Source organism: Lactuca sativa, chromosome 8, assembly GCF_002870075.4.
Source record: "Lactuca sativa cultivar Salinas chromosome 8, Lsat_Salinas_v11, whole genome shotgun sequence".
Lineage (NCBI taxonomy): Eukaryota > Viridiplantae > Streptophyta > Magnoliopsida > Asterales > Asteraceae > Lactuca > Lactuca sativa.
In genome coordinates, this window is record NC_056630.2 from 46,949,335 (window position 1) to 47,021,423 (window position 72,089).

The following is a 72,089-nucleotide window of genomic DNA, read 5'->3' on the forward strand; positions in this document are numbered from 1 at the left end:
TTTAATGTTATTTTCTCCTTTCTTTTTGTCGACCACGTGGGCTAAAAAGGCGTGGTTCTTCTTATGCAAACACTTCCGTGCCTTTATATATGGGAGGAGGCGAAGGTTTGTACTGGGTTTGTCACCGTATATGACCAAGGTTTCGTTGCTTGGTAGGTGAAGGAAAATGGACTTCTCGTAACACATAATGTCGGCACGATGGGGACTTAACCAGTGCATGCTGATGATCACATCAAAACTCTTTTTGGTAACCGACATTAAGTTGATTTGAAAGTAATGGTTATTCAAAATTAGTGTTATTGGATTTGGTGTCTAAGCCCATAACTATAATTGGGATGTACTTGACCCGATTGTAATATGGTCCTTTTGTGTTGCCTTCACCAGTGCAATTTGATAGGAGGGACTTTTGAGAATAAGGTTATTTGTGATTTATTAATATATTATAACTATAATATATTAACTGAGAAATCATATTATTTAATTAGTATTGATCAAGAATTAATTTGGAATTAATTTTGTGATTAAAAGAGACTAATTAAATATATAGGGATTGATATGTAAATAAATGATTCTTATAGTGTGGGCCAATGATCCATGGTTAGTTAGGATGGGTTAAACCAATGTGATAATCCATGGATAGTCCATGGAGGTTTAACCCATGGATCCTAAGTAATATGAAAGTTCATTAGGGTTTGCAAAGATGTAACCCTAGCACTATAAAAGGGATCCCCTAGAGCCAAAATTGGTTGCACCATCATTCTAAGAGTTTGATATTGATTTTGTGCTAACTAGCTTATTCTCTCAAGCCTCCTCTTGCATTTGGTGTTTGTGATACCTTAGAGGCATCACGCTTGAGGTGCTAAAGCTTTCAAAGGCCAAGAACTACAACTACATCAAGAGGTATTCATCTAACTATGAGTTTTATATTGTATATCCTCAATTGTATGCTAGTTAGGTTGTATGCTTTGGAAAATAGAAAATGCATGTATAATTAGAGAAAATGTAGATCCAAGGAATCTAGGGTTGCATGTGCACCATAGGAGTGTTACAATGCTTAAAACCCAACAGTGGTATCAGAGACTTGGATTATATTATGTTATTTTTGATGCTTGTTAATTTTCAAAGTTGAAAAAATTGATTTTTTCGCCTCTGACTGATGAACTCGCCGAGTCCACTCACTTAAAGGGCAACTCGATGAGTCATGATCATGCACTCATAGAGTAGATGCCTCTGTGTGCAAAATTTCGAGTCTTTGGCCTGGATTGAATAGCGATCACTACTACAAACTGTTTTTGTGTCATTGAATTTTTTTGATAGGGTAGTGATTATATTCATCCAATAACAAGGTAATTGTCATATTTTTAAAGTAATTGTTGGTTTATATGATAAACAAAGTTATTTATAAATTGTTGATTTGATATTATCTTGATTTATGAGTTTAGTTAGATCAATAATGAATTATATGATAATTATGTTTGTTGGAATTGATCTAAATGTTTTTTTAACGAATTCCATAACATGTGCTCAAGTTATGGACTATGAAAAGTCTCATACATTAAAATGATATTAAACTCAAAAGTTATGGAAATGAAAGGAAAATAGTCAAATTTTAGGATAATAAGTTAATTATTTGTATTATTTGATACGAATTGCCTTGCTATATGAGTTAGATAAGATCAACATAATATTATATGATAATGTTGTTAGTTAGAATTCATCTAAATTATTTTTGAAGTGAGTTTTGTAACTTGTCCTCAAGTTATATGAAGGGTCTCATTCATGAACATTAAAAACACATAAGTTTCATAAGTTATGAAAACCAAAAGTTTTGAAGAGTTTCAAAACTTGCCCTCAAGTTTTGGAATTTGTGAAGTCTAACTAATGAAACTTTAATTCCAAACCCTAGAGTTTTATAAGTTAAAATTCAACCCTTATACTTTATAATATTATAAGTTTAATAATATATATGTATAAGACAAGTCAGTCTTACTATTAGTAGGCCTCATTCACGAAGCCGGTCTATAAGGGGGGTATAGGGTTACTGCCTATAAAATGGTGGTTTAATGGGTGTGCAATCTCACCCACCACTTCCTGGACTGGTGGAGGGTCGTTAACCGAATGGGTAGGACAGGACCTTAATTCACATTATAAGTATAATGATAATTACAAAGTAACTAAACTTTTATTAAATTCCCAATCTTAGTTATTTTAGGAAAAAAACATGAAAATAGTGCTATTCCATGAAATGACACTTTACACCTTGTTAAGTCGCTAGTGGAGCGTGTGTGGTTAACCGGCACACTAATCTTGGGCTAACAGTGCGTGGCAAAGGGTAGCTTGATGTTAATCTTAGATCAATGGAGCGTGTGTGGTTAACAGACACATTGATTAGGTGATTTACAACATTGAGTGTACCAAGCTAATTTGCATGGTTATTCACACCTTGTTTGTGATCCTTGGCATCCCAGTCACAAACTAGAAGGGCACAATCGAGATTTAAACATGCCATTGAAAATTTCAATGAATCTCAAAGATCTAGGAATTTCAATTCATTTTGATTCTATTTTTAATATATTGTTAATATATAATTTTTAGTAGGCCGGGACAAGAAAACTCCGTTCGAAACTCATAACTCCTTCATCTGAACTCCGTTTTCGTCTGTCTTTTTTACCGTTGCACTAAAAATAACGAGATCTTTGAATCTCGTTTAGACTGTTTCGGCTAGAAATCACTCGATCTCAAATCGAGTATTCAGGCTGCATATCGCTAAGCTGAAACTTCGGAAAATCATAACTTCTTCATGCGAAGTCAGATTTGGGCGTTCTTTTTTTGCACGCTCTCGGTTTAACAAACACTACGACTTTCGTTTAGATAAATAAGGCTAAAACTCGCTCCAAAGTAAATTCACTTTTTACGTCATTCAGTGTCGTGCCGGTTTTGTCGCTAAATTTTGACAGGTCATAACTTCTTTGTTATAACTAGGATTTCAGCGTTCTTTATATGTACGGAATCCTTGTAACATATACTACAAATTAGTTAAGATTATTCATCCCAAATAATATTCTATCAAAAAGTCATTTTTGACGCTTATCGTCTCTAAATTGACTAGCCCTGATCTACGGACATTACAATTATCTCCCCCTTATGATGATTATGTCCCAGAATCATCAACAAAATAGGACTTGCATAATGATTCCACACCTTATTTCTTTATCCTAGGTAATAACCACAACTTCTATGTTTCCTCGAAAGAGTATTTAACTCTATGGCTTTCTTGACCGCAAACGATGCTTAATCTTGCATCTGCTTTTTTTACCATGTTGTACTTTCAATCGTAACCTTCGAGTTACCAAATAAGTCCTTATTATGGACTCCTTCTTCTTCTTAGGATAAATACTTTCATTTATCTATTGCAACAGACAGATGGGTCGTTCTCTATTGACCTCTCATCGCATGACGCGACACTTAGAATCGGTCTTTTAGAGTTAAATTTCAAAATGGAATATGCCTTCCTTCATATTCTAATGTGATATAATGATATTTCAGCATGTAGCATTTCTACCTGCAAACTTCTTTAACAACGAGCGCGATACTATGGATCGCATTAATTTCACCCTTCTGACTTAAGTCGGATGTTACATCTAACTTGGTTCTCGAGACCACGTAACATACTCATCGCAGTCGAACTCAAATTTATATGACCACTAGGGTCGGAATAACAACCATCTCACTAGTCATTACCGAAACAAGGGTAATGACATACTCGAATAAAACGGAATCAATCACTAGCTTCTTGGTAACCTTGTGACTTTCCCTGATCCAAGTGCGAGTCATGTGCTTCCGATAGTATATGCATCTACTACCTTTCACACCTACTCATACTCGTCCCAGGTATTGTCCCACAGTCGACCAAGTCACCATACAAGAAAATCACACAGTCATTCAACACATCAGATAGCAAAACTAGGGTTTATATTATTTCTTGAAACGATTACACAACGATTACACAAAGGCTACAGTTCCTGATACATTCTTTATATATTGATATGAACTCTTCATCCTTGAATCCTCGCGTTGTTTTCTGCCTCGTCGAGGGTCATGTGGAATACCCTTGGCTTTGGTGGTACATTTGGCCTTATAGCCTCCTCTCTTCTTGGGCAATTTTGCTTGAAGTGACCTTCTTTGCCACACTTAAAGCAGGCTTCTCTTTTGGTTGGGTATTTGCTGGTGTAATGACCAGTCTTCCCGCATTTGAAGCAAGTCATTTCTTTAGAGCATTCCCCAATGTGCTTCCTTTTGCACTTGTCACACCATTGTGCCTCTTCTTCGAGCTTCTTCGAATCAGACTTCGAAAATTTTCTCTTCTCATCGGACCTTGAGGATCCTTCAAACTTTCTTTTCTCACCCACCTCGATTCTCTCCAGACCCCTTTCCTTTAACTGGGTCTCCACATTTTTAGCTGCTCGAACTGCTGTCTTCAAAGTAAATGCCATCTTGACCGTTAGGCTAAAGTCGGCAGGTAGCCCATTTGCGAACCTCTCAATTTTTGAGAGTTTAGTTGGCACTACGTATGGAAATAAGTTCATCTTTTTGGTAAATACAGTAGCATAATCATCAATGCTCATTTTACCTTTCTTCAGGTTCTGGAATTCATTGTTTAGATCAATCAGATCTATCTCTGAGCAGTACTGCATCTTTAACTGCTCCAGGAATGATTTGCAAGACATCCTTAGTGCTTCCCCTCGGGGCATCGTATCTACCAGTAACTTCCACCAACTCAAGACTCCATTCTTTAGTTGTCTAACTGCAAAGACAGTCTTGTTTTTGTTGCTACAGTCGCAACTTTCAAACACCATCTCCATTTCAGAGATCCAGTCCATAATCTCTACAGGCTTTGGGCTCCCAGAAGGACTTGGCGGTTTGGCGCACAAGAAATTCTTATACATACGCCCATCCCTGTTTATTTCCCTTTCCAGGTCATTCCTTTCTGCTACTAGGGGTTCTGCTTGTCCAATAGTCCCATTGTAGTTACGTCCCTCCGAATGCCCTCCATTCACTATGAGCTCTTTCCGGGTCATTCCTTTCTGCTACTAGGGGTTCTGCTAGTCCAACAGTCCCACTGTAGTTACCTCCCTCTGAATGCCCTCCATTCACTGTGGTCTCTTCCACTTGAAGTGACAGTTCCTCACTATTCTGTTGGAGTAATCGCCTTGTCTCCTCCATTTGGCGATCCAACATCATTTGCATCATCGCTTGCACCCTAGCCATCGTCATTGGCTCTGGTGGTGCTGCTTCAATAGGTGCTTGCTCAATCACTGGTGGCTGAGGCTGTTGAATCCTATTTTCGTTTGCATTTCCGACTCCGCTTCTTGTTCTTGACACTTTGATCTATACACCGAATAAGGTGAAATTAGATCCTCCTTCACGATAGATATTACGATCTTCCATATCACTCGGAAACGTTTACATGCTAGTTCTAATATTGTAACCATACGCTTAGAATCCTAATCACATAAGGTTTCCTGATGCAATCAGTAACAGACCATAAATCCGAACAAATAATATCATATATGGCAGCATATAACATTTAGCACATAAAAGCATTTTAGGAATCATCCCTAAAATAAACTAGTGCTGGCGTCCATTTAGGTTTACTACCTAACATATTTTAGACACGCTCCTCACGATTATTACTTAGCATTCTACGTTTAAGTCTAGAAATTTCCTACAAATTCCTAGTTCGCTTAAACTAATGCTGATACCAACTGTGACATCCCTAATTTCACGGCCAGAAAAAACCGATTTGTTTATGCTTTGTTTTTAAAATCAGAGTAATCTTTTAAAGAAAACAGTTGCGGAATTTGTTCCCAAAACAAAATATGTTAAGAATTTATCAAAGCATTTCTTTAAAGAAATGTATTTTCATTATATAACCAAATCTCGGGATGTCATGTTCAATACATACCAAAAGCATAAACTGAACAAAATAGACCTTAAAACAGTTATTCATAACTACTGCCCTATAATTCAAAATCTCTCGTTATGTCAGTCAACTTATGCTCTCGTGCCATAACCTGTAATACAAAGAAAACTGAGAGGGTCAGGCTTGGGAGCCTGGTGAGCATATAGGGTTTTCATCCCACAATGTTATATCATATATTTATATAAATAGAACATTCAAACTTGTACAATTTCACCATATAAAGGCAACTCTTATCCCACCCAATCGATCCTCACAACGACATGATCTAAACTCTTGTATCTAAAATTTTCCTCTTTACCTGATCCTTACTCATGGACCTAAAACTATCCTCTTCACCCGATCCATACTCACGGATCTAAAACTAACCTTTTCACCTGATCCATACTCACGGATCTAAAACTAACCTTTTTCCCTGATCCATACTCACAGATCTAAAACTAACCTTTTTCCCTAATCCATACTCACGGATCTGAAACTACCTGATCCATACTCACAGATCTAAAACTAACCTCCTGATCTGATCCATACTCCCGGATCAATAATTGTACCCAATCCATACTCCCGGAATAGGGAAAATTAACTATACCTTAATCCATATAATATTATCATAATCTCATGTTTATCAAATGTCATCACAATAAAACATATCCCAAGATCTCAAATACAAAATCCTTTGTCAGTGTGTACAAATCATGTCGACGCCTTCCTGCGATCCTCGCTACTAGCTGAAACACATATCACATAACACGGTAAGCATAAATGTTTTGTGAGTTCCCCAAAATATCACATACAACACATAAGCCACTCGAGGCTATAATTCGGCAAGACCCTCCGGTCAATGTGTCTCAGCGGGCCCTCCAGTCCCGTAACTCGTTGGACCCTCCGGTCCGGTTTAGCTCGTTGGACCCTCTGGTCCGGTCTAAATCGTTGGACCCTTCAGTTAGGTCTGGTTGAGGACCCTCTGGCCTCGTAAGTCGTTGGACCCTCCGGTACGGTCTAATATCACATAGCATACATAAATCACAATGCACATAATCTTAAGCAACCACATAACACATAAGACCCTCCGGTCTGCACATAGATACCACTCTAGATAATGTATAGTGAGAAGACTCACCTCGTAAGATGTCTAGTAAACTCTCGTGCTCGAATCCCTGATCTAGCCTCCGCCTATCAAAATGATAACATCTCTAATCAATACACTCCTTACATCCTCCTCTCTAAAGAATGGGTAGAAGACTATTCTACTCCTCCCTGACCTCTCTTAAGTCAGTTTGACCAACCCTATGGTCAGCTGAAGTCAACTCCGTTCAATGGTCCAATTTTGACCAGACTCGCCGAGTGCACCCAGGTGACTCGGCGAGTCCATGCGTGTCCTCTGACTCTTCCTAAGGCCTCACTCGAATCGTTGAGTTAACCTCTCAACTCATCGGGTTACCACTAGTCACGAATCGTGGAGCAACCCGATCCGACTTGTCAAATCCTCTCACGGACTCGGTGAGTTTCCTCAATGGCAACACTCCTTTAACCTTCTAAAGTCAGATCTGTTTCTCTAACTTATAGATCTGACCTTCTAGCACCCAAAAGTCACATAAAGGTTCAATCTTTATGTCCATACACCACACACTAGCTCTATTTGATGAAATAACCCTCATAATGATGTCTCAAGTTCAATACTCTTGTGTAACAACATAAAGCTTGGTATTTGGTACTCTCTGTATCTCTCAAGGTCCATATCTAAAGTCTAAGCCTCAAAGGGACTCCACAAATTCCATAACTCAACTAAAAGAGGGGTAAGTAAACCCTAGTTTCATGGGATCTACCATACAAACGAAAATAGGCATGAATTCATACCTCATGCAGCAACCTCTGATGAAATAGAAGAAGATCTGAGCCCCCTCCAATCAGCCTAGCTTGAATCTCCCTTCCTTCCTTGCAAGAATGTGCTAAGGTGGTGTAATTAGCTCTCTCTCTCTCTCTATGCTCTCTGGTTTGATAGGGTTTCTCCAGTGTGTGTGTGGCCGCATATGAAGGCCATAAGGACCCTTAAATAGGCCACAATACCAAAGATTTAGGGTTTCTATCCACAGTGCTGACTCGTCGAGTAGACTCACCGACTCGTCGAGTCCATTTATTAATCTGAGTCATCAGTCGCGACCCTACTCGACGAGTTGACGCGTTAACTCGTCGAGTCACTCCTCATATCTCAAAATAAATACTCAAATTGTCATAGCTGGAAATCCGGATGTTACAATTCTCCCCCACTAGAATCATACTTTGGCCTCGAAGTCTAATCCCGCAAATAACTCTGGATGCTGCTCTTGCATCTCTGTCTCTAGCTCCCAAGTCAGCTTGGACCCTCTCTGATGATACCACTGGACCTCAACCAGAGGCACCTCATTGTTCCTCAAAACCTTAACCGTCCGATCTAGGATCGCGATCGGTCTTTCGATGTAATTCAGGACCGCATCCATCGGAATATCCTCTAGTGGTACCATTGCCATCTTATTGGCCACAAACTTCCTCAACTAGGATACGTGGAAGGTGTTATGGATCAGATTCAACTCCTCAGGTAGCTCCAAACGGTATGCTTCCTTGCCCACTCTTTCGGTCACCGTGAAAGGACCAATGTATCGTGGCCCCAGCTTGCCCCTCTTCCTGAACCGAATCACCCCCTTCCAAGGGGATACCTTTAGGAGAACCAAGTCTCCAACCTGGAACATGAGCTCGGATCGTCGCCTATCTGTGTAGCTCTTTTGGCGACTCTAGGCTCTCAGTAACCTCTGTTTGACCTACTGAATCTGCTCAGTCGTCTTAAGCACTATCTCAGTGCTACCGATCACTCACTGTCCTACCTCTCCCCAACAGATGGGGGTCCTACATATCCTCCCATATAACAGCTCAAAGGCAGGCATACCAATACTCGAATGGTGGCTGTTGTTGTAAGAAAACTCAGCCAAAGGTAGGTATGTGTTCCAATTTCCACCGAAGTCCATAACACATGCTCGAAGGTATGTGGGTGATAAGCGGTACTGAAGTGCAATCTCGTACCCAACTCCTCATGAAACGTCTTCCAGAACCTGGAAGTGAAACGTACATCTTGGTCTGACACAATCGAGATCGGCACTCCATGCTGAGACACCACCTCTCTCACATACAACTCTGCCAGTCTCTCTGTAGAAGAGCTCTCACTGATCGCAAGGAAATTTGCGCTCTTCCTCAGCCGATCAACAATCACCCAAATTGCATCAACACCCCTCGCGGTCCTCGACAATTTGGTGATAAAATCCATAGAAATCTGTTCCAACTTCCACTGGGGAACTTCTAGTGGCTGCAACTTGCCATGCGGACCTTGGTGCTTGGCCTTAACCTGACGACAGGTCAAGCACCTCTCTACTAGCCACGTAACATCCGTCTTCATATAGGGCCACCAATAATCTCTCTTCAGGTCCAAACACATCTTAGTGGCCCCGAGGTGGATCAAGAATCTCGATCTGTGTGCCTCCTCCATCAATATGCTATGTGCCCCACTCATAAACGGCACCCAAATCCGATCGTGAAAGGTCATAAGCCCTCAGCTATCGGTAACAAACTCGGATACCTGCCCAATCACCCGCTCTCTCTTGCGGTTCTTCGGTCTCATAGCCTCTGCCTAGGCCTCTCGGAAGGTATCTAATACCGGAGTCATCACCATCATCCTCATGCATATATGTCGAATCGGGGTACTCTCCGCCCTGCGGCTCAGAGCATCGGCTACCACATTAGCCTTTCCCAGGTGGTACAAGATCTCATAATCATAATCCTTTACCACATCTAACCATCTCCTTTGGCACATGTTCAGGTTGGGCTAATCCATCAGATACTTCAAACTCTTGTGGTCCGTGTATATGGTACATCGAACCCCATACAAATAATGGCGCCATATCTTGAGGGCGAACACCACTGCCCCTAACTCCAAATCGTGGATGGGATACCTTGTCTCATGAGGCTTTCAGCTGCCTCGATGCGTATGCTATCACGTGCCCTCTCTGCATAAGCATCGCACCCAACCCCGATATAGACACGTCATAGTACACCATAAAATCCTCCATTCCCTCTAGAAGGGCTAACATCGGGGCTTCGCATAATCTCTGGCGAAGAGTCTCAAACGAGGTCTGCTGCTCGGGACCCCAAGTAAAAGCAACGCCCTTCTGGGTCAATTTGGTGAGGGGAATGACAATCTTGGAGAAATCCATGATAAATCACCGATAGTAGCCGGCCAACCCCAGAAAACTCCTGATCTCAGTGGGGGATTTCGGCACCTCCCAACTCATACAGCCTCAATCTTGGCCGGATCGACCAATATCCCATTCTAATTAACAAGGTGCCCCAAGAACTGGACCTCTTGTAACCAGAAATCACACTTGGAGAATATGGCGTAAAGTCTCTCCGATCTCAATACTCCGAGGATCTCCCTCAGATGCTCCTCGTGCTGCTCTTTGGATCTCGAATACACTAGAATATCGTCGATGAACACATTCAACGATCGATCCAACATCGGCCTGCATACTCGGTTCATGAGATCCATGAATGCTGCTGGTGCATTGGTGAGCCCGAAAAGCATCACTACGAACTCGTAATGCCCATAACGAGTCCTAAACACTGTCTTCTTGATATCCTCATCACGCACCTTCATCTGGTGATATCTAGACCTCAAGTCTATCTTGGAGAACCAAGACACTCCCTATAACTGATCAAACAGATCGTCGATCCTCGATAGTGGATAACAGTTATTGACCATTAACTTGTTCAACTCCCGGTAATCAATGCACATCCGATGTGAACCATCCTTTCTCTTAAAAAAAAGGACCGATGCTCCCCACGACGAGCTGCTCGGTCGGATGAATCCCTTCCCCAGCAACTCCTGAAGTTGCGAGGATAACTCCTGCATCTTGGGCAGCACAAGGCGATAGGGTGCCTTGGCAATAAGTGCCGCCCCCGGAAGTAAATCAATACGAAACTCCACTTGTATCTCGATAGGCACACCCAACAACTCCTCAGGGAAAACATCCGGAAACTCTCACACTATCGGAACCTCACCGACAGAACTCGGCCTCTCTGTGGCCACTCGTGTATCTGTCACATAGGCTACAAACCCTTTACAGCCCTGCTGTAGACTCTGTCTCGCCCTGGCGGCCGAGCAAAATTCTGACCCAGATCGGGTACCGTCGCCATACACCATAAGTACTCCCCCACTAGGGTCTCGTATGGTCACCAACTGACGCTCGCAGTCGATAATAGCTCTAAATCGGCTCAACCAGTCCATGCCCATGATGACACAGACATCCCCCATCTCAATCGGTACCAAATCTATCGGGAACTCAATGCCGAAAATCTCAAGTACACATTCTCGAATCACATCAGTAGCAAAACCGCTAGCTCGTCAGGTATAGAAACTCGCAAAGGTCGAATCAACGCCTCTCGTTGGATACTGATGTGCTGAATAAACGCTAATGACATGAAAGGTCGACTCTCACCCGAGTCAAATAACACCAAATCAGGTACATAATTCACAAGGAAAGTACATATGCATACCACAATATAAGCACAATATCTCAAACTCAGTATAAGTAAATAAAAGAATACATACCAGCCATGGCATCGGGCGCTGCACGGACCTCCTCCGTTGTCAACTGAAAGGCACAATAGTGATAGGTGTAGTAGTAGTTTTTAGTGAAGGAGGAAGAGAAGGAACAAATTCATTGAAGGTTTGGTTTTCCTCGGGGTTTGTAGTCTCTTGTTTGTTATGAATAGGTTCCCTTTTGTTGTGAGCTTGCTCTTCCTCATTGCAAACTGGTTCTTCTTTGTTCTGAATAGGCTCTTCCTCCTCGTTGCGAATAGGTTGGTCTCCCTCAATCCTAATATCTGATTCAGTCTCAAAGTCTGAACCTTCACTTTCACTTGGAGTGGGAGACCTTCGCTTGCGAGCGGGCTGCTTTCGTCTTTTAGGAGCAGTAGTAGAAGAAGCTGCTGGAGCCTTTCACTTTTTGGCAAGATGTTGTGCAGTTGCAGAAGGTCCCTCCTTATCAGTAGCTTTCTTTCCTCCTTTCTCCACACCCTTGCCCCCTTTCTTGGGTTTGTCTGCTTTGGCCAGTATTGCGTCAAATTCTAGGGTCAAAGGATGAAACCTATAAGGAGTTAACTTTTGGTATCCCTCCAAAATCTTGCTCGAAGCTGGTACATCTCGGACCATCGCTTCCGGAATAGATCCAATGAAAGAATACTTTGAGGTATTTGAGACAATGATTCCAGTAGTATGAAAAGTGGAAATCGTTGTCTTTAGTGCATCAACCATTTAAGGAATATGGAGCTTGTCAATGGAACTACAAACAATAATGGTCTAGAAACGTGCACAGGAAATCTCACTGTGACATGTGGTAGAGTGGGTGCTTTGAATGACTTAAGCCTATAGAACAGACCCATAGTTGACATTCTGACCTGTGTAGAGACCATAAATGAGTGCCATGGACATCTTACTGGCATAGTCAGAACCAGTCACCCTTTCTAAGAAACCTTTGAATAGTAGAGTAAAAAGGCCATTCCATTGAGGAGGTAGATTTGGCTTTTTGATCTTCGACACAGAAGTTAGGGTTTCTTTGTACCCCATCTGGTAGAACATATCCAAGAGAGCAGTGGTAGAGATGGATTCTAGGTTGAGCATATCATAAGTTTGAGGAAGCCCAAGAAGATTGCAGAAACAAGCTTTTGTGATAGGGGTAGTATGGTTGTGGATCTCGAAGGAGATACTTTGCTCTTCCTTGATGTTGTTGGCAGATGTATAGGCCTTGGAGAGCATAGACAGTGCGACGTTATCCATCTTGGTAAGAGAAGTCGTCAGTGGGGAATATTTGAGGCATTCGATCATGGGAAGCATGAAGATGTCATATTTGACTGGATCAAGATCAATCACCCAGTTTTGATGTTGTTTAACTGCCAAAAGAGAAGCTTGATGAAGGAGATGAACAATAGAGAGGTTTTGATCACCGAAAATCTTTTGTGAGGATTTTGTAAGTGGTAATGAGAGATGATTCGCCAAAATCCTTATATACGGTTCGATTTGTGAGGGAAATTCGGAGAGAGAGTGCATTGATTACTGAAACGTCGCCTAAAAAAGCGCGACTTGACAACTGTTATGTGTCAGATCCATGTGTCATGCGGCGTAAAAGTAGTGACCATTTAAAATTTCATGCACCTTTTTGAATTCTTATCTTCAGCAATATGCCACGTCAGATTTGTCTCTTTCGCAGTTATGTAGCAGTTTGATCCAGTCGCCACAAACGTTCATTTCAACAAACATGAATAGAACTGCGAACCTGAAAGAACATTAAGAACTACGAACCAGACTTTTTGAAAATCACAAGGATCTTCGTGCAAGAGTGTCAAAGATAAAGAAATAAATCAAACCATATCTGATGAATTTTGTGATGTATAAATATAGACACAAAACTGTTGATCCCGAGCATAGATCTCTTCCTTCGAAGTCAAGAGAGACTAATAAGTGTCTGTGTGGTTTCTCGTTGAAATACGGTCAAATGTTTGATAAGAAACATTGAAAGGCATCTTTTAATTTGGCTAAATGGGTGGTTCAATCATCGACCAAACTATGAACTTGAAATAAGTACGAAAGTTGGAAGAAGTACTCGTGTGACCAGTGTAGTCAGTTGAACGAGTAGGTTTGGAATTATTTTGGTGACGAGATAAAACTTTGAAATCTCAAAAAAAAAAAATGGATCTTATAGGAAGAAGTGAATTGGTAGAAGAAGACTTCATAAATATCTCTCAAAAAAGAAGAGATTCCTAGATACAAACCACAAAAGTGGCTTTTGTTAATTCCATGGTGAAAATCTAGAACATTTAATTATTCACCGTCAATTCATGTAAGTGTGTTGAATTTTGGGTTTCACTCAGTTCGTGGTGAACGAAGCTAAGATCATTAACCTAGAAGTTGTGTAACCATAAACCTTAGTGGTGTATCTGAGAGTCCTAAGGGTTACATTTATGAGAGTGAAGGCAATGGAGAAATATGAAGAAGGTTCCAGAGAAGTGAGTGTACCTCTGCTATACAAAAGTGACTAAGCAGATAACTCTTAACTCGAAGTGAGAAGAGTAAGGTAGCTTATGACTAATGTGAATTCGCAGCCTGATTGGGAATAATCTATTGGTAGAATCAATTCATTAAGGCTTCACAATTGAGTCGTACAGGCTTAGGGCAACATGCATATCATGCTTCTAGGGACACTTAGCTAATACAAAGATAAAGAATTTTATACCTGCCCCATCACACGAATTGATAGATGTCATGAACATCCTCCATGAGCTTTAAGTATGTCTAATACTTTTTGTATTTTTATGATTTGTGAAAATAAAATAAATGAAAATAAAAGACAAAGAAACTATTTTTGTAATTTTGTTTTTTTGAAAAGAAATAAAACAGAAACAAATAAATTATTTTTGGATTTTGAGATTTTCTGAAAAAGAATTAAAAACAGAAAATATGGAAAAATGAACCAAAGATAAGCAATAATATACATAAATTACAAAAGGATATAAGAAGCCAAACCACGAATTATGAATAGACTGCGAACCACTACGAACGTTCGCACCGATTCACATCTATAAATTAGACTGTGAATGAACAGTTGATTGCGAACTACTGCGAACGTTTGCACTTATTCACAGTGATACCTTTATGAGCGCGAAAGTGGTTTTGGTACAGATTCAGATTCCATCATTCCTATCCCTTGAAGAATTCTATTAAAGGTTGTTTCAGGTAGGGCCTTTGTGAATATGTCAGCTAACTGATCAGTGGATCATATGGAATGCATCTCAACGTTGCCATCTTCCACATGATCCTTGATGAAGTGATACCTCAGTGCTATATGTTTCGTCTTTGAGTGTTGCACTAGGTTGTGACAAATGCGAATTACAATTTCAGAGTCACCATAAAGATGGATTCGTTTCATACTCAAGCCATAATCATGAAGCTGGCTTTGAATCCAAATGACTTGGGATGTGCGTGAAGCTGCAACTATATATTCAGCCTCAGCTGTTGATAATGATATGCATGTTTGCTTCTTGGATTGCCAACTAACTAATTTGGCATCAAGAAATTGGCATCCACCAGTTGTGCTCTTTCTATCTAAACCACATCCCCAAGGTCGGCATCTGAAAATGCTTGTACAAAGAAGCTTGAGTTCACAAGATACCATATGCCAATAAATGAAGTTCGTTTTAAGTATCTGAAGATATTCTAGACTACCATCGTATGAGGTTCGTGAGGATTGGCTTGGAACCTAGCGCAATAACAAACGGAAAACATAATGTCTAATCTACTAGTTATTAGATACATTAGAGAACCTATCATCTATCGATAAAGGGTCATATCAGCAGGTGGTTTATCCAGAGAAGGTGTTAGTTTTCTTCTGAATGCCATTGGAACCTTCGCTTTTGAGTCTCTTACCATTCCAATCTTAGCGAGCAAAGTCTTTGTATAATCTTCCTGATTTATGAAAATGCCTTCCTTTCCCTATCTTATATTTAATCCAAGGAAAAAGTTAATTGGACCCATGGAGCTCATCTCAAATTCAGTTTCCATCAACTTTCGGAATTCAGCTGCTAGGTTGGGATTAGTTGATCCGAAGATGATGTCATCAACATAAATTTGGACGATCATCAAGTGGTCACCCTCTTTCTTGAGAAAGAAGGTTGGATCAACCAAACCTTGTTTACATTTGGACATTTTAAGGAAACGAGTTAATGTTTCATACCGGGCTCTAGGAGCTTGCTTTAGACCATAGATTGCTTTGTCTAGAATATTGCAGTGATTGGGATACTTTTCATTCACGAACCAGGGTGGTTGCTCTACATAAACTGTCTCTTCAAGTTCTCCATTTAAGAATGCACATTTAACATCCATCTGAAATATTTCCAAGTTCTTGTGTGCTGCATATGCCAAGAAGATAAAAACAGATACCAACCTTGCAATGGGTGTGAAGGTATCTTCGTAGTCAATACCTTCTTCCTGGTAATACCCTTTCACCACGAGTCTTGCTTTGTTCTTGATAACGTTCCCTTCTTTATCCATCTTGTTGTGAAACACCCATTTCAAACCAACAACTGATGAATCTGGTGAAGTTGGAATCAGTCTCCAAACCTTGTTACGTTTGAACTCATTGAGTTCATCTTGCATCACTTGAACCTAATCAGAATGATTAAGAGCTGTGTTGACGGCTTTGGGTTCAATCTTGGATACGAACAAAATAAACGTACAAAATTCTACTTTAGAGAATAATGCAGTTTGCTTTGCTTTTAGTTGAGATCGTGTAAGGACATCTGCCGACGATTCACCGATGATTTGGAATTCCGGGTGATCTCTGGTCCATTTGGACAGAGGAGGATAATTTGGATCATAAGATGGATCCAGTTCAGCATTCACCTCTTCGAATTCTGATTGAACAGCCGAATCATCATTTGCTTCTTTATTCTCCCCCTCAAATGATGAGAACTTCCTAACTTCAGGAATGGAGTCGCCTTCTGCGAATGGAGGTTCGTGAGTTATTGTGGGAGGTGAACATTCCCCATTAGAAGAAGGCTTAGAAGAAAAGGTTGAAGTAAAATCCTCCCCCTACAGTGGAGTATTCGAACTTTGAGGTGTAGAACCCTCCCCCTGGAAACATGCATTAAACTCAGAATTCTCCCCCTGGAATGTAGTGTTCGTGACTTGAGGGATGTTCGCAGTTGATGGCTGTTGGTACATGTCTTTCACAGAGTCATCAATGATCTTCTTTAATTCATCGACTTTGTTGTCAGCTACTCTTGCTTCAGATTAGATGTCTTTCTCAGGCTCGTCAAAGAGCAACGTGAATTCCTCATACAAATTTGATATGGGAATTGTGGTAGGACTAGGCTTAGGAAAGATTTCCTTCGTGTGACTTTTATACGGCTGGATCCTCTCCAAGTAATTGTCGTCAAACATGACATAATAGGTTTCTTCTATTTTCTTGGATCGTTTGTTAAGAACCCTGTATGCCTTAGATGTCAGCGAATATCCCAAGAATATACCCTCGTCAGCTTTCGCATCGAACTTGTTTCATTGTTCCTTGGAATTGAATATGAAACACCTGGAACAAAATACGTGGAAAAACTTAACATTAGGTTTGTGATTATTTACGATTTCATAAGGAGTAACAGAAAACCGCTTATTCATGATGGATCTTTTTTGGTTATAGCAAGCAGTTACAATAGCATCTGCCCAAAAGTAGAGTGGCAGACATGCGAATGTCAGCATAATTCATGTAGCTTCACATAAAGAATAGTTTTGTCTTTCAACTACACCATTCTATTGTGGAGTATAAGGAGTGGAAAAATTGTCTGACACTCCTTTTTCAGCAAGAAATTCTTCAAACACTTGGTTTTTGAATTCAAGTCCATTGTCGCTACGAACATTTTCGCAATTGAAGCTCAATTTGCTTTATGAAAGCTTTGAGTTTTGACGTTGCTTTAGACTTCTGTTTAAGAAAATACACCCAAGTGAAATGTGAAAAATCATCAACTATGACAAGAATGTACATATTACCACCAACACTTTCAATTGTAGAAGGGCCACAAATGTCGATTTGAAGAAACATCGAGATCAACCATATATGATCGTTTAATTATGTGGTTTCGTCTTTTCTTTTTATGGTGAAAACTTTTATCTTGTTTTTTTCATGTTCGTTTCTTTTGAATCAGGTGATTTTTGCTTATTTTTAATTTGATTCTTAACGAACTCCTTTTCGGCTCTCTTAGGATTAGCATGTGTTTTCTCGATTGGAATTTCACGATCCGACACTAGCTTTCCCTTGCCTTTGATATCTTGGTAACACCCTTCGTGGATTGAGAATAATGGGGTTTTGGCTTTTCCATGGGCTTCTTTGAAAAGAATGGTTTGTGAACAACCTCTTGTTTAGAGTCCCTGGCACTATGAGAGTGGCAGTGCGAACAATGACTGGGATTCACATGCGAGGAAGCTTTCACATTTTGATTGACATGTTTTTTCTTGTGAACATAGTTAGGATTTTGGGATTGCCAAAACTGCTTCCTTTCATTGAGATTTCGTTGATATCTCACATTTCTCTGGTGCTTTTGAGCTGCAAGTTGCTCTGATGACTTGTGGATGTTCGCTTTTAGTTTCACTTTTTTTTCCACCACTTTCGCCTTTCATCGATTTAGGTTCGCTTTGAACTTCCTTGGTACCACTTGGGCTACCTTTCTCAAATGTTGAGCGATTGTTCAGTGGTTTAGCCACATATCTTCCCTTCACTTTCCACGAAGTCTTTTCATACAATTGGATGGTTTTGTCAACATTATCTATTGGGGCAGACCAAAAGAACTCATCGCAATCATCTTTGTTGTCATTATCAACAATGGACATTAATCCAATAGTTTGTGTTTCGTCCACTCCATCAGTTTTAAAGAATTGATTAGGTACAGTTTGGACTTTGGCAAAAAACAATTGGTTTTTCTTTCAAAATTTCGAGTTTGTTTTGAGAAATACGTGCGAGCTCCACTGAATTTTCAGAAATTAGAGCTTTCGCAGGTGCAGATTTATTTGTAACAAACTCTGAGCAATCTACCTCATCCTCTACATAGATTTCACTCATATCACTGTCCTCGTCGAATTCAGATGTGTTTTCAACATTTATTTGATTTTCTGAACTCAATTTGGCGTTCAATGAGTCAAATTTCTACATAGTGTCGGACTTGATTTGCTTTTTTTCATTTTCATCAAAATTTGTTTCAACATGCTTTTATGGTCCTTGGACTTAATGTAAGTTTCAATTCGTTCCAGCCCATATTTGTAAGCATCAGAAATTTCTTCAGAAGAAACGATGGATTCACATTTATAGCAATCAACATCGATTTTATCTTCCTTTAATTCAAGAAAATGTAAAATCATCTTGTGGATTTTCTTACCAATCTCTCAATCAAGGTGCAACTGAGTAATGTTAAAATAAAGTCTTTTAGCAATTAAACAAAAGATATTACGTTGTCTTAAAAGCATTAAATTGTCTCGTTGCAAATAAATTGATTCATCCCTAGACTTAGACAAATCAGACTCGATCTTCTGAATCCATATGCGCCTCTCATCACTTTTCGACGAAACCCTGCTCAATTGATCGGTTAGGTTAGAGTTTGTCAACCGAGTTCGTTTTAAATTATCACTAATGCTTGAAAAAGTGAATTTTAGGTCGATTAATTCAGTCTCATATCTAGACACAGGTATATTGAGAGATTCAAGAATAAAGTTTACCTTGTTAATCAGCTGTTCTGTAACGTCCCAAAAATACAACCCAAAATTTTTTGTTTTAAAACATAACTAAAACCATAATATATCAATTTCATATAATAGCCCATGAAGCATGTGTCTAAAAATGTCATATCAAATGGATCAAATCAAAACTGTGTCGAACATATCAAATATCTGAGTAAAACTCCCACGATAAAAACTGTAATTGTGGTGTGTGTCATACCATCAACTCGAGCTCTAAGCCAAGATGTATATCTTCAAGAACCAAAACTGCCTAATTCTAATTTTGAGTTGTCTTCTTCCCAGATGCATTGTTCGTGTTTCTTTTTGTTGTTTGTCTCTGTTTGTGTTTCTTTTTTCCTTTCGAGGGATTAATTCAATGGTTGTGAGGAAGGATGATGAGGGTGGTGTAGGGGCAATGGTGGAATGAATTTCAATGGATTCAGTCAGCATTGTTTTTGGTACGAGCGAGCCAGACATTGTTGACCCGGTCAAATGCAAAGCTGAGGCATATAAAACACAATGTTTTTGGTATGAGCCAATCAGATCAAAATCAAACAGGGTCTTAATAGTGGTGGTCGACAGCATGTCGTCTTTAAGGTATTGTGACCATTTTAGGCATCAATTGCGACGTTTATTTGTCGTTGCCAAATATACCTTTTGTTGTTGGAGATTAATATTATATGTTGGTAAAACTTATTCAACTAACGACACATAGATTTAACTTTCGTATATGAATATTGGAATGATCAATTCGGGAGAAAATGGTCATTGAGAAAATGGTCATTTTACAAAAATAAAAAAAATAAAATAGATTGGTTATTATGACTACATTTTTATGGATTAGATTACTCAATTTTCCTTTAGAGAAAATACAATTTTGAAAAAAAAAATAGAAACCATTAAAAATAGTTTGTATTTTAAAATTTTCTACTAAGAATAGAAAAAGAAAAGCAACCCGACAGAAAAGTGGACTTCCAAAGCGACCGCTAATTATGGTTGTCGTTTCTTTTTTGTTGTGTTCATACGTAACACCATGTTACACAAACACGTTCTGTCCAATTATTTTACAAATAAATAGTCCTAGTGATCACCTACTCTCGGTCCAACAAATTCCAGATAATTTCATACAGAAAACAGGTCGAGGTTTTATAAACATTATGGTAACCATTCCGGTGATGACGATAAGCTCTTCCGATGGTCCCAGGCCCATGCCAGTGATCGCAATGGGCACAGCATCAGATTCAGGCATCAGTGGAAGTGATGTGATGTCATCATCGACTATAGTTGAAGCTATTAAGGTGGGTTATCGTCACTTTGACACCGCAGCAGTATACCGAACTGAGAAACCTCTCGGTGAAGGTATCAGCGAAGCACTCCGGCTGGGTCTTATCAAGTCTCGATCTGAGCTTTTCATAACCACGAAGCTGTGGTGTGCCTCCGCTGACCGACATCTTGTTTTACCCGCCATCAATCAGAGTCTACAGTAAGAAATTTCGTACTTTTTATCATCTTTCTTGGAAATTTTGATCACTACGCAAGAAAAAGCTTTCACAGAAGCAGTTTTTATCAAAATTGATAAGTTGTTAAGAAGTTTAAAGAATTAAAGTTATGAATAGGAATATTAAATGGTTCTAGTAAATAAGTTTTTTTGTCAAACTTTTAAGATATTGGGGTAATTAAACGTAAGGCTATAATGGTTGCATAGGAGATGGATTGTGTAGATAATAATTGAATGAACGTCCACCATGTTTTTCAAGTAAAATGAAAAATTAGACATTGAGAATATACAACCTAATGTAGGAATCTGGGATTAGAGTATGTGGATTTGTATCTTATACACTGGCCACTAAAGGTAATCCAAGATGAATTCAAACTTCCCGTTCCCAAGGAGTGTGTAGCCGCAATTGACATCAAAGCAGTATGGGAAGCAATGGAGGAGTGTCAAAATCTCGGACTCACCAAATCCATTGGCGTCAGCAATTTTTATCCAAAATTGATTCAACAAATTCTTTCCTTTGCAAAAATCCCTCCTGCTGTCAATCAGGTGATCATCGTTCACTCATACAATTCAAGCAGCTAGCTTGATCTTATCAGCAAAATGATTTATAATAAGTTTAATACAATTCAAACTGGAAATATGTTACTAACATCTTTAAAATCTGGTTTGAAGTTTGAGATGAACCCACTTTGGCAACAAAAGAAACTAACTGGATTTTGCAAAGAGAATAGCATCCTTGTGACTGCTTACTCCCCTTTAGGTGCTTTCGGCAATAATGCATGGGGACACAACCGCGTTATGGAATGTGATGTTCTCCAAGATATTGCAAAGTCCAAAGGGAAGACAGTGGCTCAGGTATCTCTTTATTGTTATTGGTTAAAGTGAATAACACATTGTCTATGAAGTCAAACACTAACAATTTGACATGAAAAGCCTAACACTATAGTATGGTGAACACATGTACTGAACTTCTACTATTTGTGTGCAGATTTCTCTAAGATGGTTATATGAGCAAGGTGTAAGTATCGCAGTAAAGAGCTACAATACAGAAAGAATGAAGCAGAACCTAGACATCTTCGACTGGTCCTTGACTAAGGAGGATATGGAAAAAATCGACCAGATTCCTCAACGCAGGCATGTGTATCTAATAGGTTCAATGTCAGTTGAGCCAAACGATATAATGGCTGAGATTGATGCAGAGCTTGATTAAAGAAGTAATCAGATCAGTGAAAATAAATGTTAATGATCAACACTTTTACATACTCTAATGTGATATCATCAATTTGTTTGCATGCTTATATACTGTTTTATTGGTTCCTAGTCGAACTCTTGAAGCACTAACATGCACATCTAGCAGAACAGTTTTCCTGCAAGGCTGCAAGCAACAAAGAGCTTGATTAAAGAGATAATCCGATCAGTAAAAGAGTACAAAAGAGACCAAGGATGTATGAAAAGAAACTAAGACATGAAAGGAACTAAGTCGTGTGAAAATAAACAACTTCAATTGAAGGGATCATCCACAAGTATCGTTGATGGGGTCAGCTATAGCTGGTCCATATGTGACTATCCAAAATTGTGTTCGTATAAGGTCTTCGTTTTCTTCTTGAAATATTCCTGTACGTAACAGATTAGTGGCAAACGCGGTGGTTGAGGCTCGAGTTGGACTCGATTCCCTTAAACAGACTCGCCGTCTGTTCCCAGGGTACAACAACCTTAATAGTGTGTGCTCTGCCGAATATTTCCACTTGCCTGAAAAAGTCGCCGGAAGGAAGCAAGTGTACAGAGAAGGAGGAGTAAGAAGTGTATTTTTATTCGTGTGTCAAATGAGATGGTAGTGGTCTCCTTTTATAGTTGAAACGTAACAGAAACAAATCAATTCGATATTAAGGAATTCATTATGCATTGAATGTCAATAAATGTCATTAATTACGTAATTAATGCATCCGTTACAAAATTCAAAATAAGGACTAAAATTGTCAAATTTAGCAAAAATAAGGGTAGCGCAAACCCGAGTTTTCGGAGCTGCATTCGTGTCCGTAGGTCGCGCCCATGCACAAGTTCGGTGTTTTTGGTCTACGAAATCCAAGATTTGCACCCCTTTTGCGCACGGATAGGAATTATAGTAAAACCATAGACACACGCTTGTAAGTCTTTCATGCATTCAAGCTTATAAACCTTGTTGAGTTTGGTCTTTCTACCAATGTGGGACCCGTTCTCACATTCATCTATTTTACTAAATTTATTCTCAAATACACATCTTTAAGTATTGATATATCATTCACATATATTCTATTTTGGACATATAATATATTGTTTCGAAGTTTTCATGCAAGAGAACACAATCCCACTTAGAATTAATTATATATACATCATATGTATATATTTATATATGTCAAAAGTTAGTAAAATCTAAATATTTATACTAAATTTTCCAACAATCCTTCACATGAATGGAGATCAATCTCTGTACATCCAATTTCCAAACAAAATTTTCAACAGTTGAATCCTGCATAAGATAGGTAGGTATCACCCTTTGAACCCTCCCTTAAGAAATTACACTTAATCTCCTAGCAGTTAGTAGATCTCAATCTCTTTGAACTGAGCTGTCATTTGTGTAGACGATAATGTAATTCTCACAGGACTCTCCCTGACAAGGTCATATCCTCATAGACGTGTACGTTTTGGTCATGAACACTAACCTGGTTCTGCAAGAGCTTTAGGAATTGTGCCCCCATAATTCCCTTCGAAGTGACCCCACTTCTCTCTCACATAGGTGATTCCAAGAATCATTAAAAACCATATGTTTATCCTGATTTTCTCACTACATATAGGAATGGACTAGGAAGTAATGTTAACCCCCTAGTGACTTGCCTCACTCACACAATTAAGTTATCCTTTTGAACCTAGATCTTGGGATCTCTAGTTTTCTGGGTAAGGTTTCCTTCGTATGAATTTATTCATTCATGAGATTTAGTCCCATTCCTCTTGATGACTTATAAACTACATCTCTGCTCAAGCCTTTTGTAAGCAGATCCGCAATGTTATCCTTTGACTTCACCCAGTCAACCGTGATAACCCCCATAGAGATTAGTTTTCGTATCGTTTTATGTCTACGTCTAATGTGTCTTGATTTCCTATTATACATTGTACTTTGAGCTCTACCAATTTCCGATTGGTTATTACAATGTATACATATGGTCGTTACCCGCTTAGGCCATTCGGGAATGTCCTCTACAAATTGACGTAGCTACTCCGCCTATTCAACACAAATATCTAAGGCGATAAATTCAGATTCCATCGTAGATCTGGATATAACTGTTTTCTTGGATGATTTCCAGGCTACAGCAGCACCTCCAACTGTAAACACATATCCACTTGTGGATCTAAAGTCTTTTATGTCAGATATCCAATTTGTATATGTGTATCCTTCGATAATTGTTGGATGTATGCCATAATACAATCCATATTCTCGCGTGTATCTCACATACCTTAGCAACCTTGTAATACTCTTCTAGTTTTTAGAACTGGGTTTACTAGTGTACCTACTTAGTCTTCTCACAACATATGCTAAGTCAGGTCTGGTACAACTCATTAGATACATCAAACTACCAATAATTCTTGAATATTCCACTTGATTAACACTGTCACCTCTATTTTTACGTAGATGTTGACCAGTGTCAATTGGAGTTTTAGCTATGTTAGTATCTCCCTTAGCAAATTTTTCAAGAATCTTATCTATAGAGTGTGTTTGACTTAAAATCAAACCACTTTGGGTTTGTAGGGTTTCAAAGCACTCCATGGATGATGACAATGGGCCCCTTTGATGAATTCTAGGTTAAAAGCCCAAGACTTGTCTTTTCCCTATAAATAGTCATGTATTATTCACAATTAGGGTTAAGAGTGAGGCAAAATGTAGCCGCCACGTTGTGAGGTTTCTTATGTAGTGTTAGATTCTTTAGTCTATGCTGAAAGTGTAATTTATTCCTCATATTTGAATAAATCGAGTGATCATTCGACATAATCTTCATATTTGTGTTTGTTCTTATTTTCCGCATCTTGTTCATCAAATCTCAATTAGGGTTTTATTCCCAACAAGTGGTATCAGAGCGGGTCTTTGAAAATCTATTGATTTTTGAAGTATCGGTTCTTGATTTGATGATTTTCTGCACAAGTTATTGAAGATTTATTGGTGTTTTGGAATCAAGATTTTTGTTCGAGCTACTGTTCATGAAGATTTATGAAGTTTTCTACTGTTTATCCGGAAGGTGTTAATCGCAATTTACACAAAATCAAACCTTGCAAATGGTTTCAGAATTGAAGATATCTCAATCGAAATCAGAACTTAAGTTGATAAAGTGTTAAGTTTAGAACTTGGTCTCGGAATCGTATTTAGCAAAACAATCTCAATCGGCACAAGAAGGATTGTGATGAAGAACGAGAGAATGATTAGTTCCTACGAACGAATGAAAATCAAAATTGGTTTGAAAATCTCACTTGCGAACGATTGAAATCGAATCTCATTGGGATGAACAATGGGCTAAAACGAAAGGTCAAAATTGACTGTGATTTGGGTGTATTTGGAACGAACGGTGACACTATTGGACTCGGATTCGGAGTCCCAGTAGGCACGAACATCAGGAACAGAATGAAAGGATCGAACGATGTTATTGGTTGATTGGAATCGGGCTTGAGGTTTCGTACGCGAACGATAATTTGATTCACCGTTCTAGTGGTTCTTTTTAATCAGACGTTTTATTGGGGATGAATATATCAAGTTACGTTATTGGTCCCTGAAACTTCAATTATTTGACACTTTTGATCCTTGTTTTGTTTTCAAAGTTTGGCGTTCTTGGACCATTCCAGATTTTGTTACATATAAAGGGGAATATGGTGCAGAATTATTAATTTTGTCCCCTGAATTTCAGAAAAGGGACAGTTTCAGCCCATTTTTCAAAAAAAGTTTGCGTATTTGAGGGCTGGTGAACAATTTTGGATTTTTTAATGCACATATTTTTTCGTGAACAGAAAAATAAAGATTCCATCAAGTATTGGTGGTTCAGAAAGTCATTTTTCGTGATAACGTCAAATTTTCATGACTTTTTCGGATTTTATACTTCATTGTGTATATCATTTTGTCACGGGGGAGCACGATAATTCTTTATCCATTCAAGATCATTCTCATGACCATTTGAAGGCTTTATAATCACGTTTTTTTATTATAAATTGGGGGAGAATTTGGTATGGTCATTCGAAATTGGATTTGTAACTTTTCAAATTTGAAGATTTTTGATAAAGCTTGTGGTAGAATTATGAAGATAGCTTTTACAGCGGAAGTTGTTCATCGAGCTCTGCTAAAGCTTTTACAGAGAAGTATCCTTTACAGCGTAAGTTCTTTATCGAGCTCTGCTAAGGACTTGTTATATCTCCGAATTCTAGTATTTTCTCGATCAAGCGACATTACGAATCTTAAAGTTTTGGTTGTTACATGATATTTTTTTGATGGCTTATATCATTATCTTATTTGAAGATCATTGTGACTTGGAGGGGGAGCTCTTCAAAGACAAGAAGTGATTCGGTTTCTTTGTTCTAAAGTGGGTTTTCATGGCGGGTTTGGTTTTCATGAAGATTTTTTTTGGGATTACATTTGAAAATGAAGTTTAAAGACATTACTTCAGTGCTTGATTTATATATCCTAGAGCCCGTGTTTGAAGACTATTGAAGAATCAAGATTCGTGGATTGCTTCATATATTCCTCATTGCAGATCTTTTTATTTGCTAGATGCTTGTTTTGGAAGTTAAAGCATTGTCATCCATTCCATACTTTGAGGGGGAGATTGTAGGGTTTCAAAGCACTCCATGGATGATGACAATGGGCCCCTTTGATGAATTCTAGGTTAAAAGCCCAAGACTTGTCTTTTCCCTATAAATAGTCATGTATTATTCACAATTAGGGTTAAGAGTGAGGCAAAATGTAGACGCCACGTTGTGAGGTTTCTTATGTAGTGTTAGATTCTTTAGTCTATGCTGAAAGTGTAATTTATTCCTCATATTTGAATAAATCGAGTGATCATTCGACATAATCTTCATATTTGTGTTTGTTCTTATTTTCCGCATCTTGTTCATCAAATCTCAATTAGGGTTTTATTCCCAACAGGGTTGTTTTGATCTTGACTCCAAGAATAACATCCGCTAAATCCATATCTTTCTTGTCAAACGTGGATTTCAACATATTCTACGTGGATCTTATTATCTCGTCATCACTACCAATGATAAACATATCATCAACATATAAACACAGGATGACATAACCACGAGTGGTGTTTTTCACATAGATACACTTATCACACTCATTGATTCTAAAGCCACTATCCATCATGACTTGATCAAACTTTTGATGCCATTGTTTTGGAGCTTGTTTTAATCCATATAGAGACTTAACAAGTTTACAAACCTTGTTCTCCTATCCCAAGGCAACAGAGCCCTCAGGTTGCTCCATATAAATTTCTTCTTCCAACTCCCCATTTAGGAAAGCAGTTTTCACATCCATTTGATGAACTTGCATGTTTCTAATAGCTGCAATGGCAAGAACTAATCTAATGGATGTGATCCGTATTATCGACGAGTACGTATCAAAGTAGTCTAGACCTTCCTTTTGTCTATAACCTTTGATTATTAGTCTTGCCTTGTATTTATCAATACTACCATCAGGTTTCACCTTTCTCTTAAAAATCCAGCGGTAACCCAGTGGCTTGCTACCTGGAGGTAGATCCACCAGTTCCCACATATGATTTTGTAAGATAGATTCTACCTCATTTTTGATGGCTTCTTTCCATTGAGGTCCCTTAGAAGAAGTAACCGCCTCTTGGTAGGGTTTAGGTTCACTTTCCACCACATAGGTGTAAAAATCATCACCAAATGATTTTTGACTCTAGCCCTCTAACTTCTTCTGAGTTCTATCTCTTCTTCCTCGGATTGAGCTTGTTCTTCTTCTCAAACGGCTTCGTTGTTTGGTAAAGATGGGCTTTCAACCTCCTTGTTCAAAAAAGGAAGTACATCTTTAAAGAATGAAAAATTCCTTGATTCCATTATGGTATTCTTGTATATTTCAGGATTTTTAGAATCATGCACAAGGAAATGATAAGCACTACTACTTTGTGCATACCCAATGAATACACAATCCACTGTTTTAGGACCTAACTTTTGTACCTTAGGCGGTGGTACAACAACTTTAGCTAGGCACCCCCACACATGTAAGTACTTATATGATGGTTTTCTTCCCATCCAAAGTTCATACGGTGTTTCATTCTTTTCTTTGTGAGTTATCTTATTTAGTAGATAGTTAGCCGCACTACAAGAAAAAAGGCCTTTTACGACGCGCAAAATACGACGCTCATTGATCTATGTTACGCAAAGGAGAGTGACATTAGAAAAATGTCATCTCTTCAAAAAATTTAAGGATAGAAGACACGCATTATTGCGCGCCCTTAAATTAGTGTCTAAAAAAAACACGGAGGGCACCTATAATAAAATGCGCGTCGTCTAAGGATGTCGCTTTATATTTTTTAATGGAACGCGCGTTCCATCCTTTAATAGTGGGGGAAAGGGGGAAATGAAATTCTGAAAAAATTAAAAACCCCGCCATGCTCTCCTCTACCTTCTTTCAATCGTTCTTCTCTCTCTCTCTCTCACTCTCTCAATCAAATACCAAAAATCGACTATTGTTGGAACTAGGGTTCCGGTTCTTAGTGAAATCGAAGGTTTTTTGGTCACTAGGCCATGAAATTGATCAACAGTTCACATTCACAAGATGATCTTCCGCCACCGCCATTGGTTCTCCACCGCCTCCGCCCTAGGACTCTATCTCCTCTATCAGGCACTTCTCGCTTTGCATTATCCGCGACTGTAATATCCGCTGCCGCAATTCTTGCTGCATCATCCGTTATCATATTTGATGATAGCGAAATTAAGGAAGAACAAGCGAAGAAGAAACGTTTGCTTGATGATTTCGAACACGCGATTGACCGGTCGAAGGAGTCGTTTAAGAGAGTTGTGAATACGATGAAGCATACCGGCGTTGCGGCGTCGGTTCTATGGAAATCTCTTCGTTCGGTTTTGTCTTCGGCTAACCATGAAGTTTGGTCAGGGTTTGAGGTTAGGGTTGCGGCATTATTGGCGGATATTGTGGCGGCAAATGAGAGCCGGAGGGCTGCGATTGTTGGTGCTGGCGGTGGTGTGGTGTTGGATTGGTTATTAGAGTCGGTGGCATTGTCCGGAGGGGGAAATTATGGGACTCAGGCCGAGTCGGCTAGGGCTTTAGCGTACTTGATTGCTGACCCTAATGTGTCGGAGGCGGTTCTTGGGAGGCCTCATGCCATTCCCAATCTTCTCAGGTTCATATTCTTTGCTCAACCTCATCAATCCAAAAAGGTATAATTCTGTCATCATTGGACAACACCATATTCTCTTTTGCTGTTTCTTGTGTTAGTAAATGCAAGAGTAATGGTGTGCCCCAAAAAGTAGCTTATAGTTATATTCTTAATTGTTGATTTAGTAATCCTGTTAGTGGCCTTAAATCCTTAATGTTGAATGAGCTCCAACCGGACTCAGTGAGTTCTCCTTTAATTGGTGTATCAGAATAAGTAGTATTTGATTTTGTAGTTTAAGCAACAATTATTAGATTGGCTATTTGTCCACCCTACTAAAGCTACATGCATAAATAACATAATCATAGCTTGTTTGGGAAGTTAGGATTTTGATTAATTTTCTAATGTATATAAGTTTATCCAGAATAACTTTTTATCATATTGATATAGCATTTTCATGAAAGCAGCACCCAAGGCGAAGTTCATTTAACATTTCTGACCCTTCAAAAGGCAGAAGCATGCTTGTTGCAGCAATCATGGATATTGTCACTTCCAATTGTGACAATGTGGACAAAATCAAACTTAAGCCCATGCTATCAGGAACTGCAGCAATGAGAGATATTGCAGCTGCACTTGAAGTTATTGAAGATGGTGGCATGCACATGGATGAGCCACCTGGCAGCAGCCAGGATGATGATGATGGAACTGGATTAAAGGGCATTGGAATGGAAGTTCTTGGAGGCACTTCAATTGTAGGTCTTTCTACAAGCAATCGATCAATGGAGTTAGATGAATCTAAAGCCACTCACAACTCATCATCTTTCAACAAATTAAACAACACTTCTTCTGTAAACACAACTGTTATCCCTGGACTATGGGATGATTTGCATTCACAACATGTTGCTGTTCCTTTTGCTGCATGGGCTTTAGCAAATTGGGCAATGGCATCAGATGTAAATAGATCCCATATCCAAGAACTCGACTTCAATGGACATGCTGTCATGTCTGCATTGATTGCTCCTGAAAGATCCATGAAATTTCACGGGAGTTTAGTAGCTCAGTTGTTGTTAAAAGACGAAAATCTCCCCATGAATGATTTTGTTTCTGATTGGAGTTCTACCCTTCTTACAACCGTTTCTCAAGCAAGCAAAGCCGATGATATCTCTTTAACTCGTGTGGCTTTATCTGCATTTTTACTATCTCTCGAGAGGTGCCCTGGTGCTCAAAGGGTAGTTATGGAAAAAGGTCTTCATTTAATGAGGGAGACTGCTAAAAGGACTATGAATCATAAGTCTGTTCAAGAATCATTAGCAAAAGGGTTGTATCATTGTTACTTTTTTTTTCTTTTTTGTTTATGGTAATTTACGGAAATACCCTTCTCTTGCAGACACAAATCGATCAGGCAAATGTACTTTCTGGTACCCAAAGTGTGAACCTATTAGCTAGTGCTGTGGTCAACTTAGCAGTCAATGGTGATTCATTTGCTTTGGAAGATTTTCTTACCCTTGAACCATTTATTAACACATACAAAAATCTAAAGAAAGGAAATATCCCTAAAGTGAATGCTTTAGATTCTGCACTTGCAACTTTAAAGGGTATCAAAGCAATGACAGAAATCTGCAGTGATGATTTATTTTCTCAAAAGAAAATAATCGATTATGGCATAATTCCTCTGTTACGCCGCTTTTTATTAAGTGATGATTATGAGAAGTTATCAGCAATTGAAGCATATGATGCACAAGGTTTGTGATTATATAAAATTATAAATTGTTTTTGTATAAAAACATGATTGTAAATTGTAAATGAAGTTTGAGTTATATCTTTTGTTTTGCAGACGAATCTTACACAATGGTCTGGATCAAGCTTGCCTCTTCAGGTTTGTGGTGTGTTATTAGAAATATATTTAAAAAATAAATGAGATTTGGAGATGTTTGCATGGTTATTGGAAATGTAAATAAATTGGAATGTGAAATTTTGTAGGAAGTTAGCTCGATGCTGTTGGAAAAGCTTATTGCAGCACGTATTGGAGATCGACCTGTTGTATTTGTAACTCATAGGTTGAAATATTTAATTAAGAATGAAAGAGAAAAAACAGAAGAATTTCTCTGTTAGCCATTTTGGTATTCTTGTTAATATATTATTATATTGTATTGCAGCATGGGGGGATTGGTTGTGAAACAGATGCTACATCAAGCAAGTGCAGAAAACAGAGGCAATCTTGTCAAAAACAGTGTTGGTGTGGTATGTTTGATTTAATAACTTATCACTACTTCCAATTAATATTTATTATTATTTATTATTATTTAAAGTTACAGGACATGAGTATCGGCACATCATGGAACATTTAGGTTAGTTGTTGTTTTTCCTCTTGGTGATCCATCAATGAAGTGGCCAACATCATGTAATAACATTTTAGGGGAAGATGTATGTATATGTTTTTTTTAATGAATAATGTAATCATATGTATGAATATAAAATACAGTTTGTTATTTGTATGACAAAAAATTTTATGTAATGGATAGTATTTTTTATATATGGTATTTTATTTTCTTGTTATGAGACATTAAATGCAAATTTAATTTAAAAATTAATAAATATATAAATATATTTTTTTTAGAACATTTAAAATTATGATACACAAAAATGTGTGTCATCTTCATTTATGACATGGCCTTTCTTGACAGGGGCTTTCTTGATACGCATTGCGTGTCATTAACACGCGCGTCGTAGGGTTACGACACGCGAATGCGTGTCGTCTTCCTTTATGACAGGGCCTTCCTTGATACGCATTGCGTGTCGTAACCGCGCGTCATAAATGTGTGTCGTAAATGCGCGTCGTAAATGCGCGTCGTCTCTAGACGACGCGCAAATGCGCGTCGTCTATCTTTATGACATGGCCTTCCTTGACACGCATTTGCGCGTCGTCTGAGCCATTTACGACGCGCAATGAGCGTCGTAAAAGGCCTTTTTTCTTGTAGTGCCGACAAAATAGCTCCCCCCACATCGACTGGTTTACACTCGAACTAATTATCATGGTGTTGACCATTTCTTTCAAGGTACAGTTCTTTCTTTCATCAATTCCATTGGATTGAGGTGAATAAGGTGATGTGAATTCATGATGAATTCCATTACTCGCACAAAATTCAACATAAGGAGAAACATATTCTCCACCCTTATCACTTGTAACTACTTTAATTCTTTTGTTGAGTTGATTATCAACTTCATTTTTGTACAACACAAACTTGTCTATTGCTTCATCTTTACTCTTAAGTAAATATATGTAACAATATTTCGTGCTATCATCGATGAATGTAATGAAGTATTTGATCCCACCTTAAGTATGAATTGACTTTAAATCACACACTTTAGTGTCAGCTAAATCAAGAGGTTCAGTGTTTCTTTTGATTGTTTGGAAAGACAATCTAATTTGTTTGGCTTCAACACATGTGGGGTATTTGTGATTTGAGTCAATATTAAGTTTTGGTATGTAGTCTAGTTTAATTAATCTCTTAATAGAGTTTTAATTTACGTTTCCTAAGCAACCCAACCAAATATTTGAACACTTAAGCAAATCAGCAGAACTAGAACTTGCATTATTCATTTTGTTTGTCACCATTACATTCAATTTGAACATGCTATTCAAGGCAGGAACATACCATTTTTTGATAAAACAAACTTGTTCGACTTAAACACAAGCTTAAAACCAAATTGATTCAACAAACCAACCGAAACCAGATTCTTACAAAGTCCAGGAACATACAAAACATCCCTAAGTTTCACATCTTTTCCCGAAGTCATTTTTAGAATGACATCACCAACACCTTTGATATACGCGGTAGCTGCATTTCCCATGTAGACTTTTTCACCATCTTTAATTTCCTTATAGGTGTTGAAAACACTCTTATCATGATACGCATGACGAGTAGCCCCTGTTTCAATCCACCACTCCTTTGAATTTATATTCATGAGATTCACTTCAGAAACCATAGCCATGAAATCAATTATCATGGCCACCAACTCCATGTTATCATTCACCATGTTTTCTTGACGGTTTTCCGGCTTAGGTTGCGGGCAATCCAAAGACTTGTGACCCGGTTGACCACAGTTGTAGCAGTTGAACTTCTTCTTGAAAGTTCCTGCCTTGGGGCCTATTTTTTGCCATTTGCTTTCCCTTTGTGAGGTCCCTTGCTTTTGCTCTTGGAAGTTTGACCAGCTTCCACCATATGAACCTTAGAAGATTCAATTTCATTGCCTTTCTTCAAGGCCATTCGATTGTCTTCTTCAATGCGAAGACACACCACCGGTTCCACCACAAACATCTCCTTTTGCTTATGCTTAAGGTAGTTTTTGAAGTCTATCCAACCGGGAGGAAGCTTTTCAACCATTGATGCAACTTGGAATGACTCATTAAGATCTATTCCTTCTACATTGTTATCATGTATGATGACTTGAAAATCTTGGACTTGACTCATAACATATTTTGAGTCAACCATTTTGTATTCCAAGAACTTAGCAACAACATGCTTCTTGGTACCAACATCTTCTGTCTTATACTTCCTTTCCAAGGACTCGAATAGTTCCTTAGCAGTTGCAACTTTACAATAGACATTTTAAAGTGCATCAGTTAGGTTATTTAACACATAGTTGCGACATAGAAATTCTGAATGCTTCCATGCAACCACTACATTCACAGATTGAGCATCTTCTTGCCCATCGACAATTACTGGAGCAATTTCTGTTAGGAACCGAGCCAGGTTCAAAGTGGTCAAGTAGAATACCATCTTCTACTGCCACCTCTTGAAGTTTAAACCCGTAAATTTTTCAGGTCTCTCAGCATGATTAGCCATGATGTTTGGAACCGTTGCATTTGGGTTCACAGTAGGGGTAGCAACAACAACAGGAGTTCCAGTAGCAACGGGAGTTCCAATCATTCTGAAAGAGTGGTAGCCAGAGTTAAATTGATTATAGGAAAAAATCGATACAAAATTGATTTAGAATAAAAGAACAAAAAAAACCGAAGGATTTAGAACAAAGAAGAAATCTGCTTAAGACTGTTAGTGTAAGGTCTTCGTTTTCTTCTTGAAATATTCGTGTAAGAAACAAATTAGTAGCAAAAACGTGGTGGTTGAGGCTCAAGTTGGACTCGATTTCCTTAAACAAATTCGCCGTTTGTTCCAATAGTACAACAACCTTAATAGTGTGTATACTGTCATATATTTCCACTTGCCTGAAAGAGTTGCCGGAAGCAAGTGTATAGAGAAGGAGAAGGAAGAAGAGTATTTTCATTCGTGTGTCAATTGAGATGGTAGTGGTCTCCTTTTATAGTTGAAACATAACAAAAACAAATCAATTCGATATTAAGGAATTGATTGTGCATTGAATGCCACTAAATGTTATTTATTACGTAATTAATACATCCATTACAGAATTCAAAATAAGGACCAAAACTGTCAAATTTAGCAAAAACGAGTGTAGCGTGCGAGCCCGAGTTTTCGGAGCTACATTCGTGTCCATGTACAATTTCATTGTTTTTGGTCTACGAAATCCAAGATTTGCACCCACCCTGCGTGCGGGTAGGAATTATAGTAAAACCATAGACATAAGCTTGTAAGCCTTTCATGCATTCAAGCTTATAAACCTTGTTGAGTTTGGTCTTTCTACCAATGTAGGACTCATTCCCACATTCATCTCTTTTGCTAAATTTATTCTCAAATACCCATCTTTGAGTATAGATATCTCATTCACGTATACTCTATTTTGGACATATAATATATCGTTTCGAAGTTCTTAAGGAAGAGAGCACAAATCCACTTAGATTTAATTATATATACAACATATGTATATATTTATATATGTCCAAAGTTAGTAAAATATAAATCTTTATACTAAATTTTCCAACAAATCATTGACACTTTCCAAAACTCTTTTCCATCCCTATCAAATTACCTTTCAAGATTTTTATCCCTTTAATGTTTTATGCATCTCTCTGATCAACATATAAGCTTTAACGAAAACTAGATTTAAACAACTACATATTTTTTCTTAAATTTAAAGTCGCTAATCCCTATGGAGTATCCCAGCGAACCAAATTCGTGCTATATATGAATATTGTTGGGATATATAAAAATAATATTTCAAACAATCAACTGTTCTATTCTATTTATCATTAAGAGGAATATTGTTGTTGGATTATTTTTGTATAAATAGTTTTTGTAGGGTTTAAAGTGTTACTTGTGCAATTCATCTCGACGTAAGTGTATGCTTTTTTGATAAACACATGGATGCCTCGAGCCCCATTACCTGGATTATATAAGTGTAAGAGTTGTGCTATTTAATAATTATTCATAGCAAGGTTGTAAAAAGCGTTTCACATTAGCTAGTAAGTAGAATGGAGTTAAGGGATTAATCAGTTGAGTGGAATTAATTGGGGGATTAAGTGGTGACCCTAAATTGCTAATTCGTTTAATTTAAAGAATTAAAATTGACTAATATCATAATAAAATGCGTAAACATCACTAATATCATCACAAAATAGGGTTAATATGATTCATACAACACTAATCATTCCTTAAATAGTTTATATCGTGAGAGAACTTCTTCAAAGTGTTAAATTTCATCGTTTACTATTGTTCCACTCATTCTATGGGCAGAGATTAATCACTAGGTGCCCTCTAGTTGTCCTTGTAGCGACCAGGGACTACCGAAGATTAATCGGGACTTAATCAGAATTTTTACAACACCGATTCACACACACAAGTGTTTTACGATTTTCTTTTCTTTTTGGATATTCATCCTTGTTCACTTAGGGTTTGCAATCTGTGTAATCTTCTTTATAATTATTGTGTGTGTATGTTTTGAGAGAGTAGGTTAGGTTATTTATATGTGTGATCGAGTTGTATTTGAGTCCTTTAAAAGTGAACCGGTTCTCATTCAATAAAGGATTGTTGATGTCGCAACGAACTTGTGTTTATAACTTTTTTTACATGGTATCAGAGCTTTAGCCTCCTTGTTCGTATTGTCCGTTGTCTCGATTCATCATCAAATCATTTTCTTCTTATCTTGCTTTGTTTGAAGAAATTATGGTTTATTTGGTTATTTGTCCAGATCCTTTGATATGTTGTTCTTGGCTCACATCCTTTTTATCATTGAGTTTTATGTCTTCATCGGTGTGTATATAAATATCGATGGCGTCTTTTTGATCATCATGCCTATTTTTCTCACAGTGACTAGGTAATTTTTTGATGAAGGTGAATCTTCATCTTCATCTGCTATTTTTTGAACCCTAAACCCTAATCACTATCTGTTACAGTTTTGAACTTAGTTTTGCATTAGAAACCCTAACTGAGTCATGTGTTCCTTATTTTTTGCAGTGATAAACCCTAACTGAGCCGGTTTTATTAGGTCACTTATTATGATTGAATCTTCAAAAGCATTCTCTAGGACCTCAGTAAGGACATCCCTTCCCTTTTTTCTTTTTTCTGTGATCAGGAGTGATCATGGGTAGTTATTTTTCTTCTTCTCTGATATTGTTTCTAGAAATTAGGCTTGGGAGATCCTTGTTGTGAATACCGGTTGTGATTACTTGTGATTTACTATCTTTTATTCATTCATCTGATATTACTTGTTATTGTTTATCTGGAAATTGTGGTTGGCAAATCTTAGGCTCACAATAAAATATGGTGACCATCTAGATATTTTAGCCTTCGCATTTTCTTTTGCTTTCTTGTTTGTTTGCTTGATATCATGGTTGCTTTCGAAGAGTCTGGTAGTAATTCCAACAAGAAAGGAACTAATATTGACAATGATAATTCTATATCGTCTATTTGATAATGCATCTCTTAACATCATTAGCTTTAAACTTCTAGGAACTCAAAATTATAGAAAATGGAAGAGCTTTATATATAGAGTTCTTAGAGCAAGAAATAAGCCAGGTTTTGTTGATTAAACTGTTCTTAAATCTAGTGATGATATTTCTAAAATCTTAAAATAGGAAAGAGCTAATTTTATGGTATGTTGGTGGATTATGTGCTCCATTTTAGATTCCAATCATGCATGTCATGCTTGTTTTGAATTAGCTAGGGACATTTTGATTTGATTACCTTAAACTTATCATAAAGCTGATAGACCAATGGTTGTTGTTCGAAAAATAGTCTAATTGTGACAACTCAAAATCTTTATCTGTAAATCAAATTCATCTAGTAGAAGTCAGACTCATTTCTGTTATCACTTTATTGTATTCAGGGTCAGTTTGAGAGTCTTTAAGCCTACTACACTCAAGGGTTGAATGTTGGGAAACGTCATTTTAAAATCTGTAGTTTGCAATCGAGCCTGGAACACCTTGAAAGGGAGTTCACGACCACAAACTAGGTTCACAGTCGTGAACCCATGCTTGGGCCGTGAACCACCCTTTATATATATGTGGTTCACACATTTTTCTCCTCATTTTTTCAAGCTCCAGCCGTGAACATCCCCATTCTCTCTCAACTATCTGCAACCGTGAACACTCTTAAAGGCCTCAAAACGTAAGTATTCAATCCCTTACTTTTTCATGCTTAGAAACCCCCTTGATTCTAGCCTTGATTCATTACTTTTTATCACCATCTTCATGGTCTTCAAGAGTTCACGACCGTGAACCTTTCATAGGGTCATGAACCATTCTTCATGGGCTGTAAATCCTTCATAATTGGCCGAAAACCCTTCAAATATTCATGTGTTTCTTGGGCCGTGAACACATCTTGGGCCGTGAACCCTTCATGTATTCCTGTGCCGTGAACCCATGGAGGTTTGGTTGTGAACACTTCCTTGTCCCTCATTCTTGATTCTAAAACTTCATTGTGAGTGTCTCCTACACCCTAAGGGTGTTTCTATGATTTTTAGTGGTTTTGGACACTAATTGTAGGCCTATACATGTTAATATGTGTTTAATTGTACCTTATTATGCCCGAGACTCTACATAGCATACCAAGCATCTTGTTGTTGTCATTCATCCAAGCCACTCTAATCAAGTGAGTTCATACCCCTATTTCTTGACAGTTTTAACGTTTTCAGGGGTGGGGGGGGGGGGGGATACAAGCCAAACATTGTTGATCTTCTGAAATTTTACAAAACGAATTTCCAAACACATACAACGGATACAATTGACAAACCACACAGTTTTCATAATTTTATCAAATATTCAGATATTTCATCCCTTTTGTATACTGCTGAGCATAAGGGAGGTTTTCAACATAAATTATAGAGATTTTCAATGTTTAACATGAATACATTATCAAACTTATAAGCTATAATAGGTATAGTTTATGGAACAATTGACTTATCAAGGTACAAACATAGATTCAATGTGATCAGACATATATTCAGCTAGTTATATTCAAGAATTCATTTTATTCTACATGTAATCGTTAGTATAGCATTTTATGATTGAGCACTCTTCACGTACTTACTTAAGTACTAACAAAAGTCCTGAGATTATAACCAGAGTCTCCTCGCGGGAGAACGTGAGTTTGTGTATAGATCTATACGGGATTGACAATCCCGCACCATAACTGTTAGCTATAGTTAGGTCGGCAGGCCTCGGTGACAAAGTCATTTCGATTCCAACACTTGAAGAACGTCATTTAGACAATTCAATGGTCAAGTATGGTTATAACAACTCATAAATTGGTACTAAGAATATACGATTAATGTAGGAATGATAATAACTTAAATTAGTTTATTATAAAGTAATAAAAGTATCATACATATTAGAGTTCTCAGATTTTTTCCGAACATACTATACATACTGGTGCTAGCCAGGGTTTTTCATGAAAAAGGAGATTTCTCATTCAAAACAACAATGCACAATACATTCAGTAGTAACTAGACATACGGACTAATACATTATGAGATTCAGTAACAAAATACACATGTTAGAAAATAATGGATTTTCTTGGAAACATACCAATACATTCATTGATTCGTTAACCGATTTTCCTTTCAAAAACATGCTTATGAACTCACCAACTTTATGCTGATACTCTTTCAAAATTGCTTGTATTTTCATGAAATCCGTAGACAGGTACTTTACACGGATTTTTGAGAAGACGGAGTGTATAGAGTCACGTCTTTTACTTTTGTTACACTTTTGATGTATATAAATACGAATCAAACAGATGTAAATGTTTCACTTAATCAATATAATGGCTGTGTTTACTTTGATTACTATGATGCAGTTGTAGTGATACTACATATGATGTCATCCACCCCCAAATGTTTCCGTCGTTCCGGGTTGAGGGTGTGACAGATTGGTATCAGAGCTCTTGTTTATAGTGAACTAAGTATACCGAACCTTACATGGTATACAACTATAAACACTAAAGGGGCCGAAGTGCTTTGAAACTAAAAGTATACTGTAAAATATACAAGTATTTTACAAGAAGTATGCAAGTATACATACGTACAAGAAGCTATAACATAGTAAGAACTACATAAAAGTATTTAGGGCGAGTTGGACACTACGGTTAAACCTGGACAGTTATGTGGTCATAGTGTTAGTTAAAGTAAGTAAGGGTGTCAAACTCAAGGAGAATCGAAGTGTACTAACTAAAAATACTAGAAACAGAGTAATTCTAAAATAAGCAAAACACTATTGATTAAAATATATTTTTATTATAATTTTTAATCACTAATGAAATATGGTTTATTCATATGAAGTGCAATGGAAATTCGATAGACATTCATTGATTTTCTAAGTTGATTAAATCAATACTAATATCATTAATCATGTAATTCTAAGTTACCTACCAGTAAGGATAGTTTTCCTATACTCATTATGTTTGTTCATATTATGTAATAACTTAACATGTATGATTAGTCCCAAGGTTACTGGCAATTTCTTCAATTATTTAAATTACTGAAACAATCACAAATATTAATGTCAATTCTATTAATTTTAACCTAGGGTATTACTTCACTAGTCATAATTGCCTACGCTCTTCACTCTATTTTTTAGCTTCGATAAGTTAATAAACAATGTGATTCAAGATATATAATCTTAAACTAATCATCAATCATCCACTCAGTTACATATACATAACAAAATAATTCTCAATACTTATGGATCTTTAGTTAAGCATTAACATAATAAATTGAATACTATAAAACACATTTCAATGAATTAAACCATAATCATAGATCATCTACATCTAATCAAAAGTATATGGTTTTAGCCCATAATCAAAACTAATTAAATAAAAAGAACAAAGAAGTCAAACATAATGCAAACCGAAATTCTCTAGAACTTGAACTTCATATGTCTTCAATTCTTCTTTGCTCCAAATCTTATAAATTCTACAATTTCTCCAAAAATTCTTCCAGATCTCCAAAATCTTTTGATTTCACAAAAATTAGCTCTATTAATATATTTTCTAAAACATCTTAAATCGCAGTGCGGCAGACTTTTCAAGCCTCAAATTTCAAGATCCTTAGAAATCTTCGAAATTTTTTACTAATCTAGTGATATTTTCAATGTAATTTCTTCTTACCATTTAAGCAATGAATTTCTTCCAAAGATAGCTCCAAATATATTATTTTCACCTTTTAATCCTTATAATCTACAAAATATAATTTTATATCTTTTAAGTACCAAATTTCTCCAAAATTGTACAGAAAAGTATTATATATGCATCTAAAAATATGTATAATTTATTGCATACCAAAATACCGCACACTTAGCCTTTTATGGTCTTCAAGCAAACTATATCAACTGAATTTTCAAAATAACCCTTAATTTAAATTTTCGAGATATATTCAATTTCAATGCGTATATCTATGTCTAATCATAAATAACTTTCATAACTTTAAATACTCATAGTCTTCATAAATGCTTACTACTTACTATGCACCATAAGTACTTATGCATTCTATCGAGTATACCCTTTTAATAAAGTCATTCAATCTCAAGATATTTATATCAAACTCCAATATTATTTTTGCTATCTTATTTGATATTTCTTGTATATATACCACTTTCCACATTCCCTTGGTACATACTTTCCTTGATATATATATTTCATATCAAAATTCTAGTTTTAGCTCATGACTTTCATATATATATATATATATATATATATATATATATATATATATATATATATATATATATATATATATATATATATATATATATATATATATATATATATAATTTTAATTTTTTTCATTCCAAAGTTCACATAATAACTTCTCCTCCTTAGCTCAACTAGAAATTTTTTAATTTCTTCCATATTTCATATTTGGAACTTTTCCTTCATTCCTACAATCCTACTCCTACCGTTTGGAACTTGACCTCAACCTTTATTGATTGATGTTTTTAGGTGAGATATATTTTAGAAAACAATGCAAAATATATAATATTCTTCATACCAAAGGAGTTCAAATTTTTATTTCATAATTTCACTAAAATAGAAAGCCACACATATATTATAACACACACACACACACACATATATATATATATATATATATATATATATATATATATATATATAATTTTATTTTTTTTCATTCCAAAGGTCACAAATTGACTTATCCTCTTGAATTAAATTAGAAATTTTTTAATTTCTTTCATATTTCATATTTGTAACTTTTCCTTCCTTTCTACCATTTGGATCTTGACATCAACCCTTATTGATTGATGTTTCTAGGTGGGGCATATTTTAGAAAACAATGCAAAATATATAATATTCTTCATACCAAAAGATTTCATAATTTTATTTTCTGATTTCAGTAAAATAGAAAGCCGCATGTATACTATAACATATCCATCAAATACATATCTTTCTAATTTGTTTCGTGTTATTTATCAATAGTTGATAATCAAAAATTTAGAATTCAATTTTCTTATCGTTAATCTTATTAGCATTAGTGACTCCGACATTTCATAGCTCCTGTATTTCATATGTCCTATGCTACACTTCAAATATGTCACAACCTCCTTGTATTCTAAATTAAAATTTTAAGGTAAAGTTAAGAATAATACACCCATTTGTAATGTCCCCAAAATATATATTAAAATTATCATTTAAGAAAAACCAAAACAACGACAAACCCTTTCATAAAAATATTATTATAGTATCCAATGTAGTTTTCAAAAAAAACATCAATGTCTCATAAAACAATAGTGCGGAAACTCTAGTGGATGCACCTTGATCTTCCCCTTGCTACAAAAAGTACTTGAAACATTGAAAATTAAAATCGTAAGCATGAAGCTTAGTGAGTGTAACGTCCCAAAAATAAAAAAGAGATTTTTCATTTTCAAAATAAATTAGCCTATTAAAGCTTTTATCTCAGAAATCTTTAAGTAACATTCGTTTGTTAAAAACCATACATTATCAGAGTTAAATTAAAAAATCACGGAAACAATGTGTGTTTGTATAGTTTCGCCGAACTCTTCTCATAAACAAATTGCAAAACATTTTATCCACAACTTTATGCATAAAGATTAGTACGTTCCACAATATATCACATATTCCACCATATATACAACGCATCCACACAAAGTTTTCGGCTCTAGAGCCAACCTGCCAAATCTCCTATCGACATGCATATATCATACATAACAATCATATATGAAATAACGAGTCTAACCCCCCCCCCCCCCCCCCCCCCCAGTGAATGTTATGGGTCAAATCATAGTCTTTCCTTGTCCTTTCCAGGGCCTAAATCCTAGTCTTACTTACAAGTGTTAGGGGCCAGATCCTGGTCTTTCATACAATTCATAAATTCATATGTGGTCAGGGATCAGATAGGCAGTCAAACAGATGATCCACCCGAGAGCGAATGATCAGACCAGAACATTGCAATAAGGAATTAGACTAAGAGGTCTTAGGCTACCCAAATTAACTACATAAAACCAATGTTATCATTATCATAAAATCATGTAGCATAAATATATAATATATGTTACCATATTACATACCCTTTGCAACTTGAAATAAGAAGAACAAAGTTCAAGGTATGAACTTTATACCTTTAATAACTCAGAAAGCAGAAGAGGGTGATGGATCGAAGCTAGCTCCTTGCTTCCTTTCACCAATAAAAACTTCCTCCTTTCTCAAGCTTCACCAAAATCCAAGAACGAGCTCTTCAATCAAGCAAAAAAACTCCCGATCCTGCATGGAGGCTAGGGTTTCAAAATGAAGAGATGGAGACTAATAGAGAAAAGCTAATTCATGAATTATGATGATTAAATATAGGAGAAACACTAAAAATCATGGGCTTAGGATGCTACAACCACCACGTCATCGTACAGTACTTGCCACATCGTTGTGTCCATTAAAACACGTGTTCCTCGGATGCCATGCCACGTCGTGGCATACCAGGCACCATGTCATAACATATGATGTTACTAAAAAAATCATACCTTTGAGTCCTTTAGTGTGACATCCGTAAAAATCATATAAATTTAAACTTTTTAAAAACCAACCCAGTTCAAAAACTGTTTACAAACAGAGTTTTCAGAAACATTTCAACATCATAGTTCCCAAAATCATAAGTCAAAACATGAGGATGTGTGCGGTCACACCTTCACCTTCCCGCGGTCATCTGAAGTACCTAAATCATAACCCAAAACTGTAAGTCAACACTTAGTGAGACCCCCTAATGTACCAACACACAAACAAATAACATATACAACAAAAACAACATGTCGGGTCCAATCAACCATCGGGTTGGAATACCAAATGCCCCTCAACCATCGGGTTGGGAATTCCAATACACTATGGGTCCAGTTAACCATCAGGTTGTTTTACCCCAGGCCAATCAACTATCGGGTTGGTATGCCAATACACAGCAGGTACTTTCATCCACAGGATGGAATACCCTCGGGTCCACTCAAACATTGGGTTGGAATGCCCCCATTTTGTTGGCTCACACACTAAGCTATAAAGCCTCAACCACCAACCAAATATGTGTACATATACATAAAAGATGAACACATAATCGACCAACAGACAACAGACAACAGACAGATCAACCGGTCAATAAGAATAGCAACATCCTATATACTAGGATATCGATCTAACAAATCACTACAAGACTATATTATACATAACAGGATATCAAATTGAAAGCGTCGACCTTGGTGCCTTCGGTCCGCAAGTACAATGAGGAAAACTCACCTCGCAAACTGAACATAAGCTGATGAGGTCTCGACTTTGAATCTCAGCTCTTTAACCGAAACCTAATCCCACCAATGACTAATTTCCATCAAAATCCCAAAATACCCCTCAAGGTCAAACTCGGTCAAAGTTAAAGTCAACTGGTCAAACCCACCATGTTAACTGAGTCAACCAAGTCGAGTCAATCCCAACTGAGTCAACTCAACCGGATCGACCCAATGCGAGTACGCGGGGAGTACTCTGAAGTTATATTGGGCGTACTCAGCCTCACATGTTGACCACCATCAGGGTGATATACCTCATATGCACGATGTACTACGAGTACATAGGGCGTACGCTCGCAAACTTCACAACTCATTAAGTCCTTAATGGCTTAAAAACTTACATCCATATTTCAGATCCAAGGCTAAATATACTCTAGAGTCATAAAGTTTCCGACATTATGACTTTACCTTCCCATTAAGTGCTTAACTCAAGGTCTTAATCCATTAAGACCTTCTATAAGATGCATGGAGCAAAACTAACCATTGAGACTTCATTTCTAAATCTACATGCCATGCTCAAGATAAGCCATTTGGGACCAAAAAGCATCACTAAAACACCCATTTCTAGATCTAGATGATTGAAAGATATAGTTGAAAGCTTTATACCTTTGAAGGGTTGCAAATGAAGAGTAAGTCCTAGATCCAAAGTCCTTCACTCTTCCAAGATGAGCTTGGCTTCCTTCCTTTTTCTTCTAAGCACACAAACACACACTTTTAGGCTAGAAATGGCTTCTCAAGGTGATCTACGGTTACAAACATGAATGAGAGGGTGGAGGATGAAAAGGTGAAGGGAAAAGAGGCCATAAGAATGCTTAAATACCAGCCAAACCCTAAAAATTAGGGTTTCCTCATTTAGCATGTACGCCCAACATACACTAATGTACGCCCAACGTACACCACGTAAGCATGGTATACTCCGAAGGCCTCAAATTACCATAATGACATTAAGGCCATTTTTGCATACATTTCTTGAACTTTGGGACCAAATGTAATATAATTGAATTAAAGGGTTTAATTTAGAAGTACCTCACATTGGGATGTTACAATTCTCCCCTACTTGATCTAGACTTCGTCCTTGAAGTCTGCCGCAATGAATAACTCAGGATAATGCTTCTGCATCTCAGCCTCCGCCTCCTAGGTCCATCCGGAGCCTCTCCGATTCTACCATTGTATCATTATCAAAGGTATCTCTTACCTTCATCTTTCTTTACAAAGTAACTACTGGACTCTCAACATAGCTCAGGTGCTCATCGAATTGAATATCATCCAAGGAGACCACTGTCTCATCATACAATATGCACTTTCACAACTACGAAATATGGAAAGTGTTGTGAATCTGATTGAGCTTCTTAGGTAGATCCAACATGTAAGCAAACTTGTTAACCTTGGTAATCACTCGAAAAGGCCCAATATACTGGGGACCTAACTTTCCCCTCTTCCTGAAGCGGATCACACCCTTCTAGGGTGAGACCCTTAGGAGTACTATATCACCGACCTGAAACTTAAACTATGATCGGTGTTGGTCGGCGTAGCTCTTCCGCCGACTTTGATCGGTCTTGAATCTCTGCCTGATCTGCTAAATCATCTTTGTGGTTTGAAGGCCTACTTGGTCCTTCCTATAACCTTGTGACCAACCTCCCTGAAACAATCCTAGGTATGACATCTCTGACCATACAAGATGTAACGTCCCAAAAACACAGTCTGAAAATTTCGTTTAATTTAATAATAAAAACCATAGTCGATAAACCTCATGTAAAAATAATAAACAATGTATCCCAAAATATTATAACAACTGTCAAGAATATAAGAGTATAAACATCGCAAGCTGAACAAATGGTGTGTGCACTGCAATCTTCCCGAGCTCCTCTTTTGAAAACTGAGTACCTGAAACCAAAACTGAAAATTGTAAGCACGAAGCTTAGTGAGCTCCCCTAAACTACCACATACCATACAATAACATATAAAGCACATACTGGGCCTTGCCCACTGCATCTGACCGAAGTCTGGACTAACTGGGGCCTTGCCCCTACATCAGACCGAAATACGAGCTAACTAGGGCGTTGCCTCCTGCATCGGACCGAAGTCTGGACTAACTAGGGCCTTGCCCCCTGCGTCGGACCGAAGTCCGGACTAACTGGGGCCTTTCCCCCTGCATCGGAGCGAAGTCCGGACTAACTGGGGCCTTGACCCTTACATCGGATCGAAATCCAGACTAACTGAACATAACATAACATGATCATAGCATATAACATAAGAACATATACTGCATACTGCATCGGCCCAAGGTCCGGACTAATTAACACACAAACATGCCCGAATCACAAAAACATCAAGCATACTGAACTACTGCATCGGACCAAAGTCCAAAACTACTGCTATCTAAACGGGTCGACATTGTGGCCGTAGACCCGTTCCTACTGGAAGGAAACTCACCTGAACTGCTGAACTCGGTCGATAACCCTCTGGCTGCTAACCGACAACTCTCTGAAATGCTGCTCCTTTAGCTCCCTTAGCTACCAATACCAATAACAACACTTAGACTAAATTGTCCTCCCAAGGTCAACTAAGTCAACTCTGGTCAAAATCCTGGTCAAAGTCAACCTTTCAGTTGACTCGACTCGCCGAGTTGTTCTACCAACTCGCCAAGTCCATGCTCCTCGAATCCCAAAAAACCCCCGACTCCACTTGTCGAGTCTAGCAAGAACTCGACGAGTTCTCATTCATCTAACACTTCGGGACTATCTTCAACCTACTCGTCGAGTTGTTCTACAACTCGCCAAGTCCATCTTCATCAGCTAAGGAGATTGCCTTGGACTCACTGAGTTCCTCCTTGAACTCGTCGAGTACCATGATATTCATGTCCAAATGGCTGAGTCCTTCTCTAACTCCACTCACTGATCCAACTCATAAACAGAAGGGTTTGGGTTTGCGACCCGACTCGCCGAGTCTATGAACTGACTCGCTGAGTCCTCCTAGTGACAACTCTAATCTGTCGATTTCAGTCTATACCACAATTCCAACTCTGTGATCTGGACTCCTTATGCTAGTATTGCACGTAAAGTTGCTAACTTTACGTGCATGCAAGGGGTTATGAGGCTAGAACACCAAATCCAAGCTAATAAGAAGTTTAAGGTCAAGACATGGAGCCTTAGCTAGATAAAGCCACCAACTCAGAGCTTCTAGAGCTCAAAAGTTTCCAAATCTAATGTCCAAACCATCCTCCAAGGCTTATAACCCGAATTCCACATGGAAATGGTCCAAATGTAACAAAAGATAAGCTAGAAAAGGGATCTAGATGATTAACAGCCAAGGTATAAGCTTTATACCTTGAAATTATCTAGAATGTCACCCAAACTTTGGATCTATACTCCTTTCCTTGCTTCCTTTCTTCCACAATCTTCAAGATGCACTCCAAGAGCCTTAATCTTCTCACACAAGCTCAAGAATGAAGTTGGGTGGCTAGGGTTTCGTCTCTGGACAGTGGAGGCTATAAAAGAAACCATAGAAATGAGAATGAGATGCTTAAATAGGGTACCAAGTCCCGAAATTAGGGTTTCTCAACCCAGACCAGACTTGCCGAGTCAGTCCCCCGACTCGCTGAGTCGGTCACTTAATCCGTGACACGGGTCATGCTCCGACTCGTCGAGTTCCTCCTTGGACTCGACGAGTTGACTCCTTTGACTAAGGGCTTTTCTTTCCTTTCTTGGTCTTTCAGATTATGGATGTTACAACTCTCCCCTACTTAAACTAGACTTAGTCCTCGAAGTCTGCTACGTCCAACTGTTCTGCAATCTGCTTTCAACACTACTGCCGGAAGAATCTAACTCCTATTGGCCACTTCCATTGACCTTTCACCCGGTCATTCAGACTAAAACTAATCATCGTAGATAACAATCCTCAAGTGCACTTTAATTTCCGTCAACGATTCTGAGAAATCAATTTACTCAACTGGCCATCCTTCGCAAGGCCTTAAATTTTGCAGATGAACGAATTCCTTGCAACAAGATCACATCTACTCCGTCTGAAATCTGTTGTCTCGAGATGGTCTGAATCCCTGACAAACCACTCATACTAAATCATTATAGATGAACCCTGCAGGGCGTGACTCAGCATTACTCAACAATCTGTTACGCTTACCATACATGAGATCCTCAAATATCATTACCGCTGGAGACCCAAAACTGCCTGAAACACTACCTACCTGGAAACATTGAACTGCCTGGAACACTGACTGCCTGAAACACTGAACTGCCTGAACCACCATGTTGCTACATGGCTGCTTTCCAACATCAATCGAGAACTTCCTGGTCTCAATTCATTCGTCGGTCATCTGAAATATCGGGTTCCAGCCCAGCTGCAGAGCCAAAGGACTCCCTATTTAGTCGTCTCACACGATTTCTGAAGAAAATTCTTCTCTGGAACTAGTTGCCACTAGTTATCATGTCACTGAGACTCTAACAACCTCCTGATCCAACCGATTGGGGTCGTGGGTCGAATCCTGATGTTACCACTAAACATGACTGCTACATGACCAATTGTAGCCTTATGTCATAAATGACCTTAAGCCGTGCACTACTTCCTTGCTCTCATAGCTATAGTGGCGCTTCTACAGTCTTATCTCTGGCTTAACCAGATCTAATCTGTCCGAGTAAATTTTTGAAATCCAATCTGTGGATTTCCATCTCCTCACTGATACACCCGAACTGGTGGGTACTACTGTCCTTCCCGCGTCCTAACCATGGACTCACGCTGTCTACTAACCTAGTGAATGCTACAGCTACTCCCACAGACTTACAACACTCCAACACTATCTGACTTCTAGTGAATGCTACGGCTACACCCGCACACTTACAACACTCTAACACTATTTGACTACTAGTGAATGCTACGGCTACACCCGCAGACTTACAACACTCTAACACTATCTGGCTGCTAGTGAATGCTACGGTTACACCCGCAGACTTACAACACTCTAACACTATTTGGCTGCTAGTGAATGCTACGACTACACCCGCAGACTTACAACACTCTAACACTATTTGACTGCTAGCAAACATTATGGGAACACGACCTCCTTATTGCCAAGTTGTTCCAAACTTCCTTCTCACACTATCCTCAAATCATACAGCTGCCTGGGTTGTCTCCCTTTTCTGACAAGGATGCAAAACCTATCCCAGTTTCAAAACTGCTCCTACTTCTGAATCCTTGGATGATTCTCCCCCACTTGATTCAACTAATGTCTTACAACACACAATACTGGAAGGATTATCAATCCTTCTTACCATTCTATGCGTAATCTGCTGAAAACCACGCTTACCATTGCTAGTGTGCCAATACTAACCAGTCCAAGAGATCACACTACTTCCAAGGATCTGAATACATATCCGGTGATAACCTGCTAGACCCAGGAAGCTTCGAATCCCAATTGGAGACCTCGGAAACTCCCACTATATCACGACTTTTATTTTAGCCGGAAAGACTAGAATACCCTTCTGATTGACAAGGTACCTAAGCAATTTCACCTCGCACAACCAGAACTCACACTTGGAGTACTTTGCAAAAAGTCTCTCCCTCCTCACAGTCTCTAGCACTTCCATCAGGTGCTCCTTATGCTGGAATATAACCAATCTGTACCCGAACCACACCTTCCCGAAGGTAGTGAGATGCTACCAAGTCTCACACTTACTTGCTACCGCTACTGCAATCTAGTGCGGCTCGATCTTGACTTCCTGCGGAACAATGGGCGCCTGAACCTGGACTCTCTCCACCACCAAAATAGGACAGCAAGACTTGAAATGACCAGGCTGGTGGCAATGAAGACATATCTGATCCTTCTTACAATCTCGATACACATGCCCCTTATCCCCACACTTGAAACACCTAGACTTGTGACAAGCAAACCCATGAGTTCCTCCACACTTACCACACACCTCAAGGTCTTCCTGATTTCCAACACCCAAGTCAGCTGAGTATGACTCTTCACTTTTTCCCAATTGTCTTAAAATAAGTGCTCGCTTCCTTTTACCGTGCTGCCCATCCAAACCAATATCCTTCTCTCGAGCTACCCTGACTACCTCATTAATCGATTGAGTAGTCGCTAACTGACCCTGAAGCTTAGCTACTAGCCCAATATTGTTGGGTAGTTCTTGGTGTACAACTCGCGACTCCACTATAGGCAACTGAAAAGCCCTGCTTCCCACCGCAGGCGCCTCTACCCGGCCCTGATGGCCGTCGGTGATCCTCAAAGTGGCAGGGACATGTGATATCATATGTACTGCCAAAAACAAACTCAGACACTGGGCCATCCTATGGCCCCACTAACTGCAAAGGAAACATATCAGATGTGACCCCCCGAGTGGTGGTAATAGCATAATCTCTGCTAAAATGACCAGTCCGGCCGCACCTGAAGCAGCTAGAATCACCACCACTACCACTCTCACACGTACTCTCATGTGTCCTGCCCGAATTTCTGCATCGGCTGCGGCTATGATAATCCCTTGATCTCGAATCTGAACCCTTGGGTCTTTTACCCGAACCCATCATTACCTGAACCTCTTCCAGCTTCCTCTTCTTGATATGCTCCAGATCAATCTCCCTCTCACTGGCCCGGGCAATCATGCCCTCCAGCGCTTTGCAGCTGGACCTGGTCACAAACTGCCTGATGTCATATCTCAGCATTTCATGATATCGAGCTTTCTTCATCTCGTCGTCCGCCAAATACTGCGAAACCAAGAGAGCCCTCTCCCAGAACTTGACGGTGATCTCTGCCACCGCCTTAGTAGTCTGCTGAAGATCCTGGAACTCTCGTGCCAAGTGTTGCACCTTAATAGCTGGTGCAAATTCAGCCCTGAACCTAGCTGAGAAATCACTCCACGACATTGCGTCCAATGCGACATCATCCCCCAAGGCATGAACAACCTCCTCCCACCAATCCCGCGCTCTGTCCTTCAGAAGATAGGAGGCGAGTCTGACCTTGTCCCCCTCGGTACACTGGCTCGCGCGGAAAGTGTTGGCAAGATCTGCCAACCATCTGCTGCTAGTAATGGGGTTCCTATCCTTATGATACTAGGGTGGTAAAGTATCTCGCAATCGTAATCCTTGAGTAACTCTAGCTAGCGTCGTTGCCTCATATTCAATTCCTTCTGATCAAAGAGATAATGGAGGCTTTTATGATCAGTGAAGAGTTTGCACTTTGTGCCGTAAAGATAATGCCTCTATATCTTTAATGAAAATACTACCGCTGCTGACTCCAGATCATAAATGGGATAGTTCTTTCCGTGCTATTTCAATTGTCTAGATGCATATGCTATCACCTTATATCTCTGGGTCAGAACACAACCTAACCCAACTCCAGATGCATCGCTATAGATTGTGAAGTCTTCAACTCCGTCAGGTAAAGAAAGAATTGGTGCTTCACACAACTTCTTCTTTAGTTTCTCGAATGCTTCTTCATGTTTCTCACTCCATTTATATGTAGCTCATTTATGGGTCAAAGCTGTTAATGGAGCATCTATCGAAGAAAAACATTGGATAAACCCTCGGTAATATCCAACTAATCTTAGAAAGCTTTGAATCTCCTTGGGACTTTTTGGTCGTTCCCATTTCATCACAACTTCAATCTTTGTTGGGCAAGCATTATTCCTTCTTGGTTAACCACATGACCCAAGAATTGGACTTCTCGAATCCAACAGTCACATTTGGAGAACTTTGCATATAACTTCTCCTTCTTTAGAACTTCTAATACTTCTCGCAGGTGCTTGCCATGCTCCTACCGGCTCAGTAAATTAAAATGTCATCTATGAACACTATTATGGATTTATCGATGAATGGTTTACAAACCGTGTTCCAATCCGAACCCCAAATCATACCTAAAATAGATTCCAAGTTTGAAGATGTTCAACCTCAACCAGAACCCAAGAAAGAAGGAAAGACACCTTGTAAGAATTAGACACCCGAGGAATAAAGAGCATTAGCACGTGCATGGGTTGATTATCTAGAAGACCCAAAATTCAAGAACAACCAATATGGGTCGATTTTTTTTATCGAAAAGTTACAAGACATTTTCTTTCTAAAATGAAGCTTGGAGACTACCAAAAAAAGATCAAATTTACTCAAAGTGGAGGAATGCCAACAAACTTTTCATAGAGCTTAACACAATATTTTTTTTAGTGTAAAGCACGAGTGGCAAAGTGGTGCAAATGATAAAACAATATTGAAAAAGCTCTAGCACTATACCGAAGTGATAAGGAGGCATATTTCAAATTTATTAATTTTTGGATATATTGTAATGGATTCCAAAAATTGGGAAGATATTAAAAGTTCAGAATCATAAACGGGTGGTTCTAAAACTACCAAAACATCCTAAACCACTCATACTCAATTGTCAGATGCACATGTCAGGGTGGACCTTAAGGAAGATGAGCCTATTGAGGTTTCAAAATACCTAGTCATCCCATGGGAAGAGACCAAACAAAACAAAAGGGTAAAGAGGTCGCAAGTAGTTTGAGTGACATAGAAAAAAATGAAAGAATAGGATGGAAAACTTGAAAAATACCATGGAGCAATAGTTGAGTGTTGCAAAAGATAAGGAAAAAGCTCGTGATGTGAAAATGTTAATGAAAGATATCAATCGCTATCCCGAATCCAAAAAAGTTTGGCGTTAAATGTCAAAGAGCATATTCGGAAAAAAAAATACAATATATAGGCTCTACTTTTATATCAATTAAATAGCCCTTGAATATATATATATATATATATATATATATATATATATATATATATATATATATATATATATATATATATATATATATATATTCAATAGAGAACCATTAATTAATCAATGAACAAATCTAAAACGTTGGAATTTAAATCGGTTAACGGCAAAAAGAAAGGTTGAAGACTTTTACAATGAACACACATGCACCGGATTATAACAAAACTCAATCCTTTTTTTGTTTAATTTTTTTTAGGTCATGTTTCTTATCGAAGAAATAAACGAATATACCATTATTCATGATTTTACGTCCTTTTTCTATAGAGATTCATATTGATATACAAAAAATGAAATTTTTTTTCAAGAAAACCCACTTCATTTATTTGTTTTTTGAAAAGTCAGTGCCTATTTGTTATCGAAATTTTTTAATAAATATATCAGAATTCATATTTTTTGATACTCTTTAAACATAGATTCACATTGTGAAGTGAATCTACTCAGATTCACATTGCAAATTTGCTTAGATTCATAATATGAATAATAGTAAGTCAGATTCACATTGTGAATTATGAAAACTAAATTATATATAGTTCGGATTCACATTGTTAATAAATCTATTTGTTGATTTCGATTCATAATAATTTCATTAAATTAATTTGTAAATAATCAAATAGTTAAAAGAGTAAGTGGGATTCACCTTGTGAATATTAAAACTGAAATATTGCATTTCAGATTCACAGTGTGAATTTGAATCTATCGATGTTTTTTTAATTGATGTTGTTGTTAATTAATAGATGACAACAATTGAGATTTTTAGTATAGCTAGTTTTTTAAGATAAAAATAAACTTAAATATTGAAAAAAAAAAAAAACAAAATGAAGTGAGTTTTTTTTTTTCAAACAAAACTTGTTTTTAATATATCAACATTGATCTATATGGGAAGAATACGAAAAATCGTATATTCATTTTTTTCTTGATAAAAACATGGTCTAAAAAAATTAAATGAAAAAAAAAGAGGTGAGCTTTTTGGTATAATCAAGTGTATGTGCGTTCAATTTTTTTCTCGATATAAACATGGTCTAAAAAATAATAAACGAATAAAATAAGTGTGTTTTTTGTATAATTAAGTGTATGTGTGTCCAATGTACAAGTGCACATCCATTCTGTTGGCCATTGATCATTATGATTTCAACACTCACAATTGGTTTTTTGATTCCTTGTTAATAATGGTTCTCTATTTAACCTCATCATATATATATATATATATATATATATATATATATATATATATAGAGAGAGAGAGAGAGAGAGAGAGAGAGAGAGAGAGAGTGTGTGTGTGTGTGTGTGTGTGTGTGTGTTAGATTCAAATGTTTCTAGCAAATATTGTGTTCCTAAATGCACCAATCACAATTTAGCAAATAATTAAATAATTTATTGAATGCATAAGAGTATTTTTGGGTTTTTGAAACATTTAATTAATGAGATCATTTAATTAAATCTCTTCAATTAAGGAAACAAAATAATCAGGTTTGACCTAATCCCTCTCTTTTAGCTCACGTCTTCTTCACCTACAAAAGAAAAAAGAAATCAAAGGAGTCGGCTTCACAGTTTCACCATCATCTCCATCGCCGATCACCAATCGTACATACACACCACCACCAAATTTTTCGTTCTTCAAGGAATCTAATGGCTTCAAGAAACTATGCAGGTACCGAATAGTTGTAGGTTCGGATAGTACACCGGCTACCTTCGCTTTCTTAATCGACAGCTGTAATGTTCTTCAGTCGCACTCGCAACTAGGTATATTGATTTTTTTCCTTTCTTATAGTTTCTCTATATGAGGCGTAAACCTTCTTATCAATATTCTTCCTGTTGTCTTGATTTAAGTGTTAGTGCTTTAATCGTTAGTTGTTTTGCAACAATTTATTTATACAAGTTTATTTGTCTCGAGATGTTTGTTTTGATTGTCAAAAGTGTTAAATTACGTAATATCACTGAATCATTAATATGTTAGTTCCATTACTAGATGTTAAACACCCATGCCCCTGAGGTGCTGTTAACATCATCCATGGAAGCTTTAAAGTCTTCGTTCCTAAACCCAATACAATTAAATCCTCACCCTTCAAATTATGAATTTTATTTTGATGTTCAAAATGATTTTGATCAATTAAGAATTCATTTTTTTACCTATTGATTCACAATAAAATTTTGGTCACTTCTTTTGTTTTAATATAGTAGTTTTCTGTTGCACTCACATCTCGAGGATTGAATCCAGTTTTTTTTGGTTTGTTTAACATTCTAAATTTTCATTTTGCATTGATATATAATATTGGTGAGGGGTCATTCTGCCAGAATTGAATCCATTTCTGTCGGAATGGAATCAAGAATTTCAATTCTGTTGCAATGGAATCATGATATTTCATCACTAATATGTGCATTTTCTACAATTATTGGTTATGGATTTTGGAGCAATTCACAGGTCTTCAGATTTGTACAAAAGACTTTAGTTTTTTATTTTTCATTTGTTAATGTGTTATTGGGTTCTAAACTTCAATTGGATTTCATTTCACAGATGTTTGAAGAACGGACTGCAAAATTGAAAGAGATTCTCACCAACAATATTCTTTTAGAATGTATTTGTGTCTTTTGTTAGATTTTGATGTTTTTTTTTTCAATTTTTAATTGTTCTTAGTTTTATTTTTTAACAATAAATGTAATTTTTAGCAATTGTTATCCATATTCTTTAAGAATTAGTATAATTTTTGTTTTTATTCTTCAATTGTTGGTTCAAGAATTTGTTATTTTTCAAGAAGTCCATTCCGTCAAAATATGTATTTTGTCAGAATATTTATTCTTTTATTATTCAAAAATGTTTCAAGATACTCATAAACGTATTCTGTTATATTGACCTGAATTAAAAGAATTTTGTAATATATGAACTGATATTCATTCTATACGAATATGTATTCTAGCATTCAATATGTATTATGGCATTCTCATAGAATATATTATTTTAACAAAATGTCATTCTGACAGAATAAATTCGATTGTTATAAAAAATACATTAGAATTAAATAAATTAATATTGAATTACTTTAAAAAATTCAGATTTTTAAAATCAGGAGAATTAATTATCCCTAAATTTCTGAAAATTTCATTTTCTAAATATAGTTAATTGTTCAAAATACCTTTATGCCGAAAATTATGTGATTATTGTACGTGCTACCTTACTTTAATATCATAGACTCTCAGATCAGGACCATTGATTATATTTTATCCAATAATCCAGATCTGTGCATTCTGACACACAATAGTTAGCAAAAACAAAATAGCTTAAACATATATATATATATATATATATATATATATATATATATATATATATATATATATATTATTTAACCTAAATCTTAAGGAAATGTAAATTTATAGTTTTTATCACGAACTTTTCTCAGAAATATGATCGTAATGAGTCAGTTTTCAACCAATTATACATAAAACAACTTATACAAACAATTATAAGGATGAAAACAAAATTAAATGTTGGTAAAGAAACTAACTGATAAAATAACACTGATTTATTGTAAAAATTAGGTATAAGATTCATGTGTTAAATGAGTTAATTATAAAAAACTTAAATATAAAAGTCTAAATATTTAAAACTTTGGATTATAAGAAAATAAGAAAAATAATAAATTATTAAAATTGATTTTTTTTATCTTTTAAATTTAAATAAATAAACAAAATAAACTAATGAGTTTTAATTTGAGAATTTTGAAATAAAAAGGTAAGTACATTAATGAAATTAATATTCAATTAACTATTACATTAAAGTATTATGTAGAATTTATCAAAATAGAAAACTAATAAAATAACATGTGGAAAAGAAATTAATCTACTATAATAAATGAAGATAATTTTACCACATGTGAATATTTAATAAGTTTTGTCACTTATCATTTTGTGATATTTTTTAAATAAATAATATCCACATGTCGATTTATTGTTTTTTTTTCAAATTTTAAAATTAAAAGACACATAATACTTATATTTATATATGTAAAGTAGAAAATATAATAAATATTAGACAAACTGCAAAAATGGTCTCTGTGGTATGCATTTCTTCTGAGATTTGGTCCAAACCTCGACTTATTTAGATTGGTAGTCCTTTTGAGCTACTTTGGTTATGGTTTTGGTCCCTCGTTAAACTGAAATGACTAATATGTCCTCCTAGTATTTATTTATTTATTTTTTATCTTTTTTCTATTTAATTTAATGTTTTATTAAAGTAAAATATAGAGTCTACTCTCTCTCTCTCTCTCTCTCTCTCTTAATTCCAACTATCCATCTTCTTCTTACGAACTTAGTCCTAGATAAACAAACCCAGATGAACAAAAAAACACCCATGCCAAAATTGCCCATGTTGTTTTCTTTCAGAATCAGATTCGTGTTTCTAGAAATAGGACTGTGTGGCAATAGCGATGGTGGATGAGAAGGAGAAAGAAAAATCAAACCTGAGGACCACCAGATACTCGATTCAACCAAAAAAAGAAGAAGATGATTTCAATATTTAACTTCAACTAGAAATCCAAACCTGCGATGGTGGGTTGTATTTGAACTTATGAAATTGAAAATCAACTTTAACTAGAGAATCGAATTTTCAGCTTCAACCAGAAAATCAAGTTCAAAAACCAAAAACAAAGTTATAATATTAAAAATCAACCAGGAAGCAAATATCAAAATTCAAGCAGAAAATCAAATCAGAAAATAAAACTATAAAATCCACCAAAAATTCACGTTTTATGGAGTTGTGTTTGTACATCTGAGATGACTTATTTCTGGAATTAATCAAGGGTTTTAACAATTTCTAGGTTCGAGAGGAACCCAGGTAAACAAATAGAGAAGAAAGGGGAGGGTTATCAGCTCTGATTTTATTTTGAAAATCATTGTCTTCGTCACTACCTATTCGTCTGGAAAGCTTCGTCTTCTTTAAAGCTTACAAAAGACCCAACAACACATGAGTTGAATTTTGAAGTTTCTTATAATATCCCAATTGGTCTCCTTATTTCTTGAATCTCATAACTATTGGCTTCAAACTCATCATTTTCGATCTTGATTACGAACCATAAAATCAACGACAAATTTTGAACAGTTTTGCATCATAACGGTGGAATTAGGGTTGTTATATTGAAAAAAAAATATAAAAAATATGGGGAGAAGGTGGAGATTGAAAAGAAGAGGGAAGGTTCGTCTTTTTGTGGGCGATGAAAGAGAGAGAGAGAGAGAGAGAGAGAGAGAGAGAGAGAGAGAGAGAGAGAGAGAGAGAGAGAGAGAGAGAGAGAGAGAGAGAGAGAGAGAGGTCTAAATTAATTAACTATTTTTTTTTCTTTTTTTTCCATTAAATTAAAATGAAAAAACATAAAAGTATATCAGAAAGAATATTTTAATCTTTTTAATTTTTCAAGAGACCAAAATCACAAACAAACATGGTCAAAAGGACCACAAAACCAAAAAAATCTAAGTTTGGACTAAAATTCCAAAAAAATACATACCACCACACAACAGATATCATTTTTATTTTATGTTTTTTCAATCAAGAAACAAACTCACGAAAATACTCTCCTAAAATACGTGCTCTAAGCATGTCCCACAATTTCAAGAACCTGGCTTTGAAAAACTACTTTAGATAATTAGACTAAAATGAATCAAGAAAGGAAAAGAAGCTACAGTAAATATAATACTATATCCTTGAAACACGAAAATTAGGTAGTCTAGGTTCGATAGTGATTTGTTTAGAAAAATGTAAAGACTGCTTCCGCATACGAATCCGTCGTTTAGCTTGAAACGATCTTACATTTCCTATAAAAATGCAAATAATAATAATAATAATAATAATAATAATAATAATAATAATAATAACAAAAATAAAAAATACAGCCAGCCATTAGCTTACAAGTCATATAAACTTACTCACAAAGGAAAGGAAGCGTAGAGAAAAAGATGGAAAGCATTCCTGAGACGACCATAAGCTCCTCCAATGGTCGTCGACGTATTCCGCTCATTGGGATGGGTATGGCAATGTTGGTAGAAGGCAGTGATAAGGTGAAAGCAACGGTTGTTGAAGCCATCAAAGTGGGTTATCGCCACTTTGACACGGCGGCGCTTTATGGAACTGAGAAAGCTCTTGGGGAAGGCATCACAGAAGCTCTGCGACAGGGTCTCATAAATTCTAGGGCGGAGATTTTTGTTACTACCAAGTTGTGGTGTAACTCCGCCGAGGGACATCTTGTCCTACCTGCCATAAAACAAAGTCTGCAGTAAGATCACCACTTCCATGAACAACATATTTATTTTTCTTTTAAAAAGTTATTCTTTTTCAAATATTTACTAAACTTTTGTGTATAAAGTTTTTGAAAATCTTTACTTGAATAATAAAAAGATATTGCAAAAGTTTTTTAAGTGGTAATAAGAAATAATAACCTTTCGTGGAGATGCTTTTAACATTAAAGGACACACACAAAAATTTACATAGTTAAATTATGCTTTTTCTAAGTACATGCCGGCATGATTAGTATCAAAAATATGGTACATCAAAGCCATATGTGAAATTAAATTTACATGAACAATCGACAGGTATTTTGTAAAACGAATACTGTGAAACATTATATTCCCAACTTAAACTTAAATGATATGTGGTGTACAAAACTAATATATATGTAACAGAAAACATAATATTTTTGAAACTATGTTTTATTTTGTGATACTAAGCTTTAAAGATAACTGTAAAACAAAGTGAAGGTGGTGTATCATCTCATATGAAACCCAGATATTGATGATTTATAAATTAATGTAGAAACTTGGGACTAGACTACGTGGATTTGTATCTGATACACTGGCCATTAAAGCTAAACCAGGAGGAATTCAAACTCCCGATTCCAAAAGAGTGTATAGCTGCAATCAATATCAAGGACGTTTGGGAAGGCATGGAGAAGTGTCAAAATCTTGGACTCACCAAATCCATTGGTGTTAGCAATTTTGCTCCTCGAAAAATTGAAGAGATCCTTTCCTTTGCCAAAATTCCACCAGCTGTCAACCAAGTGATCATTTAATTATCAACTCTTTCTTCTCAATTTGAGTCATGATGTTTATAGCATATATACTTAGGGGGTGTTTGGCTTAGCTTTTGAAAGCCAAAAGTCCTTTTTGAAAAAGAAAAAAAAGCAAAAGATGTTTGGCAAACTTATTTTTAGAAGCTATTTTTGAAGTTTTTACATAAGGAAAATGAACTTTTTGGAAAAGTCAGGAAATCCTAACTTTTTGTAACTTTTCAAAAAGGACTTTTGGGTTTGAAAAGCTAAGCCAAACACCCCTTTACTCAATGTTTTTTCTTTTGTACTTTTTAAAGGTTGAGATGAATCCACTTTGGCAACAGAAAAAACTCAATGAATTTTGCAAAAAGAATGACATCCTTATCACTGCTTACTCACCTTTAGGTGCATCTGGCACCAAATGGGGACACAACAGGGTCATGGAATGTGAAGTTCTTCAAGATATTGCCAAGTCTAAAGGGAAAACAGTAGCCCAAGTACTACAATTTTTATTCTTCTCTATTCTTCAAAAACACTAAAAACTAAGCAATATATAAGTTCATATATTAATCTTTAAGTATTTATATGCAGATTTCTTTAAGATGGATATATGAACAAGGTGTGAGTTTTGTGGTAAAGAGTTTTAACACGGAGAGGATGAAGCAAAACTTGGAAATATTTGATTGGTCGTTGACTGAGGAAGAGTTGAACAAAATCAGCCAAATTCCGCAACGAAAACATGTTTATCTGATCGGTTCGTTCGTGACTGAGCCTAATGATGTAATGGCTGAGATTGATGCGGATCTTTCATTTCAATAAGTAGTTTGATCTTATATAACAGAATTCTTGAACTACATTTTGGTCATATAATCAAAATGACATTGTTAATTTCTTATTATTGCGTTAAAACTTTGATTTGTAGTTGTGTTACGGAAAATTAATCATTTTAGCATGGCCTTCTTTATGAAAATGCACGGTTAGTTCCATATAATCGTATAAAATATAAATGGTGATTGAACAATGGGTCAAAAAGAGTTTGTATCTATTTATTAAAAAATATCTTAAAAATCAAATAGGGTGTATATATAGAAAAATAGGGTGTTTTTTTGATCTACCACTTAAAAAAATTATGAAAGTGGTTTCCTTAGGGAGGAGGGAATCGTTCCCTCCCAACCCATCGAACTCATTGCCACATCAATTTTTGTCTCTTATTTTTCTTCATCTTCTCCAAAATATCATATGATATTACTAAATTACCTTTCTCAAATAAAAAATTAAGATTAAACCAATTTAATCTTTAAAAGCTTCAAACCTTCGACTTCATTTTCTAAAGCTTTCGACGAAAAGCATGTTAATAAAAAGGCAAAAATCATAAAACAACATTATTTAATATAAATATTAGCATCTAATAAGTTTGGGAAAAACAAAACTAATGTGATGTTAGTATTGGTTTAACCGACTTGATTCTCATATGTTTAAGGATTTTAACAATGCATTTTTTTTTTTTCTGTTTATTACTTCTAAATCATTTGTTTCGATTTTCCATAGATGGTTTAATTCATATAGTTTTTTCCATTAATTCTTTTTAGGGATGATTTCTCATAAGATGATTTCATAGCATGTTTGTAATTTTTTTTTTGAAACCCGTTCATGCTACCATGTTGAGTCATACTAATGATTTGCCTAATAAACACCTTATCATTGTTTTTGTTTTTTTTACAAAGTAAAATGTTTAGAGTCTGCGGACCATATCTGCATAACACTGCAGAAAAAAAGGTGAACTAAAAGTATGCCGTATGCAAGAAGAAGATTGTTTTTTTTTTATAATCTATAGGCTGGTAAATAAATTGAAATTTATATAAACTAGTTTTTTTTTTTAATTTAAAAGAGTTTATTTTCTCAATTAATTTTTATCAGTAGTTATCTTTAAGGGAGGAGGGAGTCGTTCCCTCCCAACCTACCGAACCCACTATCACATCAATTTTTGTCTCTTCTATTTCTTCATCTTTCTCAACTCACAACACACGGAAATCCTATCTTTTTGAACCCACTCAACCCACTCAATTAAAAAAAAAATACAAAATAACTAAAGTACCAGTTTTAAAACACATGGTACAATAAAAAATAAGAAAGAGAAAGTAGAGAAAGATGATGAAGTGAGCTAGTGAAACCAATCAACATACTCGTTGAAGCGTAAGTGGTACCGTCGATAACTCTATTGCTAATTAAGATTTTGACAAAACTGCAAAAATGGTCCTTGTGGTTTCTCATTTTATGTGGTTATGGTCCAAACGTTTGAAAAGTTGCAGATTTGGTCCTTTTTAACAAGTTTTGTTGTGGTTTTGGTCCCTCATCCATTAAGTTCCTTAAAATGATAATTTTATCCCAATGACCATTTTCACAGTTTTGTCTTTTACTATACTATAAGGACCATTTTTGCATACATTCTTTTTTATTTTAATGAAGTATTATATATTAATAGATATTATTTTTAATATATAATATTATATATTAATAAATATATTTTTATTGGATTATTAATTTATTTTAGTTGATTTTTTTTTGTAAAAATTGTCGGAGTAATTCTTTTTTATTAAATTATTATATATCAATACATATAGTTTTTAATATATAATATTTATATCATAACAAATATTATATTAATTGATTATTAATTTTTTTAGTTAATTTTTGTAATTTTTAATTATTTTTATTGTATTATTACTTTAAAGTTATTATTTTCTTCATATACTAAATATTGTTTTATTGGATTATTAATTTATTTTAGTTAATTATTTTTTTTAATTTTGTTGTCGAAGTAATTCTTTTTTATTGAATTATTATATATCAGTACATATAGTTTTTAATATATAATATTTATATCATAATAAATATTATATTATAGGATTATTACATATTACAAAACATTATTTTATTGGATTATTAATTTCTTTTAGTTGATTCTTTTTATAATTTCTTTTTGTTGGAGCAATTCTTTTTTATTAGATTATTATATATCAACAAATATTATTTTTAATGTATAATATTTACATCATAATAAATAATACATTATTGTAATTTTTGTAATTTGGTTTTTTGAATTATTAATTTATAGAAATATTACTTTTAATTTATTATTTTTTTAATATAATAAATATTATCTTATTGGATTATTATTTTATTTTTAATATATATTATTAATTGTTTTTAATTTTATTAGTTTCACCACAAAGTCGTCGAAATACGTAAAAGTGTCGATTATCTTCGTCAAAAATTAGCGGGATCACCTTCAAACACCTTCATCGGAGGTTCAATAGATACCATACCCTATTCCACTCAGCGTTGTTGGTAGCCACCTGCGGCAACCTCTTCATAATCCACTAGAATCCTTCATATCCCACATAATGCACAACAAACCCCGATAACATTTATAAGTGGTGGTGGTGACCGAGTGATGATGGTGACATTTTCCCAATAGTTTCTCATTATAAGTTAGATGAAATGAAAGTGTTTGGCAGCGATCCTAACGATTTCGATGATGAGAGACGACGATTTTGCGTATCCCTTGACTTTGTGGTGGAACCAGTAAAATTAACAAGAACTATTATTATAATCCGATAAAATAATATTTAGTATATGAAGAAAATAATAAATTAAAAGTAATAATCCTATACAAATAGTTAAAAAAAGAGATTACAAAAATTAACTAAAAGATAATAATAATCCAATAATATAATATTTATTATGATTTAAAAACTATATGTATTGATATATAATAATTCAATAAAAAATAATTACTTCGACAATTTTTTTTAAAAAAAAAGAGTTAACTAAAATAAATTAATAATCCAATAAAACAATATTTAGTATATGAAGAAAATAATAAATTAAATGAAATATTCCAATAAAAATAATTTAAAAAAATAAAGAATTAAAAATATTAACTAAATGAAATTAATAATCCAATAATATAATATTTATTATGATATAAATATTATATATTAAAAACTATATGTATTGATATATAATAATTCAATAAAAAGAATTACTCTAACAAAAAAAATTTTAAAAAAAATCAACTATAATAAATTAATAATCCAATAAAACAATATTTAATAATATATAATACTATATATTAAAAATAATATTTATTAATATATAATACTTCAATAAAATAAAAAAGAATGTATGCAAAAATGGTCCTTATGGTATGGTAAAAGAAAAAACTGCGAAAATGGTCCCTGAGGGTAAAATTATCATTTTAAAAAAGTTAACAACCAACCAGTTAAACTTAACGGATGAGGGACCAAAACCACAATAAAACTAGTTGAAAAGGACCAAATCTTCAACTTTTCAAACGTTTGGACAATAACCACATAAAATAAGAAACCATGGGGACCATTTTTGCAATTTTGTTTAAGATTTTACATTTGATTGTTTTGTATTTTTTTTTTAATTGAGTGGGTTGAGTGAGTTCAAAAAGATAGGGTTTCCGTGTGTTCTAGGTTCGGAAAGACGAAGAAAAATAAAAGAGAAAAAATGATGTGGTAGTGGGTTCAGTGAGTTAAGAAGGAATGACTCCCTACTCCCTAATATACAAAAAGAAACACAAAATTGCAGTCTAGGACTGGCCTTGGGTCGGTTTCAAAATGGACAATTTTTTTTTTTTTTTTCTGGATCGATCCCAAACGGTCGTTAGCATGTCCTTTCTCGGTCCGGTATTTTTTCAAACCAGTCCTTTTCAGTGCGCTCTTTTTGTGACCTAAGAATTATCTTCCTTGATTAATTAATTGACTTGATCACCAATGTTAAATAAGCCAGGATGGCTTAATGAAAAAAATTATTATTAACTTATATATCACCACACGTAATAGAAGTTTTACCACTACAACACATAATTAAGGAATAAAACTTTAAAAGGACATCATCCTTTTATATAGATTCGTACATATCACATATGATTAGTGAGATCAATTCCAAAAAGAGAAATGAACATTGGATAGGTTACACAGAACAAGCAATGTACTTGCATTTATGCTTAAATTTATAACACAATAATATCAAAATAAAATTCTATGTCAAAATATACCTGCTACTCTACTAATCACATTTTATAGCCGCGTAAAGATAACGAACAAAGAGCAACGACGCATTGAAACCCACACTTCCAAGTATCAGAAATATTCCCAAACATGCACAAGCCATATATCCAAAGTAAAAGGACGTCTGCATGAAACCATTCATGTTTGATCTCTCGAAATAATAATAGATGCAATAAACATATATATACAATCCAGTAGATCCACCACACAAAAATGACCTGTGTCAAATAAAAAACTTTTATTAATTATAATCCCGTTTAGAAATCCAATCACACCAACTATATATTTAAACGTACCTCCACCACCATTGATGATCTTCAGCAGCAAGCTGGAAGTATGTCAGTGCCACAGAAACTAAAGCAGTCATGATGAGAAGAAGAAAGAAGACTATGGACAGAATACTATAAACTGTATAAAAGCGAAGTCCCCAAACACTTGCCAATATGTAGTACAACTGAATATATACGACACTGAAAGGCAAAATTCCTGCCAAAGCCATCTGAGGAAGAACACCCCTATACCAACGCAGCTTAGGAATATCTCTAGGAGTTTTAGCGGTTTTGCAGGGAGCTTGGAATTCAGACATTCTTGTTTTCCCAATAATGCCTCCTAAAAGATGCAATGGTGATGCTATGAATATCCACAAGAGAGATAGCATGACTATTGCTCTTAATGGTAATGCAGTAGTTGATCCATAAAATGTTGCAACAATGTCTAGGAAAGTAAAAGTAACAAAGAGTGGCCCAAAATATAATCCTCCTGTAAGTATTAGGTTCTTCATCTGTCAATGAGAAAACACGAGAGCCAATCAGTATTTAACTTTTTTTATATAAATAAACATCATTCAAATATATAAATTTGGAACTAAATTTTGATATTTTCACATACCCAGTTTGTTCCTTCGAGTTGAGAATAGAAGGAAACAGAAGTATATCCTGAGACCACAGATGTAACTGCATATACAATGATAAGTGCGTTCCAGAATACTCCTAATTGCATATAGGGCTGAAAAAAACCTAGGACACCAAGACCAAGAATTGCTAAGCTCCTGTAAATCCAACAAAAGAAAGGGTACAAAAGTGATTTCAGATACATGACCAAAAAGTCAAATATAAATAACAATAAAATAAATGGATGATGACAAAATGACAAAAATGGTATAACTCCATGAACAAAATGTCCACCAATTTCCGAACACATCTCGTTACGAAATTTCTTTTTGAATGGTCCCCACCACAAAAATCTTCAAATTGAAAAGAATTATAATTTTCGAAAAAAATATAATTCTCAAATAAGTGTCACGTTATTTGGAGGTACTAACAATATAAGCAACTGGTTTCCAGCACCAAGAGCCGCAGCAAATAAAGACTTGTGTTGTGGGAATCTAAATACATCACCACGAACATTCTTCCATCCTATCTCTTCTTGTTTATTATAACTCAATATATCCTCTTCCACATCACCTAAGTTCCTTTCACTTTTCATGCATTGGAAAAACAACAAACGCAACATAAGGGTTTTATGAGATGGAAACACAAACTTAGATTATTATTTTTATTTTTTTATTAATAGAATCAATACCTAGAAATGTCTTTGCGAAGGACAAAAAAGTAAAATGTGAGTAGGGAAATGATCAGAATGAGGAGTGTGACACTTGAGAATGTAACTGAGTGATGATGCACAGACATATGGTTTTGTGCAATCGAAGAACTAATGTATTTATCTATTCTCGTATCAAATGATAGTTGTGTTTGGCGCCACATAACAGAGTATGTGAAGCCCACATCAACTTCCTTGTCTTCTGTTACATCTGTGAATGAATCCCTACGCACTCGGACACTGACTTCAATAACATAATCCCTGTTATAAAGAACCTCGAAATCAAAATGTTTGAAAAGAAAATACTTGTTCTTCGTCTTTTCATCGATAGGATCCTTTTTGAACTTTCCAATAAAAGCCCACATTGGCAAGTCATCGTAATACAATTGCATATAGTAATCCTTCTCTATTGCCTTTCTGAACTTAGAAACTTCTGTTTTACTCAATGTCTTGTTGCATAATAATTCAAAATGCTTTTCCACAAGAAATTCAAGCTTATATGGAGTTGAAACAAGGTGGTCTCCATTCAACATCTCCCCTAGATTAAGTTTCTTCTCTTTCACAATATCTTTTATTACAAAAACAATATAGGAATTAGAAAAGTTTTTAGTAAGTTGTAAAGATAACAAAAGGAAGACCGACATATGCAATAAAGAAGTACCTTTAGAACAAAAGGGAAGATCATAATAAGCATATGTTTCCCTGGAAACAAAGTAAACAAGAGTTAGTTAAAAAAATAAAAAATAAAAATATAAACTTTGGAGGAGATATGGCTAACCGAGGATTAGAGTATGGGCCAACTTTGTTGGCATAGAAAGGGACAATATCTCCTTCTTTGTAGTGATGATTAGAGGCATTTGATTCTACTTGGTTTCCATGGAAGATCATTAGAAGAGTGAAAAAAACGATTTTTGGTAGCAGTGTCATCCCTGTTGTCGAAGTAATTCAATGGCTGACCTAACTCGTTCCAGATTGGATATTAAAATGCTCAGAGTCAACCCCTGTTTTGTCAATGCAATGGAGTACTCGATAAATGCATCTAAGTGTTGTGAGTACTACATTCTAATAATAAACAAAAACGAAGATCCAAAGTGAATCGAAGTATCAAGATATGAACAATCAAACACAAGTAATTATCCGAAAACCATTGCAATTGCAAATTTGCAATTCATCGAAGCGTTAAGATAGACGACAAAATCAAACACAAAACTATTGCTGTCAGATAAAGATTGACAATGGAGATGGGTGATAGTGAAAGAGAGGACCTTTTGCAGTTAGCGAGGAGGTTGCATTGATCGAGAAGGTCTTCTCTGCTTGGAACCAGAATTAGTGTTGGGGTTGGAGAGACGACTTTGACTTTGACTTTGCTGGCAAATTAGATGCACTACTCTGGTATGCGCCTTTCTGATTTAATGTTTTTTTGATGTAACCTTAATAGTAATTACCAAAATGGAAAAATGATTTTATAGTGTACTAAACAATTATTTTTTATTTAGACAAAATTTCACAATTTGTCCCTGTGGTTTACAGAATATCGCACTTTGAGGACTTCCTAGCAAAAAGTCACGCGACTGGTCCCTGTGGTTTGTAAAATTACATGAAAGGTCCTCCTACCGTTAAATCTAACTTTTCTGCCGTTAGATTTTAAGGAAACAGACTATTTTGCCCTTCTACCAATATTGCAATACACTACAAACCTCAAGGACCATTCGTGTAATTTTTTAAATACGAAATTTTGTATATATATAAATTATAAATATATATATATATATATATATATATATATATATATATATATATATATATATATATATATATATATATATATATATATATATTCAACAACTTGATATTTTTTTTAATCTTTTTAACATTTTTTTATAATTTTAGTTATGTATGGTTTTTTTTAATGTTTTTATTTATTTTTATTTAAGTAAATAAACTTAAATTCGATAAACCATATTGAAACTTTTTTTTTCTTAATTATGAAATTCAACGCTAATGTTTTTTTTATTTTTTTTAATTTTGTTGTTACGGTTTTTTTTTCTACTTTGATGCTCCATAGTTAATATCGTTAGCAACTTTATGTTTGCATTTATCATTATCATTATTTCGTCTTTTGTTGTTTATATATATATATATATATATATATATATATATATATATATATATATATATATATATATATATATATAGTTATTTATTATTCTTCTATTATTTTTATTTATTTTGATTCAAGTAATGAAAAAACAAAAAACAAAAACAAAAAACTCAAACACCAAAGTTGTAAAATACTCTAATATATTGATACATTTTAAACATTTCATTTTTTTTTTTTGGTTTTTTTTCGCATTTTTCTTATTAATTTTAGTTATTTATGGCTTTTGTAACTTTTTTTATTATTTTGATTTGTGTAAATAAAAAAGGTATGTTTATTTTCTTTATTTATATTTGTAAATATAACTATTTTATTTACGCGAATGAAAATAAAAAAAATTAAACAAAACCATAAATAACCAAAATTATTAAAAAAAAAAAAAGAAAACTTAAAAAACTCAAACACCAAAATTGTAATATACTCTACTATATTCATAAATTTTACACTTTTGGAAAAGGTCAAAAAAATGTTATCAAGTTGATGAAAAATAAAACGAAACAAAAATAATAAAAATAGGAAATAATTAAAAAATAATATGAAAAAAACTAAAAAAATAATACAAAAAATTAAAAAAAATACGAAAAAACCAAAAAATATGAAAATTTAAAATGTATTAATATATTAGAGTATATTAGAATTTGGTGTTTGAGTTATTGTTTTTTGTGTTTCTATTTTTTATTACTTGAATCAAAATAAATAAAAACAATAGAAGAATAATAAATAATTAAAATTATAACAAAAATATAAAACAAAAGGTCAAATAAGGATAATGATAAATGCAAACATAAAGTTGCTAACGATATTAACTATTGAGTGATAAAAAAAACATTAACAGTAACGACATAAAATTGAAATAAAATAAAATAATATTAACGCTTCAATTCACAAATAAGAAAAATTAAAGGAAAAAATAATTTCGACATGATTTATCGAATTTAAGTTTATTTACTTGATTCAAAATAAATAAAAATATAACAAAAAGCCATAAATTACTAAAACTATAAAATAAAAATAGAAATCAAAATGTCAAAAAAATAAAAAAATAAAAAAGTTATCAAATTGTTGAAATTATATATTTACATATATATAATTTATATATTTACAAAATGCGAAATTTATAATATATATATATATATATATATATATATATATATATATATATATATATATATATATATATATATATATATAATTTCATATTTAGAAAATTACACGAATGGTCCTTGAGGTTTGTGTGTATTGCAATATTAGTACAAGGGCAAAACAGTCTTTTTCCTTAAAATCTAACGGCAGAAAAGTTAGATTTAACGGTAGGAGGACCTTTCATGTAATTTTACAAACCACAGGACCAGTCGTGTGACTTTTTGCTAGGAAGTCCTCAAAGTGCAATATTCTGTAAACCACAGGGACCAATTGTGAAATTTTGTCTTTATTTATATAATTTACTGTTAAAATCAATCAAGTTATTCAAAACGTATTATTTTAACTGAGTATTACATGTTAATGTTTTTTAATAGAAGATTTACGATTGATCTAAATGGAAAAGCTTTGGCATGAAGCAAAGTCTTGCCACGGATAGGCAGCTATGAGGCGATGCTTAATGAAAGAAAAGCTGCTAAAAAGGCGAAGTTAGAAGAGCGAAGGTTCTAAGAAGCAAAGCTAACACTTGAGCTTCACCTTTGGTATATATCATTCTTTGGTCCTTAGTGATTCGGAAGCACACTCCGACTTGGAGCTTCGGTTTGACAACTTGGACAGAAAGTCTCTCATTTTAGGTTAGATTATGTTTGGCATACTAGCTGATAGCTGAAAAATTAATCGATAAAAAATGACGTTTGGTAAAACTAACTGAAAAGTTATCTGAAATATATAAAATTAAATAAAAAGACATTTAAGATTATGTATTTCTATAATTAATTAAGGGTATATTTGAAAATTTTTAAAAAAGCTTCTAAAAAGTTAGTATAAGTAGCTTTTCAAAAAGTTAGCTTATAAACTATTTTTTTACTTTATCAAACATGACAACATAAAAAAGTTCGAAAAATAAGCTAGTTGTGGCAAACCAAACACAGTCAGCCTATGTTTTTATAATATCTTGTTATTTATTTACTATATTTTAGATATCAAGAATTTTAATTAATTAATTAATTAATAATAGTAATAATAATAATAATAATATTTAAACGGGAATGAAATAAACCTAGGGATAAGGCAACTTAATAACATTTATTATATGTATATAAATACCAGGGACCAAAATTATCAAACTATTTTTTTTACATGAATAACACTTTTATGTTCCCTTACATAGAGCTTTTTGTTAAATAAATCTAAAGACTAAAATGACTTATCTAAAACATATCATTGATTTTAAAAGGGTAGTTATGTCAATTTGTAAATTTATAAAAAAGCTTTTTGTTAAACGATATTTGAAATAACTTTTAAATTTGAAGTTTTTTATTTTAGTTAAAAGATAGAAGCTCCTACTATTGAATGAAACATTTTTTTGAGTTTTTTCTTAAAAACTAAAAGTTAGAAATTCCTAAAAATTACTTGTCTGACACACCCTTAATGCTACATCAAGTAATAAAAGATTTACCGCTCTAACACTTAAAAAGAAAACTTTAAAAGGACATTGTGTATGATCTCTCGAATAATAATAGATGAAATAAATATATATATTTGTAATCCAGTAGAGTCATACCACAAAAAAATGACTTGTGTCAAATAAAGAACTCTTGTTAGTTATAACTTATAACTTATTAGCTCATGCATATAGCAATTCAAGACCATAATCACACCAGTATTTAACCGTTGCTAAGGTGTGAATTCTAATTTGCAATGATGACGGATTTTGGGTAAACTATGAGGAAAATAACCCTAGAAATTAGTTTAGGACATTCATTGACGAAAAATATTTAAATCATTACCACCTTCTTTTTAGAAACCGTCGCCAAAAGTTAATTATTATTTTTACGTGTGGACGTAACCATATGTTTTAATTAGCAGATGGTCATCCTAAAAGGATTCACTGATTCTAACTTGAGGTA

General features: G+C 35.5%; 4 protein-coding genes and 1 long non-coding RNA gene across 5 annotated transcripts; 3 read left to right on the plus strand and 2 right to left on the minus strand.

Annotated features, from left to right (window-relative positions):
* The first annotated feature begins 20,370 nt into the window (after nt 1-20,370).
* On the plus strand, nt 20,371-22,109 carry LOC111918309 (D-galacturonate reductase). Its single transcript, XM_023913991.3, has 4 exons — nt 20,371-20,796; nt 21,114-21,357; nt 21,484-21,666; nt 21,800-22,109. The coding sequence occupies exons 1-4, from the start codon at nt 20,471-20,473 to the stop codon at nt 22,019-22,021; spliced, it is 975 nt and encodes a 324-aa protein (XP_023769759.1). The 5' UTR covers nt 20,371-20,470; the 3' UTR covers nt 22,022-22,109.
* A 6,478-nt stretch (nt 22,110-28,587) lies between these two features.
* Nucleotides 28,588-31,650, plus strand: LOC111918433 (uncharacterized). Its single transcript, XM_052766372.1, has 8 exons — nt 28,588-29,238; nt 29,642-30,484; nt 30,562-30,769; nt 30,870-30,916; nt 31,009-31,050; nt 31,155-31,231; nt 31,331-31,415; nt 31,484-31,650. The coding sequence occupies exons 1-8, from the start codon at nt 28,588-28,590 to the stop codon at nt 31,520-31,522; spliced, it is 1,992 nt and encodes a 663-aa protein (XP_052622332.1). The 3' UTR covers nt 31,523-31,650.
* A 26,869-nt stretch (nt 31,651-58,519) lies between these two features.
* On the minus strand, nt 58,520-59,191 carry LOC128128162 (uncharacterized). The gene is made up of 2 exons (XR_008225916.1): nt 59,063-59,191; nt 58,520-58,951 (listed from the first exon to the last, which is right to left on the minus strand). It is a non-coding gene; the product is annotated as an uncharacterized LOC128128162 (long non-coding RNA).
* LOC111918314 (D-galacturonate reductase) lies at nt 59,085-61,073 on the plus strand. The gene is made up of 4 exons (XM_023913994.2): nt 59,085-59,409; nt 59,946-60,189; nt 60,498-60,677; nt 60,772-61,073. Exons 1-4 carry the CDS (start codon nt 59,093-59,095, stop codon nt 60,997-60,999), a joined length of 969 nt encoding a protein of 322 aa, XP_023769762.1. The 5' UTR covers nt 59,085-59,092; the 3' UTR covers nt 61,000-61,073.
* Nucleotides 61,074-65,125: 4,052 nt separating this feature from the next.
* On the minus strand, nt 65,126-68,289 carry LOC111918318 (transmembrane 9 superfamily member 4). The gene is made up of 8 exons (XM_023914000.3): nt 68,147-68,289; nt 67,660-67,882; nt 67,543-67,583; nt 66,864-67,449; nt 66,604-66,759; nt 66,171-66,330; nt 65,579-66,063; nt 65,126-65,500 (listed from the first exon to the last, which is right to left on the minus strand). Exons 2-8 carry the CDS (start codon nt 67,806-67,808, stop codon nt 65,281-65,283), a joined length of 1,797 nt encoding a protein of 598 aa, XP_023769768.1. The 5' UTR covers nt 67,809-67,882; nt 68,147-68,289; the 3' UTR covers nt 65,126-65,280.
* Between the last annotated feature and the right edge of the window lie 3,800 nt (nt 68,290-72,089).

What these genes read in the sequence shown, in the direction of transcription:
- LOC111918309 (XM_023913991.3), top strand. Translation starts at nt 20,471, where the DNA reads ATGGTAACCATTCCGGTGATGACGATAAGCTCTTCCGATGGTCCCAGG. An exon ending in GCCATCAATCAGAGTCTACA is followed by an intron (nt 20,797 to 21,113) that starts GTAAGAAATTTC and finishes AACCTAATGTAG; the next exon opens with GAATCTGGGATTAGAGTATG. An exon ending in AAGGGAAGACAGTGGCTCAG is followed by an intron (nt 21,667 to 21,799) that starts GTATCTCTTTAT and finishes ATTTGTGTGCAG; the next exon opens with ATTTCTCTAAGATGGTTATA.
- LOC111918314 (XM_023913994.2), top strand. Translation starts at nt 59,093, where the DNA reads ATGGAAAGCATTCCTGAGACGACCATAAGCTCCTCCAATGGTCGTCGA. An exon ending in GCCATAAAACAAAGTCTGCA is followed by an intron (nt 59,410 to 59,945) that starts GTAAGATCACCA and finishes AAATTAATGTAG; the next exon opens with AAACTTGGGACTAGACTACG. An exon ending in TTCCACCAGCTGTCAACCAA is followed by an intron (nt 60,190 to 60,497) that starts GTGATCATTTAA and finishes TACTTTTTAAAG; the next exon opens with GTTGAGATGAATCCACTTTG.
- LOC111918433 (XM_052766372.1), top strand. Translation starts at nt 28,588, where the DNA reads ATGAAATTGATCAACAGTTCACATTCACAAGATGATCTTCCGCCACCG. An exon ending in AGTCTGTTCAAGAATCATTA is followed by an intron (nt 30,485 to 30,561) that starts GCAAAAGGGTTG and finishes CTTCTCTTGCAG; the next exon opens with ACACAAATCGATCAGGCAAA. An exon ending in GATCAAGCTTGCCTCTTCAG is followed by an intron (nt 31,051 to 31,154) that starts GTTTGTGGTGTG and finishes GAAATTTTGTAG; the next exon opens with GAAGTTAGCTCGATGCTGTT.
- LOC111918318 (XM_023914000.3), bottom strand. Translation starts at nt 67,808, where the DNA reads ATGACACTGCTACCAAAAATCGTTTTTTTCACTCTTCTAATGATCTTC. An exon ending in GGAAACCAGTTGCTTATATT is followed by an intron (nt 66,331 to 66,603) that starts GTTAGTACCTCC and finishes TTGGATTTACAG; the next exon opens with GAGCTTAGCAATTCTTGGTC. An exon ending in AACTCGAAGGAACAAACTGG is followed by an intron (nt 66,064 to 66,170) that starts GTATGTGAAAAT and finishes TCTCATTGACAG; the next exon opens with ATGAAGAACCTAATACTTAC.